We start from the raw sequence: 72,089 nt of genomic DNA, 5'->3' as shown, positions 1-72,089 counted from the left end.
ATAAAAACTTGGGGGCTACAATATCTTTTTTGTGAAAAAAAAAATATTTTTTATTTTCACGACTCTGCATTCTAAACTTCTGTGAAGCACTTGAGCATTCAAAGTTCTCACCACACATCTAGATAAGTTCCTTGGGGGGTCTAGTTTCCAAAATGGGGTCACTTGTGGGGGGTTACTACAGTTTAGGTACATCAGGGGCTCTGCAATCGCAACATAATGCCCACAGACCATTCTATCAAAGTCTGCATTCCAAAAAGGCGCTCCTTCCCTTCCGAGCTCTGCCGTGCGCCCAAACAGTGGTTTACCCCCACATATTGGGTATCGACGTACTCAGGAGAAATTGCACAACAACGTTAGTGGTCTAATTTCTCCTGTTACCCTTGTGAAAATAAAAATTTGTGGGCAAAAAGATCATTTTTGTAGAAAAAATGCGATTTTTTTTTTCACGGCTCTACGTTATAAACTTCTGTGAAGCACATGGAGGTTCAAAGTGCTCACCACACATCTAGATAAGTTCCTTAAGGGGTCTAGTTTCCAAAATGGTGTCACTTGTGGGGGGTTTCCACTGTTTAGGCACATCAGGGGCTCTCCAAACGCGACATGGCGTCCAATCTCATTTCCAGCCAATTCTACATTGAAAAAGTAAAACGGCACTCCTTCTCTTCCAAGCTCTGCGGTGCGCCCTAACAGTGGTTTACCCCCACATATTGGGTATCAGCGTACTCAGGAGAAATTGCACAACAACTTTTGTGGTCTAATTTCTCCTGTTACCCTTGTGAAAATAAAAATTTGTGGGCAAAAAGATAATTTTTGTAGAAAAAATTTGATTCTTTTTTTCACGGCTCTACATTATAAACTTCTGTGAAGCACATGGGGGTTCAAAGTGCTCACCACACATCTAGATAAGTTCCTTAAGGGGTCTAGTTTCCAAAATGGGGTCACTTGTGGGGGGTTTCCACTGTTTAGGCACATCAGGGGCTCTCCAAACGCGACATGGCGTCCAATCTCAATTCCAGCCAATTCTACATTGAAAAAGTAAAACGGCGTTCCTTTACTTCCAAGCTCTGCGGTGCGCCCAAACAGTGGTTTACCCTCACATATGGGGTATCGACGTATTCAGGAGAAATCGCACAACAACTTTTGTGGTCTAATTTCTCCTGTTACCCTTGTGAAAATAAGAATTTGTGGGCGAAAAGATCATTTTTGTGTAAACAAAAGCGATTTTTTATTTTCACGGCTCTACGTTATAAACTTCTGTGAAGCACTTGGGGGTTCAAAGTGCTCACCACACATCTAGATAAGTTCCTTAAGGGGTCTAGTTTCCAAAATGGTGTCACTTGTGTGGAGTTTCCACTGTTTAGGCACATCAGGGGCTCTCTAAACGTGACATGGCGTCCGATCTCAATTCCAGCCAATTCTGCATTGAAAAAGTCAAACGGCGCTCCTTCACTTCTAAGTTCTGCGGTGCGCCCAAAAAGTGGTTTACCCCCACATATGGGGTATTGGCGTATTCAGGAGAAATTGCATAACAAAATTTATGGTTACATTTCTGTTTTTACACTTGTGAAAATAAAAAAAATGGTTCTGAATTAAGATGTTTGCAAAAAAAAGTTAAATGTTCATTTTTTCCTTCCACATTGTTTCAGTTCCTGTGAAGCACGTAAAGGGTTAATAAACTTCTTGAATGTGGTTTTGAGAACCTTGAGGGGTGTAGTTTTTAGAATGGTGTCACACTTCGTTATTTTCTATCATATAGACCCCTCAAAATGACTTCAAATGTGATGTGGTCCCTAAAAAATAATGGTGTTGTAGAAATGAGAAATTGCTGGTCAACTTTTAACTCTTATAACTCCCTAACAAAAAAAAATTTTGTTTCCAAAATTTTGCTGATGTAAAGTAGACATGTGGGAAATGTTATGTATTAACTATTTTTCGTGACATATCTCTCTGATTTAAGGGCATAAAAATACAAAGTTTGAAAATTGCAAAATTTTAAAACTTTTCGCCATATTTCCGTTTTTTTCATAAATAATCGCACGTAATATCGAAGAAATGTTACCACTAACATGAAGTACAATATGTCACGAAAAAAACAATCTCAGAATCAGCGGGATCCGTTAAAGCGTTCCAGAGTTATAACCTCATAAAGTGACAGTGGTCAGAATTGCAAAAATTGGCTAGGTCATTAAGTACCAAATTGGCTCTGTCACTAAGGGGTTAAGGCAGACAGTGAGATTTCTGAGTTTATACCTGATTCACCGGCCATAACGTACAGGAGGGGGTGGTCGATTGGAGACCAGCTTGTTCACAGTAACTATACACGAATGGCCAAAAAGGGTACATGGCTGGACAGGAGGGATTTGGGTACCTTCAGATTTGGTGGCTGCTCTTTCTGCAAATATATTGAAACAGGCAATTTCACTGTGTCCACGGGCAGAGTGTACCAGACACTTTGCCAATTGTAAAACGACCGGTGTCATTTATCTTTTCAAATGCTCTTGTCCCCTTAATTATGCGGGCAAGACAAAAAGAGAGTTCAGGAGGCGCATTGGGGATCACCTAGGTCATAGCCGACATGCCAGGGATACACCCATATCGAGACATGTGAGGGAGGTACACAAAGGCGATCTCAAACCTTCTCCTTTTGTGCTATTGAGGTAATTTCTCCCTCTATTCGACGGGGAAATTATGACAAAAAGATGTTGCAAAAAGATCTAAGGTGAATCTATAGGCTCCATACTATTTCCCCGAACGGCCTAAACGAACAGATGCAGTTTAGCTGCTATCTTTAGTGTCCCAACAAGCTGTAGAATCCGGATCTGCAATACTAGAACCTAACCACCTCGATCGGTCCTAATGGACCATGGTGGTATGTATCGGATTCCCCCCTACCCAAGGAGATTCATTGACTTTTTTCTCCTATCTAGGAGTCATCTCATTGAAATGGGTATATTTTGTTTTGGGCAGTCCTCCATTCTAAATGAATTAACAGTGATATATATATATATATATATATATATATATATATATATATATATATACCTTATCTCTCTATACAGAAAGGGATGGTTTATAACATGACTTTTTATTCTTGTATTTATAACATACATGTATTCTCTTTATACATTTTTGACTCTATAGTATAGATGGTCTCCCGACTGATTGGTGTGGCATTACTTCACATATAAATGCAGGACATACATATGATCTCGTATTTATGTATGGAACGCATATATACCTGGTTTTGTGTAATAATGATAAACTCCCCTGACTGTTATGAAAGGCAATTCAGTATCACAATGGACATGGAGGTCAGAGCACATACAGTGATCTGACAATAACCCAAAATAACAGAACGAGCTCTGAGACGTGGGAACTCTGCAGACCGCAATCCCTGATCCTCTCCAAACACAACTAGAGGCAGCCGTGGATTGCGCCTAACGCTACCTATGCAACTCGGCACAGCCTGAGAAACTAACTAGCCTGAAGATAGAAAAAATAAGCCTACCTTGCCTCAGAGAAATACCCTAAAGGAAAAGGCAGCCCCCCACATATAATGACTGTGAGTAAGATGAAAAGACAAACGTAAGGATGAAATAGATTCAGCAAAGTGAGGCCCGATATTCTAGACAGAACGAGGATAGGAAAGATAACTGTGGGTCTACACAAAACCCTAAAGAAAACCACGCAAAGGGGCAAAAAGACCCTCCGTACCGAACTAACGGCACGGAGGTACACCCTTTGCGTCCCAGAGCTTCCAGCAAAACAAATAGACAAGCTGGACAGAAAAAATAGCAACAAATAGCAAAGAAGCACTTAGCTATGCAGAGCAGCAGGCCACAGGAATGATCCAGAGAAACACAAGTCCAACACTGGAACATTGACAGGAAGCATGAATCAAAGCATTAGGTGGGGTTAAGTAGAGAAGCACCTAACGACCTCACCAGATCACCTGAGGGAGGAACCTCAGAAGCAGCAGTACCAGTTTCCTCCACAAACGGAAGCTCCCAGAGAGAATCAGCCGAAGTACCACTTGTGACCACAGGAGGGAGCTCTGCCACAGAATTCACAACAGTACCCCCCCCTTGAGGAGGGGTCACCGAACCCTCACCAGAGCCCCCAGGCCGACCAGGATGAGCCACATGAAAGGCACGAACAAGATCGGGAGCATGGACATCAGAGGCAAAAACCCAGGAATTATCCTCCTGAGCATAACCCTTCCATTTAACCAGATACTGGAGTTTCCGTCTTGAAACACGAGAATCCAAAATCTTCTCCACAATATACTCCAATTCCCCCTCCACCAAAACCGGGGCAGGAGGGTCAACAGATGGAACCATAGGTGCCACGTATCTCCGCAACAATGACCTATGGAAGACTTTATGTATGAAAAAAGAATCTGGGAGGGTCAGACGAAAAGACACAGGATTAATAACCTCAGAAATCCTATAAGGACCAATGAAACGAGGTTTAAACTTCGGAGAGGAAACCTTCATAGGAATATGACGAGAAGATAACCAAACCAGATCCCCAACACGAAGTCGGGGACCCACACGGCGTCTGCGATTAGCGAAACGTTGAGCCTTCTCCTGGGACAAGGTCAAATTGTCCACTACATGAGTCCAAATCTGCTGCAACCTGTCCACCACAGTATCCACACCAGGACAGTCCGAAGACTCAACCTGTCCTGAAGAGAAACGAGGATGGAACCCAGAATTGCAGAAAAATGGCGAAACCAAGGTAGCCGAGCTGGCCCGATTATTAAGGGCGAACTCAGCCAAAGGCAAAAAGGACACCCAGTCATCCTGATCGGCAGAAAAAAAGCATCTCAGATAGGTTTCCAAGGTCTGATTGGTTCGTTCGGTCTGGCCATTAGTCTGAGGATGAAAAGCCGAGGAAAAAGACAAGTCAATGCCCATCCTACCACAAAAGGCTCGCCAAAACCTCGAAACAAACTGGGAACCTCTGTCAGAAACGATATTCTCTGGAATGCCATGCAAACGAACCACATGCTGGAAGAACAATGGCACCAAATCAGAGGAGGAAGTCAACTTGGACAAGGGTACCAGATGGACCATCTTAGAAAAGCGATCACAGACCACCCAAATGACTGACATCTTTTGAGAGACGGGAAGATCTGAAATAAAATCCATAGAGATATGTGTCCAAGGTCTCTTCGGGACCGGCAAGGGCAAAAGCAACCGACTGGCACGAGAACGGCAGGGCTTAGCTCGAGCACAAATCCCACAGGACTGCACAAAAGAACGCACATCCCGCGACAGAGACGGCCACCAAAAGGATCTAGCCACTAACTCTCTGGTACCAAAGATTCCAGGATGACCAGCCAACACCGAACAATGAACCTCAGAGATCACTTTATTTGTCCACCTATCTGGGACAAACAGTTTCTCCGTTGGACAACGATCAGGTTTATTAGTCTGAAATTTTTGCAGCACCCGCCGCAAATCAGGGGAGATGGCAGACACAATTACTCCTTCCTTGAGGATACCCACCGGCTCAGACAAACCCGGAGAGTCGGGCACAAAACTCCTAGACAGAGCATCCGCCTTCACATTTTTAGAGCCCGGAAGGTACGAAATCACAAAATCAAAACGGGCGAAAAACAGCGACCAACGAGCCTGTCTAGGATTCAAACGCTTAGCAGACTCGAGATAAGTCAGGTTCTTATGATCAGTCAATACCACCACGCGATGCTTAGCTCCTTCAAGCCAATGACGCCACTCCTCGAATGCCCACTTCATGGCCAGCAACTCTCGGTTGCCCACATCATAATTCCGCTCAGCAGGCGAAAACTTCCTGGAAAAAAAAGCGCATGGTTTCATCACTGAACAATCAGAACCTCTCTGCGACAAAACAGCCCCTGCTCCAATCTCAGAAGCATCAACCTCGACCTGGAACGGAAGAGAAACATCAGGTTGACACAACACAGGGGCAGAAGAAAAACGACGCTTCAACTCTTGAAAAGCTTCCACAGCAGCAGAAGACCAATTGACCAAATCAGCACCCTTCTTGGTCAAATCGGTCAATGGTTTGGCAATACTAGAAAAATTGCAGATGAAGCGACGATAAAAATTAGCAAAGCCCAGGAACTTTTGCAGACTTTTCAGAGATGTCGGCTGAGTCCAATCATGGATGGCTTGGACCTTAACAGGATCCATCTCGATAGTAGAAGGGGAAAAGATGAACCCCAAAAATGAAACCTTCTGCACACCAAAGAGACACTTTGATCCCTTCACAAACAAAGAGTTAGCACGCAGGACCTGAAAAACCGTTCTGACCTGTTTCACATGAGACTCCCAATCATCCGAGAAGATCAAAATGTCATCCAAGTACATAATCAGGAATTTATCCAGGTACTCTCGGAAGATGTCATGCATAAAGGACTGAAACACTGATGGAGCATTGGCAAGTCCGAATGGCATCACTAGATACTCAAAATGACCCTCGGGCGTATTAAATGCAGTTTTCCATTCATCGCCTCGCCTGATTCGCACCAGATTATACGCACCATGAAGATCAATCTTGGTGAACCAACTAGCCCCCTTAATCCGAGCAAACAAATCAGATAACAAAGGCAAGGGGTACTGAAATTTAACAATGATCTTATTAAGAAGGCGATAATCTATACAAAGTCTCAGCGAACCATCCTTTTTGGCTACAAAAAAGAACCCTGCTCCTAATGGCGACGATGACGGGCGAATATGCCCCTTCTCCAGGGATTCCTTCACATAACTGCGCATAGCGGTGTGCTCAGGCACGGATAAATTAAACAGTCGACCTTTTGGGAATTTACCACCAGGAATCAAATTGATAGCACAATCACAATCCCTATGCGGAGGTAGGGCATCGGACTTGGGCTCATCAAATACATCCCGGTAATCAGACAAGAACTCTGGAACCTCAGAAGGGGTGGATGACGAAATTGACAAAAATGGAACATCACCATGTACCCCCTGACAACCCCAGCTGGACACCGACATGGATTTCCAATCCAATACTGGATTATGGGCTTGTAGCCATGGCAACCCCAACACGACCACATCATGCAGATTATGCAACACCAGAAAGCGAATATCCTCCTGATGTGCAGGAGCCATGCACATGGTCAGCTGGGTCCAGTATTGAGACTTATTCTTGGCCAAAGGCGTAGCATCAATACCTCTCAATGGAATAGGACACTGCAAGGGCTCCAAGAAAAACCCACAACGCTTAGCATATTCCAAGTCCATCAAATTCAGAGCAGCGCCTGAATCCACAAACGTCATGACAGAATATGATGACAAAGAGCAGATCAAGGTAACGGACAGAAGAAATTTTGACTGTACCGTACCAATGGTGGCAGACCTAGGGGACCGCTTATTGCGCTTAGGACAATCAGAGATAGCATGAGTGGAATCACCACAGTAGAAACACAGCCCATTCAGACGTCTGTGTTCTTGCCGTTCAACTCTGGTCAAAGTCCTATCGCACTGCATAGGCTCAGGTTTAAGCTCAGGTAATACCGCCAAATGGTGCACAGATTTACGCTCACGCAAGCGTCGACCGATCTGAATAGCCAAAGACATAGACTCATTCAAACCAGCAGGCATAGGAAATCCCACCATGACATCCTTAAGGGCTTCAGAGAGACCCTTTCTGAACATAGCTGCCAGCGCAGATTCATTCCATTGAGTGAGCACTGACCATTTTCTAAATTTCTGGCAATATACCTCTATCTCATCCTGACCCTGACAAAGAGCCAGCAAATTCTTTTCTGCCTGATCCACTGAATTAGGCTCATCGTACAGCAATCCGAGCGCCAGGAAAAACGCATTGATATTACTCAATGCAGGATCTCCTGGCGCAAGAGAAAATGCCCAGTCCTGAGGGTCGCCGCGCAAAAAAGAAATAATAATCAAAACCTGTTGAACTGGATCACCAGAGGAACAAGGTTTCAAGGCCAGAAATAACTTACAATTATTTTTGAAACTCAGAAACTTAGTTCTATCTCCAAAAAACAAATCAGGAATAGGAATTCTTGGTTCTAACATAGATTTCTGATCAATAGTGTCTTGAATCTTTTGCACTCTTGCCGAGAGCTGATCCACAAATGAAGACAGACTTCTAATGTCCATCGCTACACCTGTGTACTGAACCACCCAAATGTCTAGGGGAAAAAAAAGACAAAACACAAAGCCAAAAAAAAAAAAATGGTCTCAGAACTTCTTTTTTCCCTCTATTGAGAATCATTAGTACTTTTGGCTTCCTGTACTGTTATGAAAGGCAATTCAGTATCACAATGGACATGGAGGTCAGAGCACATACAGTGATCTGACAATAACCCAAAATAACAGAACGAGCTCTGAGACGTGGGAACTCTGCAGACCGCAATCCCTGATCCTCTCCAAACACAACTAGAGGCAGCCGTGGATTGCGCCTAACGCTACCTATGCAACTCGGCACAGCCTGAGAAACTAACTAGCCTGAAGATAGAAAAAATAAGCCTACCTTGCCTCAGAGAAATACCCGAAAGGAAAAGGCAGCCCCCCACATATAATGACTGTGAGTAAGATGAAAAGACAAACGTAGGGATGAAATAGATTCAGCAAAGTGAGGCCCGATATTCTAGACAGAACGAGGATAGGAAAGATAACTGTGCGGTCTACACAAAACCCTAAAGAAAACCACGCAAAGGGGCAAAAAGACCCTCCGTACCGAACTAACGGCACGGAGGTACACCCTTTGCGTCCCAGAGCTTCCAGCAAAACAAATAGACAAGCTGGACAGAAAAAATAGCAACAAATAGCAAAGAAGCACTTAGCTATGCAGAGCAGCAGGCCACAGGAATGATCCAGAGAAACACAAGTCCAACACTGGAACATTGACAGGAAGCATGAATCAGAGCATTAGGTGGGGTTAAGTAGAGAAGCACCTAACGACCTCACCAGATCACCTGAGGGAGGAACCTCAGAAGCAGCAGTACCAGTTTCCTCCACAAACGGAAGCTCCCAGAGAGAATCAGCCGAAGTACCACTTGTGACCACAGGAGGGAGCTCTGCCACAGAATTCACAACACCTGACATACACATGTTATCCTTACGGTGTGACAGGTGGAGTGTTGCGTACCCGCATTCATGCACAGATGCGCTCTGGGTAGAATGCATTGCCGTCCGGATGTGGCTATAGTTGGAACGCAACGTTCTTCCATACTCTCGTTCACATGCGCAGAAGTGCTCTTGGTGGAACGCAAGGTATTCTTCTTCCGACAATGCGCGTGACCGTTCTAAAAGGAGTGTTTAACAAGCCTAGTATCCAATCATGTTCCCGTGCCGGGTAGAATCATTTAGCTTCTTCCGGCATGTGGAACGCTATGCTGACACGCACGCCAGCTGGTAATCAAATGTTTCATATAAGATGTGTGGATTGCCCCATTCACCAGCAGCATTGCACCAGACGTGGGACTGACCCTATGCATCGATCAATCTTTCGCCATTGAGCTACATGTTAACTTGGACAATCATGAGCTAAGTACTCTTTGCTCTTTATCTTTACTCCTGATGAACCTTGGAAGAGGAGAAACGCGTTGAATTGAGTTGCGGTGTAGCTTTGAGTGTTTATCTGTTTTTTTGGCCTTGTGTGATTTTCAGGTGGCATGTGTTTGTGGTATTAATCAAATGAGTGATATCATTTTTGTACCGAGGGGATTTATTTATGCCTGCCTGCTGCTAATATGGCAGACGCCTGATATTGATGTCTATGTACATCTGACTATATATTTTGCCTGTCCTTTGCCAATATGTCAGACTCCTGATGTGATTATTGATCATTATGTATATCTCTATATATCTATCTCTAATTGCACTTTATTTAATACTCTGAGTCAGTGACATTAGCTAACTTCTCTTCTCACATAGCTCTATCTGCTATATCTCATCTGTGCCCTCATCTGAAATCACTGCCTTCCTTTGAATTATATAGCATTATTTCATCTTTACAAACATCAAGAATCTTTTTTCTATGTGTATTACAAATTTTAAGAAAGGGCTAGTCGGACTATTTTTTCATACAAAGGTGAACATTTGGTCCCAGAAGTGTTCTCGTCTACTTAGTGATGGATAAGGCTACATGACTATTAACTAGATACAGTACCTTACGAAAGTATTCGGCTCCATGGAACTTTTCAACCTTTTCACACATATCATGCTTCAAACATAAAAAAAAACAAGTATACATTTTTGGTGAAGAATCAACAACAAGTGGAACACAATTGTGAAGTTGAACGAAATGTATTGGTTATTTTAAATTTTTGTGGAAATTCAAAAACTGAAAAGTGGGGCGTGCAATATTATTCAGCCCCTTTACTTTCAGTGCAGCAAACTCACTCCAGCAGTTCATTGTGGATCTCCAAATGATCCAATGTTGTCCTAAATGCCTAAGGATGATTAATATAATCCACCTGTATGTAATTAAGTCTCCCTATAAATGCACCTGCTCTGTGATAGTCTCAGGGTTCTGTTTGAAGCACAAAGAGCATCATGAAGACCAAGGAACACAACAGGCAGGTCCGTGATACTGTTGTGGAGACGTTTAAAGCCGCATTTGGATACAAAATGATTTCCAAAACTTTAAACATCCCAAAGAGCACTGTGCAAGCGATCATATTGAAATGGAAGGAGTATCATACCACTGCAAATCTACCAAGACTCGGCCGTCCCTCTAAACTTTCATCTCAAACAAGGAGAAGACTGATCAGAGATGCAGCCAAGAGGCCCATGATCACTCTGGATGAACTGCAGAGATCTACAGCTGAGGTGGGACAGTCTGTCCATAAGACAACAATCAGTCGTACACTGCACAAATCTGGCCTTTAAGGAAGAGTGGCAAGAAGAAAGCCATTTCTCAAAGATATCCATAAAAAGTGTTGCTTAGAGTTTGCAACAAGCCACCTGAGAGACACACCAAACATGTGGAAGAAGGTGCTCTGGTCAGATGAAACCAAAATCGAACTTTTTGGCAACAATGCCAAACTATATGTTTGGCGTAAAGGCAACACAGCTCATCACCCTGAACACACCATCCCCACTGTCAAACATGGTGGTGGCAGCATCATGGTTTGGGCCTGCTTTTCTTCAGCAGGGACAGGGAAGATGGTTAAAATTGATGGGAAGATGGATGGAGCCAAATACAGGACCATTCTTGAAGAAAACCTGTTGGAGTCTGCAAAAGACCTGAGACTGGGACGGAGATTTGTCTTCCAACAAGACAATGATCCCAAACATAAAGCAAAATCTACAATGGAATGGTTCACAAATAAACATATCCAGGTGTTAGAATGGCCAAGTCAAAGTACAGACCTCAATCCAATCAAGAATCTGTGGAAAGAGCTGAAAATTGCTGTTCACAAACGATCTTCATCAAACCTCACTGAGCTCGAGCTGTTTGCCAAGGAAGAATGGGCAAGAATTTCAGTCTCTCGATGTACAAAACTGATAGACATACCCCAAGCGACTTGCAGCTGTAATCACAGCAAAAGGTGTCGCAACAAAGTATTAAGTTAAAGGGGCCAAATAATATTGCACGCCCCACTTTTCAGTTTTTGAATTTCCACAAAAATGTAAAATAACCAATAAATTTCGTTCAACTTCACAACTGTGCTCCACTTGTTGATTATTTACCAAAAATTTACATTTGGTATCTTTATGTTTGAAGCATGATATGTGGGAAAAGTTTGAAAAGTTCCAGGGGGCCGATTACTTTCGCAAGGCACTGTACATATAAAAAAATCATTTAGCCATTTACATAGAGCAGCAGCCTTTATTGTTAATTTAAGAAGCACCAAACTAAGATAATCAGTTATCTGGACAATTAGACATCCATATTCTCTCTATCTCACCTACCTATATCTGTTGCACTCCCCTGCCACTAATAGGGTCCTAAAGGGTGAGCAGGGTAAGCCGCCATCGAGTGGGGGCACCAATGCGCAGGTTTTAGGGTGCCAACCTCCGCTGATAGGTAGGGAGATACAGGTCAGGCAAGGGTCAGGCAATTAATAAGTTTTAAGTATTTGAAAAATTGTAAGATTTTACGGTGAGCCCATACATTTTCTTTCTCACTGAAACTCTCTATACTGTGAGTGTCTTATTGACACCTCTCTATTACTAAGCCGGGCTTGATGTCACCTGACAATACACAGGTGACATAAACCCCACAACTATTACCCCGCTTGCCACCGCAACAGGGCAAGTAGGAAGACCGGCTAAAGTGCCACAATTGGCGCATCTTTGGATGCACCAATTGTGGGGCGGCTGCGGGCTGTTATTTTTAGGCTGATGAGGGCCAAAATCCATGGGCCTTGCCAGTCTGAGAATACCAGGCCACAGCTGTCTGCTGTTGCCTTGGCTGGTTAACAAAAATAGGGGGGACCCCATGCTATTTTTTTGGAGGGGATCCCCATATTTTTGCTAACCATCCAAGTTAAGCAGACTGCTGCGGCCTGGTATTATCCGGCTAGTAAGGTTTATGGATATTGGATCCCTACCAGCCTGAAATACCAGTCTCAGTAGTCTGTTTTACTCTGGCTGGTTAACAAATAAAGGGGAACTCCAAGCTATTTAAAGAAAAAAAAATATTTTGTTAAAAAAAAAAAGGAAAGGACATTACATATTACTGACCTCTCGATTGCTTTCATGAACTTCCTGTGTGACTGGTGTCACACTTGCGAGCGTGATGCGACAAACTCGCGTGAGTCTCTTGCATGAACACCCGACACTGCCACTGGCATTCGGGACCGGAGTGTGCGGCTGCATGTATTTCTAAGCAGCCGCACACGCCGGTCCGAGTGCTGGCGTCCGTGCTGGGTGTTGATGCGACAGTCAAGTGAGTTTTTCGCATCACACTTGCAAGTGTGACCCAGCCTGTCACAAGATTCAACATATGTAAATTAGTACACATGCTTAGTAAGCTGCGTTTTCACAGTTAATACGCATATGACTAATACCTGTAATTAGATGCGGTCCGGAACGGCAGCACTTTGAAAGCAGCAGATACCTGCTCCGTTCAAAGCGCTGCCGACTTTTGTTTGCGCAGTGATTCCGCATGTGTTCATTGAACACATGCAGAATCACCGTATCCTATACATAGAACGGTGTTATATATCTTGCGGAGACTGAGCATCTCCGCAAGATAAATAGACATGTTGCAGTCTTTAAAGACACGCTGCATGTGCGTATACGCAGGGAAGCCGGAGGCATCCCTGCACTTATAGTGGCGATGGGATTTCATAAAATCTCTACTATGCTGTAACATCTGAACGCTGCGGGTTGGATGCTGCAGATGTATGCAGCGTCCAACCCGCAGCGTTTACTGACTGTGTGCACATACCCTATCTACAAACAGGAAATCATTTTTTATTCCTTCCCAGAAGCCAACTTTCAATAAGCTTTATTTTAAGTGACAAAAAAACGTATGTAATGAAAAAAACACTCTTGCATCAGCTATTGACATGGTCGCCCCTGTCATGCATAGCAGAGTGCGAAGAACCAATAGACAACCCTGGCACAATAACATCACTAAAAAGCTTCGGCAAGTATCCAGAATTGCAGAACGCCATTGGAAGAAAACGCATTCACAAGATGATTTCACTGCACTCAACAAGCAACACTGGTATTCAAATCAGCTCTCACCTCTGCTAAACAGACCTACTTCACAACCCTCGTATCTTCCTTATCCCACAACCCCAAACAGTTCAACACTTTTAACTCCCTCCTCCGCCCACCACTGCCCCCTCCGAGTTCCCTAATCGTTGACGAGGACTTTGCCACACACTTCAAAAATAAGATAGACCAATCAAGGCAAGTCTTTGTTGTCCAACCACCACAACCCCTTTGTATGCCAGACCAATGCCCAAACCCCATAACTTCACTCTCCAAAATCTCTGAAGGGGAGCTTGCTCATCTTCTCTCCAAATCACACCTCACCACTTGTGCACTTGACCCCATCCCATCCCACCTCCTCCCCAACCTCACCACCACACTAATCCCATCCCTAACCCATCTCTTCAACCTTTCACTAACTTCTGGTACCTTCCCTTCTGCCTTCAAACATGCCACAATCACACCTATCCTCAAAAAGCCCAAGCGCTATGTCCAGCTATTGCCCCATATCTTTGCTCCCATTTGCTTCCAAACTCCTAGAGCAGCATGTCCATGCTGAACTTTCCTTTCACTTTGCATCTAACTCTCTCTTCGACAACCTACAATCTGGCTTCCGTCCCCATCATTCCACTGAGACTGCCCTGACCAAAATTACTAACGACTTACTTACAGCCAAAGCTAACAGACAATTCTCTATACTCCTCCTCCTAGACCTGTCCTCTGCCTTCGACACAGTTAACCACTGCCTCCTACTACAGATCCTCTCTTCCTTTGGGGTCAAAGACGTTGCCCTATCTTGGATCTCCTCATACCTTGCCAACCGCACATTTAGCGTTTTCTATTCCCATACTACCTCCTCATCTCGCCCCCTCTCTGTTGGAGTCCCCCAAGGCTCTGTCCTAGGACCCTTACTCTTCTCAATCTATACACTCGGCCTGGGACAACTCATAAGGTCCTATGGCTTCCAGTACCATCTATATGCCGATGACACTCAGATCAACCTCTCTGGCCCAGATGTCACCTCTCTGCTCTCCAGAATTCCAGAGTGTCTATCAGCCATATCCTCCTTCTTCTCCTCTCGCTTCCTCAAGCTCAATGTGGACAAATCTGAACTCATCATCTTTCCTCCATCACGAATATCTTCCCTACCTGATCTATCTATCAAAATAAATGAAATCACACTTTCCCCTGTCCCCAAAATCCGCTGCCTCGGAGTAACCCTTGACTCTGCCCTGTTCTTCAAACCGCACATCCAAGCTCTCGCCACCTCCTGTCGCCTCCAGCTCAAAAATATTTCCAGAATCCATCCTTTCCTCAACCCACACTCGACCAAAATGCTCGTGCATGCCCTAATCATCTCCTGCCTCGACTACTGCAACATACTCCTCTGTGGCCAACCTTCTAACACTCTCGCACCCCTCCAGTCCATCCTTAACTCTGCTGCTCGACTAATTAATCTCTCTCCTCGCTACACTCCTGCTTCACCTCTTTGCATATCCCTTCACTGGCTCCCAATTTCCCAGCGTATCCAGTTTAAATTACTAACACTGACCTACAAAGCCATCCATAACCTTTCTCCTCCGTATATTTCCACACTAATCTCTCAATATCTTCCCTCATGTAATCTCCGGTCCTCCAAAGACCTCCTCCTTTCCTCCACGCTTATTCGCTCCTCACTAGATCGCCTCCAAGACTTCTCCCGAATATCACCCATCCTCTGGAATTCAGTGCCCCAACACATCCAGTTATCCACTACTTTTGGATCCTTCAAAAGATACCTGAAAACCCACCTCTTCAAGGAAGCTTACAGCCTGTAAAGACCACATGGCCACCTCAATACCATTGGAGCTACTGCAACCCTCGACCTACTGTCTCCTTCCCCATAATCCTGTAGAATGTAAGCCCGCAAGGGCAGGGTCCTCTTCCCTCTGTACCAGTCTGTCATTGTTAGTTTTGTTTACTGTAAGTGATATTTGTATTTTGATGTAACCCCTTCTCATGTATAGCACCATGGAATTAATGGTGCTATATAAATAAATAATAATAAAAAACACAGGTGACCTGCCAGTGACCTCTGATGCAGATTTCCCCTGCTTCAAATCCTGAGCCAATCCTGACGGTGGAAACATCGACTCCTACTGAACCATCTAGGGGTTTAAGGAAAAGAATTTTCTAACGTTCGCATTTCTCTGAATGCGAACAGATCCACACGTGGAACCCCCCCCCAGTGATGACACAGCATGCCGAACACCTCCTCGTTCAGTTCCCACTCCGTTGGGCATATCTTCTGCCTGCTCAAGAAGTCTGCCACCCTGCTCCTGGATCCTTCCAGGTGAACTGCAGAGATGGATAGCACTGTTCTTTCTGCCCATCTGAAGATCCTCCTTGCTAGGTGTTGCAAGGCAGGATGTTTTGGCCCCCCTTGAAGGCGTAAGAACGCCACAGTCGTCATGTTGTTGGACAGGACTTTTATATGTCTGCCTCTGACCGTCGACTGGACCTGGAGTAGTACCTTCCATACTGCATACAGTTCCCTGAAGTTCGAGAATCTGGATCCCATGTCTGGACTCCACTCTTCCTGGCAATATCTTCCTTCCAAATGGCTGCTCCAGCCCAGTTGACTTGCGTCTGTGGTGATCACGGTGCAAGAGAAGAGAATCCAGGGAACACCCTCCTGGAGGTTTTCCATAGTGGTCCACCAGCATAGAGATTACTTCACTGAGAGAGATAGGGGCATCATAGGGTCCAGTGACCGTTGACGTTTGTCCCAGAAAGATAGAATCGTACCCTGTAGTTCTCGTGAGCCGAACTGACTCCACCGTACGCAGGGGATACAAGAGGCTATCAGTCCCAGAATTCTCATCGCTTCTCTGATGGAGCAGCGGTTTCCTGTAAATTGGTGGATTCTTTCCATCATAGCAATCTGCTTCTCTTCTGGTTAAAAGAGATGTTCTCAGTTGGGAGTCTAGACGAACCCCTAGGAATCTCTTTCTGGATAAAGGAATGAGATCCGAATTTTCCCAATATATGACCTATCCCAGCCTCTGAAGCGTGGAAATTGAGGTCTGGCTGTGCTCCCTGAGTTGTTCCTTGTAGCTGGCTATGATCAGAAAGTCATCTAGGTAGGGCACTATGATGATATCCCGTTTCCTTAGATAGGCGACTAACTCCGCCACAAGCTTGGTGAACACCCTGGGTGCTGAAGTTAGGCCAAAGGAAAGACAACAGAACTGGTAGTGCCGAACTCTCCCCTGGACTCTCAGAACAAACCTTAGGTATCTCTGAAAAGAAGCATGGATGGGAAAGTGATAGTACACATTTTTTAAGTCTAGGGTACAAATCACCGCATACCTGTCTGTAAGACGAATCGTAGATATGATGGATTCCATTTTGAATTTCTTGTGCTTTATCAAGTGGTTCAGGGTCTTTAAGGGTATGTGCACACGTCCGGATTTTTAGCGTTTTTTTTGCGGAATTTCGCTATAAAAACGCTATAAATCCGGTAAAAAAACGCTAACATTATGCATCCTATCTTTTAGAATGCATTCCGCATTTTTTGTGCATATGTTAGCGTTTTTTTCCGCAAAAAAAACGCATTCCGCAAAAAGAACGGACACGCTCATTCTTTTTGCGGATTTTTTGCGGATTCCATGTCAAAAAGGACATTCAGGAAAAAAAAGAAAAACCGCAAAAATTCCGCAAAAAATCCGCTCAAAAAACGCGCAAATTCCGCGAGAAATCCGCGCGAAAAAAGACGCGGATTTCTGGCAGAATTCTCAGGATTTTGTCAGGAAAAAAACCTGACGTGTGCACATAACCTAAATGTATTATTGTCCTGCTCTCTCCTGAGGTGTTTTTTTTTTTTTTACTGAGAAGAGACTGGAGCAATGGCCCCTGCACTTTTCTTGTTCGGGTGCTGGGACTGCAGCTCTGATCTTTAGATCTTTGACATCTGATCTCACGGGGGAAATGGCTGACTGAGGGTGGGAGTTTATGATGAGCCTCGCTGGGGGGAGTTGGGTAAACTATTTTGTAACCACAGGTGACAATCCCCAAAATCCGCTGATTTCCTGAGATCTCCTGCCAGCCACCCAGGAACCACCCTAGCTGTCCCCCCCCCTCCCCCCCACTCTCACAGAGTAATTTTCTACCCGAGCCTGAGCCAAAAATGGAGTCCTTACCCTTACCTCCCTTAGGGTAGCTCCATCTGCCCGTTTTTCCCTTCCCCTTATAGCCTGACCTCTGGCTAGGTTGGGGGCCTATGAAAGTGCTGATATTTCTTTGGTTTCTCTTCAGGGAACCCCTTCTTTTTGTCTGATGCCTTTTCCAGAATATCACCCACAACAGGCCCAAACACTTTACTGTCTGAAAAGAGAATGGAACACAGTTAGTTTTTGGACTGGGTGTCCCCCAACCATGTCTTTAGCCAGATAGCCCTCCGAGCAGCATTGAATACAGACCCATTCCTGGCTGCGAATCGTACAGCTTCTGCTGATGCGTCAGCCATGAATCCGGTCACCAGCTTCAGGAGGGGAAGGGATTTCAGGATGGTGTCCTTGGGGGACTTAGACCTCAAGTGTTCCTCTAAATCGTCAACACATAAATGCATAGATTGAGCCAACGAAGTTGTGGCGACGTTAGCCCGAATTACGGCTGCTGAGGGTTCACAGGTTCTCTTTAGGAGGCTGTCCGACTTCCAGTCCATGGGTTCCTTCACCTGGCACTCAACTTTGTGATATACAGGTCCTTCTCAAAAAATTAGCATATAGTGTTAAATTTCATTATTTACCATATTGTAATGATTACAATTAAACTTTCATATATTATAGATTCATTATCCACCAACTGAAATTTGTCAGGTCTTTTATTGTTTTAATACTGATGATTTTGGCATACAACTCCTGATAACCCAAAAAACCTGTCTCAATAAATTAGCATATCAAGAAAAGGTTCTCTAAACGACCTATTACCCTAATCTTCTGAATCAACTAATTAACTCTAAACACATGCAAAAGATACCTGAGGCTTATATAAACTCCCTGCCTGGTTCATTACTCAAAACCCCCATCATGGGTAAGACTAGCGACCTGACAGATGTCAAGAAGGCCATCATTGACACCCTCAAGCAAGAGGGTAAGACCCAGAAAGAAATTTCTCAACAAATAGGCTGTTCCCAGAGTGCTGTATCAAGGCACCTCAATGGTAAGTCTGTTGGAAGGAAACAATGTGGCAGAAAACGCTGTACAACGAGAAGAGGAGACCGGACCCTGAGGAAGATTGTGGAGAAGGACCGATTCCAGACCTTGGGGAACCTGAGGAAGCAGTGGACTGAGTCTGGTGTGGAAACATCCAGAGCCACCGTGCACAGGCGTGTGCAGGAAATGGGCTACAGGTGCCGCATTCCCCAGGTAAAGCCACTTTTGAACCATAAACAGCGGCAGAAGCGCCTGACCTGGGCTACAGAGAAGCAGCACTGGACTGTTGCTAAGTGGTCCCAAGTACTTTTTTCTGATGAAAGCAAATTTTGCATGTCATTCGGAAATCAAGGTGCCAGAGTCTGGAGGAAGACTGGGGAGAAGGAAATGCTAAAATGCCTGAAGTCCAGTGTCAAGTACCCACAGTCAGTGATGGTGTGGGGTGCCATGTCAGCTGCTGGTGTTGGTCCACTGTGTTTCATCAAGGGCAGGGTCAATGCTTTATGGTGATGAAGATTTCATTTTTCAGCACGACCTGGCACCTGCTCACAGTGCCAAAACCACTGGTAAATGGTTTACTGACCATGGTATTACTGTGCTCAATTGGCCTGCCAACTCTCCTGACCTGAACCCCATAGAGAATCTGTGGGATATTGTGAAGAGAAAGTTGAGAGACGCAAGACCCAACACTCTGGATGAGCTTAAGGCCGCTATTGAAGCATCCTGGGCCTCCATAACATCTCAGCAGTGTCACAGGCTGATTGCCTCCATGCCACGCCGCATTGAAGCAGTCATTTCTGCCAAAGGATTCCCGACCAAGTATTGAGTGCATAACTGAACATTATTATTTGATGGTTTTTTTGTTTGTTATTAAAAAACACTTTTATTTGATTGGATGGGTGAAATATGCTAATTTATTGAGACAGGTTTTTTGGGTTATCAGGAGTTGTATGCCAAAATCATCAGTATTAAAACAATAAAAGACCTGACAAATTTCAGTTGGTGGATAATGAATCTATAATATATGAAAGTTTAATTGTAATCATTACATTTTGGTAAATAATGAAATTTAACACTATATGCTAATTTTTTGAGAAGGACCTGTATGCAAGCGGTTTTTATTCCAAATGTAGTAACAGCAAAACGTTTCGGTCATAAACAATGACCTTCATCAGTTACTGTGGGTTACAGAATTACCAAAAAGAAAGAATATAAAAAATAAAGTATATACAAGCATTACATGGCACAATATTATTTAGTGGAACATAATTGGAAGAAATAAATACATCACAGTCCTTAATGATTCCTGGCCTGGTATAAAATTTACCATGACTCATGATGTAAGTTCGGGCAGCTTCTTAGACACAACTGTCATCAAATATCTAAAAGGCCATCTAACCACTCACCTTCACATTAAGCCCACCGATAGGAATAGTATTTTACACTATCAGAGCTTTCACCCACCCTCAGTAAAACGTTCCATACCTAGGTCACAATTCCAATGTGTCAATCGCATTGTTTCAAATAGTGAGACGCGTGGACGTTTGCGTGACATGACGTCCAAATTCCTTAATAGAGGGTACCCTGCCTTAGTTCTAAGTGAACAATTGAATCCTCCACCCAGAATCTGCAATATGCATATCATCCATTCTCGTTTATTCTTCATAAAAAAAATCAGGAAACATTGGCCCTTATTATCAACAGCTTATCCCAATATCCCGGAATTTAGAGTCCCGTTTTTACCGTGTTTCAAAAGACCCCCTAATCTCAGGCACAGTTTAGTCAAGGCTGACGTCGGCCCAACACAAACTAGGAGACCACTGTTTCTGTCTAAACCTAAAATGGGAATCTTTCCCTGTCTGCATTGTGCACTGTGCAGTAATGTACAAAAAGGTAGTACTTTTTATCATCCCCAATCAGGTAAAAGCTATCAAATCAGGGAATACTACACATGCAAGGCATTCTTTGTAGTGTATCTAATCAAGTGCCCTTGCGGCTTACTTTATGTTGGGGAGACCACGCAACCTGTACGAGCCAGAATCTCAAAGCACAAATCGACCATCCGTTGTAAAAAGCTACTTTTGCCGATTCCATACCACTTCCATTCACAGGGTCATTCAATCTCCCAATTGAAATATCAGGTCATCGATTCTGTCCCCCAACCTAGACGGGGAGGCGATAGGATCTCTCTTCTAAAAAAACCGCGAAGCATAATGGATACACATTCTGGAGACGCTCACCCCTAAGGGGTTAAATAGAGTATGATCTGTTAGCATTTATATAGATGTCTGAATTGCATTGTATCTAGTTGCTATGATCATTAACTATGTTCTCTCTATTCCCCTAGAGTCGCCTATATTGACCCCCGGACATGACTGTTCACGAGCACCTTCTAGCCTTTATTGCACTGAGTATGAGCTTGTGTCGCTTTCCATAAATGTCACACTGGATTTACTGTGGTATTCCCTGCACTACCTCTATTATGACAATAGTTTAGGTCTCTTTATTCTCATAACACATCTTTCATCTCTACATATTATTAGGACAATTTATCTTATGATATAGAGCGGCCTCTAACAGTTTCATACTATATGATCCCTCTACAACACCTAGGTTATGCACGACCTGTCTTTACACTCAGCGGATAGTGACTGTACTAGGTTTATATCGGTGGAACACAGCCAGTGCTTTCCTGGAACGCACCTCTATGTTGGCGAGGTCACATCCACTCCCATCATACAGCAGCGCTTACCGGCTCCCGCCCACTTCCAGTTTTCGGCGTCTGCACACTTCCCACCCCCTCCATATGTATTTTATGGGGCAGTCTGACCGCACACTACAGACGAGCGGTGGAGTCCACGTCTGCAGCACCAGTTGGGTAAGATATCCCACGGCGCTCTAATCACCGCCCCAATTACTGTTTCTTTTGGGGGTGCCAGCACCTTAATCATATACATTTCTACTACAGACTGCGCTCTTATCTATGTCCTCTAACTTCTGCCTTCCTGAATAGGGGTATGCTAACACGTTTTGTCTACACTGGTCTATGGCAGTAGAGTTACTCTCCCGTTTTTTTTTTACACATTCACCCTTGTTTAATTTCAGCCGTAAACATTAGTCAATCAGGACACAATACTTACTTCACCATTTTTCACAATAGGGTACGTAGTTTCACTTATTTTGTCCATCAATCCCTATGTGACTGTGCCAGGATGTATTTATTTCTTCCAATTATGTTCCACTAAATATCTAATATTGTGCCATGCAATGCTTGTACTGTATATACTTTATTTTTTATATTCTTTCTTTTGGTAATTCTGTAACCCACAGTAATGAAGGTCATTGTTTATGACCAAAACGTTTTGCTGTTACTGCATTTGGAATAAAAACCGCTTGCATATATCACAAAGTTGAGTGCCAGGTTTTGTTGTATATATCACTAAGATTTTGGAACCTACCTGGGCACTAGTCTTTAGAGCTGTGCACACGCTTTTTTTGATTATGGGTTCCTTCAAGCTGGAGGAGTCCTCAAAAGGAATGGAGATCCTCTTTGCTACCCGATTATCGATCTTGGGGGTGTCTTCACAGGCTTTGATGTCTTCCGGCTCAAAGGGTAGGCTAAGTCTGAAGTCCCTAGGAATCACCAGTCTTTTTTTTCGCATCCTCCTATGATCATTGAGCGAATGTGGTTGTTGACCGGGAAGACTCTATTCCTTTGGGATCGTAACCCTCCAAACATCTTGTCCTGTACGGAGAGGGGTTTTGGGGCTTCCTGCACGGAGTTCATCTGTGTCCACGGAGGAAAAAAAGATATATTTTCCCTCCCTCGGATGGCTCAGCAAATACTCCCCCTTGTTCCTGATCAGATTAATCCGACATATCTTCTTCAGAGGACACTTCTATTTCCCTTGGTCTTTTACAGGAACCACTTTGGGATTCGGGCTGAGGTATGTGCCTGAACTAGCCCAGATATCGAGGTCTGGACCACTTCTCAGATTATGAGAGACTAATGTTCGACAGCAAAGAAGAAGTGGAGGGTTTACATATACGCTTCTTCCAGGTGTCCGGTAGTTGGATTTTACAGATAGCATATCTTCTACCATTTCCTGACTTCTCGCCATCCCTTTTGGAGTTGCTGAAGCAGGTGTTTCCCCCTAGAATACAGAGTATATGCCATGCGTTTCTATGTGTGGGGTAAGGTGATAGAGTGGGTGTCTTTTGCAAGCTTACATGCCCCAGGCTCTGTTCCGAGCCAATCTCAGTTTTTGCAGAGTCCTCCATATCCTAACCATACAGTAGGTCAGCCTACATACATTTTAGGACCCTAATTACACAATACCATTCAGATGAAGTTTTAAAAAATTTGATGCATATGTCAACTGCTGTGTACCAACACAAGAAATTGTAAGAAGGATGAAAGGTGGCACTCTGTCCCATTAAAACGGTCTTTTATTTAGACAGATTAAAGCATGGATTCAGGGAAGCAGGTCACATGGAGGAGGCCGGCCGAAATGTACACAGCCAGGGGCTGGCGTACATGATTAGTCTGGCCTGCCCACTTGGCCATACACTATTTGAGCTCCATCCACTTTTCAAACAGTTGGCCTACGCTAGGGAAAAAAAAAAGCCAAACATTTTTGTACAACTTTATTGTGTGCATCGATTTTACATAATTTCAAGCATAAGGTAGGATTCTTGATGTTGGTAATCAATTATCAATGTGGGAGACCTACTAGTGATTAAAGGGTTCTCTAGTTTTGTAAAACCCTTTGTCCTAGCTGTGGTTCGAAAAAAAAATAAAATTATATAAATAATTTGGTGTGGGTATCTAATATATATTATGCATCAATTACAGATAACAAATAGGGGACAGGGCTTTGAAAACCCCACCTTAAACCCTTTGTGACAGAGCCAATTTTGACCTCCATACCTGGACCACATAATTCTGACCCGTGACACAATGGTGTAAATGACTCTGGAACTCAACATATCCCAGTGATTCTGAAAATGTTTTTGGAACATTGTACTTCATGGCAGTGGTAAATTTTGCTCAATATGATTTGCCTATATTTATGAAAATACTGAAAATGTACAAAAAAAATAAATTAGAAAATGTAGCAATTTTCAAAAGTTAAATTTTTAAGTCCTTAAATCATGTAGTTATATGACAAAAAGTAAATAACATTTCACATGTTCACTTTATATCAGCACACTTTTTGAAATCGCTTTTTTATTATACCTTCCTAAGGGTTAAAATTTTACCTGCGATTTCTGATTTTCCCAACAAAATTTACAAAACCATTTTTTTTTTTTTGAGGGGGGGTGGGGGGACCACATCATTTGAAGTGACTGAGGGGGTCTATATGGCAGAAAATACCCAAAAGGTGACATTCTTCTAAGAACTGCACCACTCAAAGTGCTCAAAACCACATTCAAGAATTTTATTAACTCTTCAGGTGGTTCACAGGAATTAGTGGAATGTGTAAGTAAAAAAATAAAATAAAATTAATATTTCAATTTTTCACTAACATGTTTTAGCCCCAATGTTTTTACTTTCACAATGATAGCAGGAGAAAATGGACTTGTGCAATTACTCCTGAGCACGCAGATACACCATATGTGGGGAAAAAAACTATTTGGACACACGTCACAGCTTGGAAGGGAAGGAGAACACTTTTTGAACACAAAAATGGCTAGAATCGATAGCGAACGCCATGTCACGTTTGGAGAGCCCCTGATGTGCCTAAACAGTGAAAACACCCAGATGTGACCCCATTTTAGAAACTACACCCCTCAAGGATTTTATCCAGGAGGTATAGTGAGATTTTTTAACCCAAACGCACTTCACAGAATTTGATATTAGGTCGTCATATGGAATATGTCAATCGTGATGAGCCAAAGTGCTCGCTGCTCAAGTTTGCATCAGGGTACTCTACGTACCAGAGCATCTCAGGTGCTCAAGCAACCCCCATGCAAATTCGAGCACCAAGAACTTGTGCGAAACACTAGTAGTTTTTTTTTTTTAATAACTTTTGAAAAAAAAAAAACTTGAAACTAAACCTAACCTAGGCCCAACACCGAAGTGATCAAATTGAACCAATAGGAAAAATCCCTGCTGATACCGGCTGGCAGATCTCGGGGGTGGGGATGGGATGTCGCACTGCGCATGCAGCCATTTTTTTTTTTTCAGGAAGAGGAGGTGGAGTTCTGGCGGTAAGGAGCAGGCTTAGGGACCTAATTTTTCTCTGACATGTATATTATGTCAGAAGAGTGAAAAAACATTTTTTAATAGCAGGCACTTCATATAATCGCTGTTATTCAGTGAATGACAGTGATCACATAATCGGGGACTGGAAAAAAAACAGCCCAGATAGTGTTCTCCAGGGTCTCAACTAGGCATGGTAACTGAAACCCCAAAGATTATCTGACACCAACGGGCACTATATCCTTATTCCCGGATCCACATTTTAAAATGGCAATGAGGGAATAAAGCCCCTTAACGACAGCCATTTTAACATGTATCAGCAGTCATTAAGGGGATAAAAGTGATTTTGGAATTTTTTCTGGAAATTTGCATCTGTAACATTACATTAGATTCAAGAAAATACATGTTATTGCTGTATTAATTAATGAGTTATTAATAGTGATGAGCGAGTGTACTCATTGCTCGGGTGGTCTCCGAGTATTTGTGACTGCTCGGAGATTTAGTTTTTGTTAATAAAGAAATTTAACAAGTGCCATGATTTACTGTTGAATGTTCCTAGGGATTATTACCCAGCATCTGACGGTCATACACATCCCACAGCTGTCCACAAACGCAAATGGCATAAATATACTTTTACACTAACTTAGCATATGTGGAAACTAAACACTACCAGCGACATCACTGGCAGATGTTCTTGACCACCTTTTACGCTCGGACTATTCTTTTACATTAACCCAATAGGAAATGAGACATACAATACGAGCAGGCATTGAAACAATTTATTGAAAAAGGCACAGTCACACCCTCCACACAGAATACCAACATGGTCAGTGATTTAGACACAAGGAAAAAAAATAAAATAAAATGAGGCTTTTGAGTATTTCTACAGGTCTATGTACAGGGCACACACCTGGTCTGGGTACATGCTACCTTTCAAACATATGTAAGGGCATCATATATCTGCTTTCTTTGAATTACTTTAACAACTGACCGTGCCATGAAATTTTTTGTGGGGCAAAGGGTTATTAGGGATAAGCAAATAGCTTCGGATAACACCTTAACCGAATAGCTGCATCGGGAACCCGGATAAATGGATCGCTCCCGATAATCAGCTGTTCGGTGCCATAGCTGTATGTGTCACGGCTGTATGACAGTCACAACACATGCATGGAGAGCTCAATAAACAGGCGCTCCATACTTGTGTCGTGACGGTCACACAGCCGTGACACATACAGCCGCGGCACTGAACAGCTGATTATCGGGAGCGCTCCAGGTTTCCAATGCAGCCATTAGGTAAGCGCCATAGCTTTTCAAATAAGGAGTTATCGGAAGCTATTCTCTCATCCCTAGTTATTATCAAAGTACCGTAGATTTCTCCTCCCTATATTGGGATTAAAAATGCAGCACTGGTTTTGCAGAGACCACTTCTTTCCACAGTATAGAATTCACAATATCCATTTACTAATAAGTGTTCTTCGAACATTTAATGTGATCTGGAGTTATACAGAATGGTACCGGGATAATGCTGAATCTGCATAATTTACACGAAAGTCAGTGTTTGCTCCTTGAACAGAGACCTCAAAGACAGCAGATGTAGGGACATGGGAGTTTGTTCTGTTGATACTCTGCTTTGGAGAAAGTTTTCAGAAGTCAATATACATGTAGATTACCATAGGAGCTAGTGTGTGTATTGAGAATCAATGCATCCGCACCAGCAATCCTTCAGAACCCAGTCTAGGGAACAAGAAGCCACAATGTAGTTCAGCAGGTTTAACCAAGCACCATTTTAGGATACTTGACGTCCCATTTAAGCTCTATTGACAGATATTGAACATTTATTTGAAACAAAAATGGGAGCCCTGAAAAAAAGGTCAGGGCAGACAAGGAACTGGTATTTCAGATTACAGAGTCTTTTGTTTTCGGTGAGAAAAGCTACCGTCAGAATTGACGGCCATCCTCTGTGTATGCCATTTCTTACACCCCACAGATCTGTGATTCCCAGCACCTCAACAGTCAGCTGAGAATTTCTGACTCCGTGTACACGGATACAGCATCTGTTGGAATAGTACACCCTGTGGAGGCTGTTCTTGGGTACTGTAGCTCAGATCACATTCACTTCAATGAGATTTGAGCTGCAGCACACAGGAATAGCAACGACTGTGTGCAGAGTGGTGTTCTGGCTCTGTACACCAGTCATGACCCTAAGTATCAATGACAAAAGACTGACTGGCACTTCCAAGCTAATGTCAACAGGTGCATACTAGGAGCAGCCACCTACATATACAATAAACAAAAAAAAGTACTAGAGTGCAACTTTTCCTGTTTATGGCCCCAAGTATCAACTTGTCTATGGAGGATTCAGGTGTTGGACCCCGACTGATCAAATATTGATGACCTATCCTGAGGAGAGGCCATTAATATCTTAATACTAGGCAACAATTTTGACAGGCCCAGCATTGCTGTAGCTATTTTCTAAAGATACTTATATTTTTCTTTAGATGCACCTTTTATCGACAGTGGGTACAAGTGACTATAAGACATTAATTTTGCTCATAGAACAGGGTCACTGAAAAGTGAACGAGGGTTTGTATTCCCATAAAAAATAAAATCCTTCCTGTCAGCAATTCGAAAAATATCTTCCAAACAACAGTAAAAGTTAGAGCAGTACTCAGTAAAAGATTAAGGACTATCCAAAAAGCTCCTTTCACCCAAAAATTAGAAAAGCACAGAAAAGCAATAGAACTGACAAAGAACACATAGATTTGCAGCAGGAAGGCATCAGTCATGAAATTTGTAAAATTATAGGATATACTTATCTTTAATAATCTAATTAAAAAAAAAAAAAAAAAAAAGATTGTGTGCCTGCCCCGAACCTTGGAGGGAGGAGGAGAGAAAAGGAAAGAAGAAAGTGATGGCTCCAAGGTGCAAGAAGATGGTGATGGTATTTTCTTCCCATAAATTAGAGTTCAATGCATAAGTACAGCACAAGAGAACGGCCTATCTATTGTGAGTAGATGATGGATATATGGCCGCCATCATTTTTATATTGGGTTACATTCTGCTGCCATGCGACAAGGGTGAGGTGGAAGAAAGCCAATTACACAGCAGTAAATAAGGGGGTCACACAACTGACCTAGAAACCTCCAGCAGGGAGCCTCACAGCCTCCAAATCATTGTGCTCCAGAGCTGCATTTAAAATAAGCACTACACTAATGTATCAACATGGAAAGGTAAACTCTGTAGAAAAGATGGGGGTTGTGCTTTTAGTAGAAGTCAGCCAATTTACAATACTGTTCGCAGTACATTCCATATATGTACACATACATATACAGTGTCAAGAAATGCAATAACCCCCTTGGCTGCCAGTGTCCTGCTTTCAGAAACCCGTGGACACAAGAAGCTGTTCCAGTGCATGATGGGATAAGGCTCTACAATGTAACTCCACCTGGCAGGGCTAGAGTTACAACTACGCTGCACCTTTATCCATCCAACGTCATCCATGGTTTTAATCGGATTTGTCACCGTCATCATCAGGTCGAGGATCTCCGTCGTGCCCATTCTTGTCTTCCTTGGGGAGATGTCCTTGGGAGCCCAGTGCGGACAGGGAGAGAAGCCCGCTGCTGGCACTAACAGGCAGAGACGGAGCCTGTAGTCCCATAGGTAGTGGCGTAAGAGGGAGGGCGAGTGCCTGGAGCTGGGACAGCTGATGAACTTGAAGCTGCTGCTGTACGAAAGGGAAATATATTAAAAAAACAGGTCAGCCTGACAGTCATCACTGCCAGGAACAGCAACAACGGATATACCACAAGTTGTAAGCACTGCATGGGATTCAACTATACAAAGGTTATACTGAGATGGACAATGTTTCTGAACAAGCCCATTATTCCATATAGGAAGACATTAGATGTAAATCTGGAGGGTAAAGAGCCAGCCTGATAAGATCTTTATGCTCCCCTGATAGAGAATGTGGGTCTGCTAGGTTTCCAAGAGCAACATAAAAACCTTGACCTTTTTTACATTTTGGAAGCCATATCAGATACTATGTGTCAACTTCCAATAAGATCTCGGTTCATAGTATGCACAGGAGACATGATACGAGTCTTCTATGTATTATTCTGTGTCTGGTAAGGGGCACAAAATTCCACACAAGGTACAGTTGGCAATGGCAAGCTGCTTTCAGCTCTGGGACACGCTCCTAAAATGGGTTGTCATTGTGAGTGTATGATCAGGTGAGAGCAGTCTGCCATTGAACTGTGGACATTAACACCCTTGGAGCCTTGAGAACATGCCAAGAGAACATCAATTATTGTCTGGCAGTTTAATACACACACAATCCCACATGTCCAATAATGGAAGAAATATTTGCTTTTGAAAGACAAATAGATTTAAAGAAAATTGCCATCCAATTGTAAATATGACCATACTTCAGAGATCAAAAAACAGCCCCAAAAAGATTGACGGAATATAGTCTAAACTGTGAATGTAACTAAATGGGGTTTTCTCACTCCAGATAACGATTGCCTATTCACAGCACATGTGTACAGTGGCATGCAAAAGTATTTACCCCCTTGGCATTTAATCATACTTTGCTACCTCACGACCTGTAATTTCACTTTTTTTTTTTTTTTTTAGGTTGTGCATCAGTTCATATAAAGGACATGCCTATAACTGAACATTTGGCTTTCTTATTGTGAAGCAAATAAAATAGGACAAAATACCTGAAAACTTCAGTATGCATAAATATTCACTCCCCATAAAGTCAGTATTTTGTAGAGCCTCCTGCACGTCACTTTGGATAAGTCTCCAAGAGCTTCCTATTGGGATTTTTGCCCATTCCTCAAGGCAAAACTGCTCCAGCTCAAGTTAGATTGTTTCTTCTGGTGAACAGCAGGTCTCAATTCATTACCAGAACATACTCTATCTTGTTATTTATCCGATATTGTGTGTAAACCATTTCTGCTAAATACAAAGAATAGCGTATGTTCTCCTGATGAACCTACTAGGGGAAACTACTGTATTCTTCAGAATATAAGACACTTTTTTTCTCCAAAAATGTGGAGGAAAATGGGGGTGCATCTTATAGTCTGGATGTACCAGCTCTGGCTGTGGTGGGGAGGTGGGGGAGCGGAATCGGCAGAGCAGCGGGTCACAGAGGCAGGAGCCGGTGGCTGCGGCTAACTCCTGTGCCTGCTGCTAAAGAGAAATGAATATTCACTTCATTCCATGCCCACGGGCGTGCAAGGCAAATATTCATGTCTCTTTAATAGCATCCGAATGATTGGCCCCCACCCCCATCCTGGTATGTATGGCCCATCAGAAAATATTTAAAAAAACAAAACAAAACCATTACACTTACCTTCCCAGCGCTCCCTCGCAGCATCTTGTCCTGATGCCAGCAGCTGCTTTATACTTGTTAGCAGCGGATGGCATAGACATCATGTGATGCTTGCAAGACGAAGGGCAGCTGCACGCAGGGACTATGTGCGCGCAGAGCAGCGAGTATTCAGTGCTCTCTAGCAAGCAGTGTCAGCGGTCACGAGTGCCGCTACTTAAGAGAAAAGAAAATTCACCTTGCTATACTCCCATGGGCAATTCATACCAGGGTAGGGATGAGGGAGGCCATATATACCAGGATAGGGGATATTAAGTACAGAATTGACCTTTTTTTTTGCTTCAATTTTTTTCCCAATTTCCTCCTTTAAAACCTAGGTGCGTCTTATGGTCCGATGTGTCTTGAAAAATATAGTCTTATAGTCTTGCCCACTCGTCCATAAAGGCCACATCTATGGAGTGTTTTGCTTCTTGTGGTCGTATGGCCAGATACTGCAGTTCTGCAGCTCCTTCAGGGTTACCTTTGGTCTCTGTGCTGCCGTTCTGATTAATGCCCTCCTCGCCCAGGCTGAGAGTTTTGGTGTGTGGCCCTCTCTTGACATGATTGTAATATCACAAAATAGGTAAAAAGTTAAGGGGAAATAAATAATTTTGCAAGCTGCTATATGTCTGACCACTGGGTGAGCCCCAAGATCCACCCCCATTCCTCACATTTCCCCTCACTCCATGGCTGAAGGTGGAGCCTCCAGGGACCAGCTTGTCACACTGCTAAACTGTTTTATACAGCCCCATAGACCCTCTAATGCTGTCTCCAGTGTCACAAATGGAGAAGCACCATGATGAATACCAGAGCACCACTCTATTCAAAGTTCTGGAACCCCCATCGATAAGCCATTTATAACCTATTCTAAGGAAATAGGATTAATGCTAATTTGTTGGGTGGAATGATCTTTTGTGCTGTACAAAACATATTTCCCGGCATCACGTCATGTGTAAACATGACCTATGCTACCGAGGGCAATGGCAGCCTATACAGACTGAATGTTTTCTCTATTACAGACTGTGCAGTGGGGGCCTGTGTATATAGGCTATTAAATAACCTCCGATCAACGGTTGCTTAGGGCAGGGGTGTCAAACTGCATTCCTAGAGGGCTGCAAACAGGTCATGTTTTCAGATTTCCTTGTACTGCACAGGTGATAATTTAATCACCAACTCATTATTTGACACCCCTGGCTTAGGGCTCAGGATCGGCTAGTGTAAGCGGCTGTTAAGAAAAAAAACTTAAATCAATCATTCTAGCAATCTTAGCAGATTTTTCACGTACACGAATGATGGAGTTCAACTCTGGCGCTGTCACTTGCTTTGCCCGCTCAATAGCTCCAAGGACTTGTTGCTGGTGCTACAAAAAGAAATCAAGATTAGTAAGTAACCATTGTAAAATGGAAATGATAAAAAGTCTTATTCCTAGCCTGTCTGTAACTATTGGTAATTCCTTTATTTCCCCCACAAGGAAAAATATGTTGAGAGTAGAATGGCGTATGAAAAGAAACTTATTTCAGGCTGTGTCCTGCCCTGCTGTAGACTAAATACATATAAGAGGGTAACCACTTCTTGATTGTGAGAAGAGAAGACCAGGGCAAGTTTCCAGCTAATGGATTCTCACTATTGTAGCAGACCCGTTTAAAGAACTTTATTAATTGTTGCACACCAGAAGGAGATATGGGGGTGAGGGATATGGGGGAGTGACGGAGAGGTGGTAACAAGTGCCTCATGCTGTTCTTTCAATACACATTTCGTTATTGAATATTTGACTTAGAAACATTAGGCTACTTTTAGATTGCCTTTTTTTGCGGCCCGTTATTGCGTGCCGTATTAATGTGAAAAAGGCGGTCTGCCGCAATAACAGACCGCAAAAAAAAACAAAACTTGCAGATCGCCTTTTTCAGTTTTACAATACTATTGAAGAAGTATTGGAAAAAAAACGGCGTCCTGCACAACCGGAAGCGACTTTCAATGGGGGCCGTGTCCGTACGCCGTGAAAAAGAGAGCTGGCTCGATCTTTTATCACAGCTGCAAATACGTCCCTCACGGCCATACAGCACACCGTGGAATTTTTGCTGGCCAATTTTGCGGCCCCATAGATATCTATTGGGGCTGCAAAAACAGCCAGAAAAAACACAGTATATGTAAAAGAAGCCATAGTAGAGCAAAGTACCTAGATATATAGAATGTAAGTCCGCAAGGACAGGGTCCTCTCCCCTCTGTACCAGTCTGTCATTGTAAATTTGTTTACTGTAATTGTTATCTATAACCCTGTATGTAACTTCTTTCTCATGTACAGCACCATGGAATTAATGGTGCTATATAAATTAATAATAATAATAATAATAATATAAAAGGAGTCTATGACTGCATTAAAGGGAACCTGTTCCTTGATTCATGTGGGAGAAGCTCTGAACTTGTTACTCTACCAATGGGCCAAAGCTGGATCTTCAAATTACATTTTCACTAAAACGACAGTAAGTATCAGAGAAAAAAAAAAATAAGATGTACCTATTTATGGCTGCAATCATGCAGCCAGCCTCCGATTCATGACGCCTGTGATTTGGGCAGGATGAACCAAGCAACAGGTTCCCTTTGCACAATAATGTCTGAACACAACATTTTAAAGTCTTGTACCCGGAAGCTGTTACACAGTTTGTATCAGCACTGTCCGAAACATACCTCCTGAGAGAGATAAGGCAACACCTGCGCGCAGATCCCATTCAACCTCTTAACTATTTCAGCCTGGTAGACAGAAGACACCACAGATTAATTTATAAAGAATGACCATTTCCACAGAGAATTCATTATTGGGAACACAAATCTGGCCAGCCCTGCATCACTAGCCACAAATATGTTGCTGTGCTTTTTAATAATTTGCCCATGCTCAATAAATACCAAGCTGTAGGTTCGAAGCCTATAGTATACACGTTCATTATGAAGACCAAGCAGAGAGCTGCTGGTGGGCCAAGATTACTAGAAGTACTGAGTTTAGCAGACCTTCTCTATGTAATTCAGCCTCAGACTGCATTGAATCTAAGAATTCAGAAGACAGAAGGGAGGATTTTTTGCCAAATCCTAGGTTGAGTGAAGTAGTCTGCATGTCATTATCCACTATATAATAGTCTACGGGTCACTTCAGTCTGTCTGTCCTGCTGTCACGGTTATTCATTCGCTGATTGGTCACGGCAGCCATGACAGGCAGCTGCCGAGACCAATCAGCGACGGGCACAGTCCGAAAGAAAATGGCCGCTCCTTACTCTCCGCAGTCAGTGCCTGTCGCCCGCATACTCCCCTCTGGTCACCGCTAACACAGGGTTAATGCCGGCGGTAACGGACCGCGTTATGCCGCGGGTAATGCACTCCGTTACCACCGCTATTAACCCTGTGTGTCCCCAACTTTTTACTATTGATGCTGCGTATGCGGCATCAATAGTAAAACGATCTAATGTTAAAAATAATAATAATAATTTAAAAAAAACAAAAAAAAAAACAACAACCTTATTCTCACCTTCCGCCGTCGCGTCCTCTCCTCGGCACTGCAAGCGGCATGTTCCGCTTCCAAAGATGCTATGGGAGAAGGACCTTCCATGACGTCACGGTCATGTGACCGCGACGTCATGGAAGGTCCTGCGCTCATACCAATCCTGGGACCGGACACCGCACACAAGCGCCGGAACTACAATGGGCTCTTTGGATGGTATGTTTTTTATTTTTTAACCTGTTACATACGTGACTGGGCAATATACTGCGTGGCTCTGTGCTGTATATTACGTGGCTGGGCAATATACTACGTGGCTGGGCAATATACTACGTGGCTGGGCAATATACTATGCGGCTGGGCAATATACTACGTGGACATGCATATTCTAGAATACCCGATGCGTTAGAATTGGGCCACCATCTAGTTTTAATATAATGCTATATGTGGAGCAAAAGAAAAAAAGCCTACCAAGTATATTAACTATATTTACAGAGAAAATAGACAATATCTGTCAGGAAATCTGCTCCCAGACACCAAGTTCAGTGACTCCCATCCCTCCCTGCATTTCCCCTGGCTCACACTCCACATTCGATCCCATCACAGAAGAAGTAGTCTCCAGGCTCCTCACCTGACTACATGCACCACTGACCCCATTCCCGTCTCTCTCTCCAGTCGTCACAACTCACCTAACTACAATCTTTAATTTCTCCCGCTCCTCTAGCATTTTCCCCTCCTCCTTCAAACACTATCATTACTCCATTACTAAAGAAATCCGCTCTCGATCCATCCTGCAGAAACAACTACAGACCGGTCCACAATCTCCCCTTCATCTTTAAACTCTTGGAGCGCCTGATATACTCCCGCCTTACCCGTTACCTCTCCACTCACTCCCTCCTAGACCCTTTACAGTCCTGTTTCCGCCCCCTACATTCGACAAACTGCACTCAAAGTGACCAATGACCTTCTGACAGCAAAGTGTAAAAGCCCCTTCACATTTAGCGACGCTGCAGCGATACCGACAACGATCCGAATCGCTGCAGCGTCGCTGTTTGGTCGCTGGAGAGCTGTCACACAGACCGCTCTCCAGCGACCAACGATGCCGGTAACCAGGGTAAACATCGGGTAACTAAGCGCAGGGCCGCGCTTAGTAACCCGATGTTTACCCTGGTTACCATGCTAAAAGTAAAAAAAAAAACAAACAGTACATACTTACCTACAGCTGTCTGTCCTCCAGCGCTGCGCTCTGCTTCTCTGCTCTCCTCCTGTACTGTCTGTGAGCCGGAAAGCAGAGCGGTGACGTCACCGCTCTGCTTTCCGGCTCACAGCCAGTACAGGAGGAGAGCAGAGCACAGCGCTGGAGGACAGACGGCTGTAGGTAAGTATGTACTGTTTGGTTTTTTTTACTTTTAGCATGGTAACCAGGGTAAACATCGGGTTACTAAGCGCGGCCCTGCGCTTAGTTACCCGATGTTTACCCTGGTTACCAGTGAAGACATCGCTGGATCGGTGTCACACACGCCGATCCAGCGATGTCTCCAGGGAGTCCAGCGACGAAATAAAGTTCTGGACTTTATTCAGCGACCAACGATCTCCCAGCAGGGGCCTGATCGTTGGTCGCTGTCACACATAACGATTTCATTAACGATATCGTTGCTACGTCACAAATAGCAACGATATCGTTAACAATATCGTTATGTGTGAAGGTACCTTAAGGGTGACCACACTCTGCTCATTCTTCTCGACCTTTCTGCAGCTTTCGACACCGTTGACCACCCTCTCCTACTCTCTAGGCTCCAGTCACTAGGCATTAATGACACTGCTCTCTCCTGGTTCTCTTCCTACCATTCTGACCGCTCCTTCAGTGTTCTGTTTCCTGGCTCCACTTCATCTCCTCTTCCTCTCACTGTCAGGGTACCTGAGGGCTCAGTCATTGGGCCCCCTTCTCTTCTCCCTCTACACAGCCCCAATTGGACAGACTATCAGCAGATTTGGCTTTCAGTACCATCTTTATGCTGACGACAACTATACATGTCATCCCCTGGCCTTACTCCTGCTGTACTACAGAACGCCACTGACTGTCTGCCTGCAGTCTCCAACATCATGTCGGCTCTCTATCTGAAACTCAACCTCTCCAAAACTGAACTTCTTCTGCTCCCGCCATCTACTAACCTCCCTAAATCTGACATTTCCCTCTCCATGGGTGGCACCATAATAACACCCCGGCAGCAGGCGCGCTGTCTGGGTGTTATGTTTGACTCCGATCTCTCCTTCACCTCCCATATACAATCTCTTGCCCGCTCATGCCACTTAAAGGTACCGTCACATTTAGCGACGCTGCAGCGTCGCTGTGTGGTCACTAGAGAGCTGTCACACAGACAGCTCTCCAGCGACCAACGATGCCGAAGTCCCCGGGTAACCAGGGTAAACATCGGGTTACTAAGCGCAGGGCCGCACTTAGTAACCCGATGTTTACCCTGGTTACCAGTGTAAAAAAAACCAAACACTACATACTTACATTCCGGTGTCTGTCGCGTCCCCCGGCGTTCTGCTTCCCTGCACTGTGTAAGCGCCGGCCGTAAAGCACAGCGGTGACGTCACCGCTGTGCTCTGCTTTACGGCCGGCCAGCGCTGACACAGTGCAGGGAAGCAGAACGCCGGGGGACGCGACAGACACCGGAATGTAAGTATGTAGTGTTTGGTTTTTTTTACACTGGTAACCAGGGTAAATATCGGGTTACTAAGCGTGGCCCTGCGCTTAGTAACCCGATGTTTACCCTGGTTACCAGTGAAGACATCGCTGAATTGGCGTCACACACGCCAATTCAGCGATGTCTGCGGGAGATCCAGCGACGAAATAAAGTTCTGGCCTTTCTGCTCCGACCAACGATGTCACAGCAGGATCCAGATCGCTGCTGCATGTCAAACACAATATCGCTATCCAGGACGCTGCAACGTCACAGATCACTAGCGATATCGTTGTTAAGTTGTTCAGTGTGAAGGTAACTTTACACCTAAAGAACATCTCTAGAATCCGCCCTTTTCTCACCATGGAAAGTCTCCATGATTTGCATGGAAAATGATGTGAAAACCTCCGTTTCATGTGTTTTTGGCCGATTCAGTCACGGTGCAGTTTTCTCCGCCGGACAAAAAACGTTGCAGTGGACGTTTTCTCCGTCCGCCAGAAACGACTATTTGAACGGATCTGGCAAAAACGGATGAAACGTCTGGCCATCAGGCACAATCCAGCGCTAATACAACTCTATGGGAAAAAACGGATCCTTTTTTATTTTTTTTTCCCCCCAGACATTGCCGAATTGTGCCTGAAACAAAAAGCCTGATGTGTGAAAGTAGCCTTAAACTGTAAAGCGCTGCGGAACATGTTGGCGCTATATAAATAAAGATTATTATTATTAGGGAAGCATACAGTAAGAAATCAGAAGTGTTGATTCTTATACAATTACTGGGAAAGCTGGTACTATGTGTGACAACATTCAGCCTTCAGGAATAGTTCTATTAGGAGTAGACATTGTGCTACTAAATGTAGGCTGCCAGTGCCAAGGGGGTTTCTCCCAAAGGTGGGAAACATACAGGTACGTTAATGCTGCTCATAACACTGGACTCAAAGCTTGTAGTATGGAAACACAAAGAGCCTTCATCTAGAAGAAAATCCATCGCTAGCGCCAACTATTGGAGGGAGCTACTTTTCAAAGAAAATCTCGTTTAGAATTAACAGGCCTTCCAAAATGACTAGGGGTTTAAGGTTCAGAGATATCACGGGACTTTTAGAGTAGTCATCTCCAACATGTGGCACTATAGGAATGGCTTTCATTCTTCTGGAGGACATAATTTGAATACCTTATTTTCCAAAGCCTCAGCAAGAAATATATATGTATATATTTATTTGTAAAGCAAGTCTAAAGTCTCCAGCACAAACCCGTACATATCAGCACCCCTCATTTTTCAGATGCTACATTTCTATTGTCAAGATCCACCAGAGAAAACAGCCGATATACATTTTTGCAGAAGTGGTGGTTCAAGACACATCCACTCTCGCTACAGCAACAATCTGGTTGGCATCACTCGGGCATTGGACTTTCTGGAGAACAATGTTCTCGTTTATCAGCTTTCCTCCTATGCTCAGGCGTGGCTTAAAAGTCAGATCAGAGACTTCCCATCGCTTTGTAGAGCCTCTCGGCATTACTAGAGCGCCACCTGATGTTATAGGAGGTTTATTAAAAAAGGCAGATCTTCAGGACTAGAATTAAAAGTGGTGCATAAGATTTTATTAAAAATGTACATGACGCTTATTAATAAACCATGTCGCAAAAATAGAATGGACTCTTCCAATTCTGAGAAACGTTGGACAAAAAAAAAGGCATTTGGAAAAACGTCACTTTATAAAATGACCTCTAAAATTATAGATGCCAAATGCAGGTACAGACATTGGGCAACAACTTGGAAGGTTGAGTTGGAAAAGAGAAACTGATAAGAATCCTTTCTGTGAATTCTACACAGACCTCAAGACAAGCACTCACCTGTTTGTGCATTTCAATGTTTAGTCCATAAGACATTTCGTAATACTGGGAAGAGAAATCAAATTAACAGGTAGAAATACATTCAGGAACAAAGAAACAGTGTCATCGATACAAATGATGTGAAAGGACCCCAACATGAAACCACTCAATAATACTCCAGAAGTAACTTTGCTACAGACTACATGAAGTCCCATATGTGATCAGTGATCTTACGGTTTCTACATGGTATATAATAATGAGAGGTTTGATTCAGCAGGTAAAGTGGTTTACAATGAAATGGATATTGGTCTAACAGGACAGCAGTCACCAATGGACTTCTAAAAATACGTTAGAGGGTCACTTGGGGAAGCTTTCTGCACTTCTGTAATGTGTACCATCAGTGATTTGACCACAGATCCCGATGGCACAGCAAAGTTTGCCACCCTTGAACAGGTGCATTTTAACAGTGGTCATTTGAGCCTTTCCACATTTACATGATCACAGCCAACTATTTGTGACAAATGGCAAGCACCTAATGCTGCTCTTTGTTTCATACACCGAGAAACCAATTTAAAGTGACCACCCAAAATTGCTTTCTAAGGCTATGTGCACACGTTCAGGATTTCTCGCAGAAAATTCCCGAGAAAAACCCGGACATTTTCTGCAAGAAATCTGCATGCGGTTTTGCCGCGTTTTTTTCCAGACATTTCCCAATGCATTTTGCAGTGGGAAATCCGCTAAATTAATGAACATGCTACGGTTTTTACTGCGATGCGTTTTTCACGGAAAAAAACGCATCATGTGCACAAAACATGTGGAATTCATTCTAAATGATGGGATGCTTATTGTATGCTTTTTTTTGCGGTTTTATAGCGTTTTTATCGGGAAAAACCGCAAAAAAAAACGCAATGTGTGCACACAGCCTAAAAAGTGGTTCTTCAAGGACAATGCTAGTTTTGCCAGAGAATATAGATGTGCAATATATATATATATATATATATATATATATATATATATATATATATATATATATATATATATATATATATATATATATATATATATATATATATATATATATATATATATATATATATATATATAATTTTACACACACACACACAGAGTCTGGTAAGCTGCCCCCTCCCTAAAGTCTGACCTCTTTGTCTTACAAGTCCCTGAAAGATTTTTAGGCAGATTTACACTGTGCCCTGGCCCTCTCCCCTCCCCATCCTGTAACAAGCAGCTGTCTGGAAAAGTGAATGAATGGCATAACCCCACAAGAGAGGGATAAGCCAGAGACCTGCTGAGAGGGGAAGAGCAGGGGGGTCAGAAGGGAGGTGGATTTATTTTTTGGCAGCCAGCTCTAAACTACTCAAACTCTGGTTTCTCAGGCATCCAAGTCTTTCCTAGCCAATGTAACCCCTTCCTACCCAGCTACAACCGAATATAAACACAGGCAGCTACAGCCTAGTATCATCAGAAATTCAACAATGCCTTGCACAAGCTCTGTTTGTTTACACTGACAGGCATTAAGGTCCCTTGAGGTGGATTTTAGGAGGCAAGGATCATTACCCCATATAAAAACAGGAAGGTTTCTGTAATTGCCCTCAGGGGTTAATGCCAAGCAGGAGCACTGCTGGCTGCTTAAACATCTGCAGCTACATCTTGGCAGACATAATTAAAGACCTAATTGCCCTGAACTGAGAGAGTAAAGAGCTTCTCCAAGGGAATAAAATAAGGGAGGCCTCCTAAATTGGTCACAAAAACTTGGCATTAGCAAGGACCCTTGAATGAGAAACCGGCCTCTCAAGTGGGAAGAAAATTATGCAAATTGTATCCAATACATGTGTAATACACAGAGGCTACACTCTGCTGGAAACTAGGAGCCCCCCAAAGCCTGAACCAGGAGGTAGTATTGTATCTTAATTACTGTAAACATGTGTCTGTTCAACCTAAATCTCCCCCAGAAAACACCCCCTTTCCGAAACAAGCTATTCAGCCAGTTGACCGGGACAGCTCGCAGCACCTACACAACCCAAACCTGCGGATAAAAGAATGACATGTGACCAGTTAGAGTCTATGAGGCTGCTGTAATGCAAGGATTTATTGGCTTCTTCTATAATAGAGGGCTATGCCACACAAGAGGAACCCTCCGACATCGGACTCTCTGGTTGTCCCAAGTAGACCAGGTTCACCACTGACTGGAAAAATTTAGATTAGCAATGAGTCGCCAATTTGTGTTCTGAATCATTTATACACTAAACTTGAATTTGCTGTGATTTTTGCAGATTTCAGTATAAATGGGCTGTGATGGGGGTGGTATATTATGAATTCCCCCCCACAATAGTAGACATTGGCCCCCTGATTCATCAAAACAATTTTGCCCTATTCCTGTTATAAATTGCTATGAAAAGTTGCAACATTTTGGCGCAATTGTGAATGGCACCAAAATCTTGTATCTTTCGGCGTTTTCACAACAGTTTGTACCAGTGCCACCAAAATAGGCGAAGCTGGGTAGCGGAAAGGCGTGACGTCACAGCTCATGCAATTCACGGCAAGCTGCAGCATTCCGCATGCCAGAAATAAAGTACTGGAGCAATATTTCGGGCATAGCGCAATGAAGCACCCGCCATGCTCTTTATTCATGCACCTTTTCATGGCTCAAGAGTGACTCCAACACACCCCGTCATCAAGGCCAGCGAGGGGGATAGCCGTTATTGATAAATCGGAATCATTGTGTGCAGTCAGCCATTATCCATTATATGTGGATGACATTTGGAAGAATGATCTATAGCCAGATCCTGTATCACCCTGTGGATTGTCTGCTGGTGAATCCGCAATGCATGCATTCACCCTTGAGATTAGTAATAAACACAGACGAGATGGAAGGCAGACAGCTACTTGTGTCTCAGATAGTTTCCAGTTGTGACTTAATGGGCCCATAATAAGAAGGCCAAAAAGAGAAATGTAACAATGTTCAACTTAGTTTTGGGAGGACATCTTGGGGTTCAATTTGAACCTATCAAATGTCATCTCAAAAAGCCAAGACTGTCTTTGAGGGACACATTTGAAGGCTCTCTAGGTGTATACTGCCGGCAGAAGGCTGGAATTTATGTCTATACATAGAGATACATTGACTACTGCTTTAAATATTACAACAGCTGTGGTCGACTTTCACTCTTATTAGATGGGTTCTACAGAGCCCCACTTTTGGAACTGCTGAGGGTCACAGCAGTCAGACCCCTCGATCATATTGATGGGAAGTTAATTTATTAACCCCCTTCCCGACCTGTGACACAGCGTATGCGTCATGAAAGTCGGTGCCAATTCGACCTGTGACGCATATGCTGTGTCACAGAATGATCGAGTCCCTGCAGGCCGGGTGAAAGGGTTAACTGTAATTTCACCTGACCTGCAGGGACAGGGGGGAGCGATACTTCAGCCCTGGTGGGGGGCGGGGGTGTCTTTGCCCCCCCGTGGCTACGATCGTTCTGATTGGCTGTTGAAAATGACATTTCACTTTCAATCAGAGCAATCGTAATATTTCACCAATATTACAATCCAGCCATGGCCGATGCTGCAATATCATCGGCCATGTCTGGAGACCGCGATCTGCTCCCGCCACCGATCCACCGCCCCCGTCCTGTGCTCCGCTCCCCTCGCAGTCCGATTCCACCCCCGCATACTTACCGACCTTCGGTGTCCCTTACGGTATCCGTCCGTCTTCTGCATGGGCGCCACCATCTTCCAAAAGGGCGCACTGCGCATGCGCCCGCCAACCGAATCGTTCCAGGTACATTTCGATCGCTGTGATAGGTTCTATCACAGCGATCAAAAAAAAAAAAAAAAAAAAAAAGAACAAACAAGCCCCCCTCCCCCCTTAATCACCCCCATAGGTAGGGACAATAATAAAATAAAGAAAATATATTTACGTTAGGCTTAGAACTAGGCTAGGTGCACACAGTGCGGATTTGGCTGCGGATCCACAGCGGGTTGGCCGCTGCGGATTCGTAGCAGTTTTCCTTCACGTTTACAGTACCATGTAAACGTATGGAAAACCAGATCCGCTGTGCCCATGGTGCGGAAAATATCACATGGAAACGCTGTGCTGTATTTTCCGCAGCATGTCAATTCTTTGTGCGGATTCCGCAGCAATTTACACCTGTTCCTCAATAGGAATCCGCAGGTGAAATCAGCACAAAAAAACACTGGAAATCCACTGTAAATCCGCAGGTAAAACGCAGTGCCTTTTACCAGCAGATTTTTCAAAAACTGTGCGGAAAAATCCACACACGAATCTGCAAGGTGGGCACATAGCCTTAGGGTTGGAATTAGGGTTAGGGTTGGAAATAAGGTTAAGATTAGCATTGGGGTTAGGGGTGCGATTAGGGTTATGGCTAGAGTTGGGATTAGGGGTGTGCTGGGGTTAGTGTTGGGAGTTAGAATTGGGGGGGTTTCCACTGTTTAGGCACATCAGGGGTCTCCAAAAGCGACATGGCGCCACCATTGATTCCAGCCAATCTTGCGTTCAAAAAGTCAAATGGTGCTCCCTCCCTTCCGAGCCCTGACGTGCGCCAACAAACGGTGGTTTACCAAAACATATGGGGCATAAGCGTACTTAGGAGAAATTAGACCCCCAAAGTTGTTGTGCAATTTTGCCTGTTACCCTTGGGAAAATAACAAAATGGGGGCTAAAATCTTATTTTTGTGGGAAAAAAATGATTTTTTATTTGCACGGCTCTGCGTTATAAACTTCTGTGAAGCTCTTGGGGGTTCAAAGTGCTCACCACACATCTAGATAAGTTCTTTGGGGGTCTAGTTTCCAAAACGGGGTCACTTGTGGGGGGTTTCTACTGTTTAGGCACATCAGGGGCTCTGCAAACGTAACATGACACCCGCAGACCATTCCATCAAAGTCTGCATTTCAAAACATCACTACTTTTGTAGATTGTGAGCCTTCGCGGGCAGGGTCCTCTCTCCTCCTGTACCAGTTGTGACTTGTATTGTTCAAGATTATTGTACCTGTTTTTATTATGTATACCCCTCCTCACATGTAAAGCGCCATGGAATAAATGGCGCTATAATAATAAAACATAATAATACTTCCCTTCCGAGCCCTGACGTGTGCCCAAACAGTGGTTTACCCCCACATATGGGGTATCGGCGTACACAGAAGTGGACAATTTTTTGGGTCCAATTTGTGAAAATAAAAAATTGCAGGCTAAAATACAATTTTTGGAGGAAAGAAAAATGATTTTTTATTTTCACGGCTCTGCGTTATAAACTTCTGTGCTCATCGCACATCTAGATTAGTTCCTTGGGAGGTCTAGTTTCCAAAATGGGGTCACTTGTGGGGGAGCTCCAATGTTTAGGCACACAGGGGCTCTCCAAACGCGACATGGTGTCCGCTAACGATTGGAGCTAATTTTTCATTCAAAAGTCAAATGGCGCTCCTTCCCTTCCGAGCCTTGCAGTGTGCACAAACAGTGCTTTGTGACCACATATGAGGTATCTGTACTCAGGACAAACTGTACAATAACTTTTGGGGTTCAGTTTCTCCTTTCACCCTTGGGGAAAAAAAAAAAAAAAAAAAAAAAAATGTTGCTAAAAGATCATTTTTGTAACTAAAAAGTTAAATGTTCATTTTTCCCTTCCATGTTGCTTCTGCTGCTGTGAAGCACCTGAAGGGTTAATAATCTTCTTGAATGTGGTTTTGAACACCTTGAGGGGTGCAGTTTTTAGAATGGTGTCACTTTTGGGTATTTTCAGCCATATAGACCCCTCAAACTGACTTCAAATGTGATGTGGTCCCTAACAAAAAATGGTTTTGTAAATGTTGTTGTAAAAATGAGAAATCGCTGGTCAAATTTCAACCCTTATAACTCCCTAGCAAAAAAAAAAAAAAAAATTGTTTCCAAAATTGTGCTGATGTAAAGTAGACATGTGGGTAATGTTATTAACTATTTTGTGTCACATAACTCTCTGATTTAACAGAATAAAAATTCAAAATTTGAAGATTGCGAAATTTTCAAAATTTTCCCCAAATTTCCGACTTCTCCACAAATAAATGCAAAAATTATCGACCTAAATTTACTACCAACATGAAGCCCAATATGTCACGAATCGCTAGGATCCGTTGATGCGTTCCTGAGTTCTTATAAAGGGACATTGGTCAGAATTGCAAAAAATGGCCAGGTCATTAAGGTGAAAATAGGCTGGGTCATGAAGGGGTTCAAGAAAAAAAAAAAATGATGCTTATCCAAGCCTACCACCTGTTTCATACAAAGATATACACCCACATTGTGAAGTGTTCTTTGTAAAGCAGGAAGATCTTCAGGACTGCCTCCACCCTTGAAAAAATAACCCAGAGTCGTGACCACATGTTGCTGTAAGCAGTATAATTCAGGTTACACATATATGACCTATAAACTTTCTAAGCAAAAATAAACTTGGCACTCAAATTGATGAAAGATGAGGAAATTTCATTTATTTTGCATCCAGACAAAAAAAAACCAGAAGAAATAACTGAACGTTTTCGGTCTCACATTGGACCTTCATCCTGTCCAGCACCCGGGACCTTCACACACGCAGGCATTTTCCTCTAAGGCTATGTGCACACATTGCGGATCCGCAGCGTTTTTTTTTTAGGTGCAGAAACGCTGCAGATCCCCAATTGATTTACAGTACAATGTAAATCAATGAGGAAAAAAAAATAAATGCTGTGCACACTTTGCGGAAAATCCGCTGCGGAAACGCTGCGGTTTAAAAGAAGTAGCATGTCACTTCTTTTTTGTGAATCTGCAGCGTTTTTTGTACCCATTCCATTATAGAAAACCGCAGGGGTAAAAACCGCAGCAAATTCGCAAGAAAACCACAGCAAAAACACACAAAAAAGGCGACGAATCCGCAGGTGCGTTTTCTGCCTGGAGAGGCAGAATCCGTACCAGAAATTCCTAAGGCTTATCCGCAACGTGTGCACATAGCCTTATCATCCTTCCAGCTTATTTGAAGCACACTGTCTTATCCTTCTGAACCAGCAAGATACACTGATGAAGGTCCAATGTAAGACTGAAAACGTTCAGTTATTTCTTGAGATTGAGATACTGATTTGGCTTTTATCCTAAGTCATATTGCACGACTCGTTAGAGTTGATTGTGACTTGTAGGATCGCTACTTCCAACAGGTGGCGCTGTAGAGTTTAAGTCCTCTTTTTCTCAGAAGAGGCAATTTGCAGTTATTTCTTCTGTTTTTTGTCTGGATGCAAAATAAATGAAATTTCCTCATCCTTCATCAATGAGTTTATTTTCGCTTAGATTACGGGTTGGATACCCTACTTGAGCACCATCCACAAGTCATTTTTGTTGAGTGCCTTGTTGTTTTCTACTTTTTTTATAAACTTTCCTGACATTGCATTAGAGAGATCTAGTAGAAGAATTAACTAGGTATTTCATCCTTCCAGCAGACGGGTCACCCTATAAGTGTCTGATGTGTCCTATATAAGCTGGTTGAATGGTACAGTATGAATGCCACAGCTGCATTTCTAGTCCTTTCCAATGCATTATAGTCTTAGGGTACCGTCACACTATAACATTTCGATCGCTACGACGGTACGATTCGTGACGTTCCAGCGATATCGTTACGATATCGCTGTGTCTGACACGCAGCAGCGATCAGGGATCCTGCTGAGAATCGTACGTCGTAGCAGATCGTATGGAACTTTCTTTCATCGCTGGATCTCCCGCTGTCATCGCTAGATCGGTGTGTGTGACACCGATCTAGCGATGCGATCCAGCGATGCGTTCGCTTGTAACCAGGGTAAACATCGGGTAACTAAGCGCAGGGCCGCGCTTAGTTACCCGATGTTTACCCTGGTTACAAGCGTTAAACTAAAAAAAAACAAACAGCACATACTTACATTCTGGTGTCCGTCAGGTCCCTTGCAGTCTGCTTCCAGCACTGTGACTGCCGGCCGTAAAGTGAAAGCAGAGCACAGCGGCTGTGCTTTCACTTTCACTTTACGGCCGGCAGTCACTGAGTGCGGGAAGCAGACTGCAAGGGACCTGACGGACACCAGAATGTAAGTATGTGCTGTTTGTTTTTTTTTAGTTTAACGCTTGTAACCAGGGTAAACATCGGGTAACTAAGCGCGGTCCTGCGCTTAGTTACCCGATGTTTACCCTGGTTACCCAGGGACCTCGGCATCTTGGTCGCTGGAGAGCGGTCTGTGTGACAGCTCCCACACTACGATTTACCTACGATCACGGCCAGGTCATATCGCTGGTCGTGATCGTAGGTAAATCGTATAGTGTGACGGTACCCTTAGTTTGGGAGGCATGCTGGAACACACAATTTAAAAATGTCCTATACTGACTACTTACCATGACATAGTGCCTCTGCATCTCAGATTTCTCACTGGCCAACTTGTCACATTCCAGTTTAAGGCTGAAATACAAAAAGGATCTGTTAGGAGAGGATCAGCAGGCTGATATGTCCCATTTGTGTGAGTGCTGCATGCTGACATTTATCTAGAATGTCACACCAGCCTAACCTATGATTTAAATAAATTGTTGCTGGCCCTTCAAGAAGGCTTTATATAGCGATTTAAAGGGGGGTAGGCACACAGTAATAGGCACAGGCTGCCCAGCCACAAGACATCATCCAGTCTCGGTTTTGCTAGCACAATCCAGCAATACCCACCTTTGAGGATGGGAACGCCTAAGTTTAAGGCATGTTTCATGCAAGCATACAATATATGCATTTTTTTTTTGCAGCCATATTACGGCTGAGGTTCTCTACTCTTATGGAAGACTTAAAAGAAATAAGGAATATGCCACCCGATTCATGCTGCCCAAACCATGATCAGCCTTGTTGCACAATTGCTGCCAGGTACATTTTCCTCAAACTCTAGCAATTCAGAGAAAATATACTTTAAAGATCTGGCCACGAGCATAACTGGAGCTATGCTAGGTCAGCTCAGCTGGCTCTTCGCAGCTCCACTGCAGAATAACTGGCCTCCCACTATACAAGAGATCTGTCTCCTCTAGCAGCGCTGGGAAAAGCCACAGTTAGGCTAGGTTCACATTGCGTTAACAGCAGCCCGTTCAACACATACGTTAACGGGCTGCTGTTAACGCAAGTGCCGGTATGGCAGCGCCCTAGCGCAGACAGAGCATCTGCTAGCTCTATCTGCGCTAGCAGTGACGGACCCAGAAACGCTGCAGCCCGCGTCTCGGGTCCGTCACTCAATGACAGCACATCGCTAGCGCACGCCCATTGTGGGCATGCGCTAGCGATGCGTCCGACATTGGATTCAATGGCGGCGTTAACGGACTGCGTTACACCGCGTTATAACGTAGTCTGTCTAACGGACGGGTTCAACGCAATGTGAACCCAGCCTTAGGCTATGTGCACACAATGCAGATTTGCTGCGGACCCGCAGCGGATTTTTCCGCGCAAAAATGCACTGTGATTTACAGTACAATGTAAATCAATGTCAAAAAAAAAAAAAAAAAAAAGCTGTGCACATGGTGCGGAAAAATCAGTGCGGAATTGCTGCAGATTTAAAAGAAGTGCATGTCACCCTTCCCGTGCCCTCCGCTCCGCTAATGACCTCAGGTTAGCATCCTCAATAATCAGAACCTCCCACTCCCGTCTCCAAGACTTTACACGTGCTGCGCCGATTCTTTGGAATGCACTACCTAGGTTAATACGATCAATCCCCAATTCCCACAGTTTTAATCTTACCCTAAAAACTCACTTGTTCAGACTGGCCTACCGCCTCAATGCATTAACCTAACGATCCCTGTGTGGCCTATTTATTATAAAAAAAAAAAAAAAATCAGGTTCCTCGCATCATGTTCTAATTCACTTTATGCAGTTAATAGCCCCCTGTGTCTGTACTGCTACATACTTAGGCAGTTAACTGGTTCATGCAGCTTTACATGAACACCCGAGCCTTACACTATGGCCGGTCCGAATAACTAAAGCCATTGTTACCATCCACCTCTCGTGTCTCCCCTTTTCCCCATAGTTTGTAAGCTTGCGAGCAGGGCCCTCATTCCTCCTGGTATCTGTTTTGAACTGTATTTCTGTTATGCTGTAATGTCTATTGTCTGTACAAGTCCCCTCTATAATTTGTAAAGCGCTGCGGAATATGTTGGCGCTATATAAATAAAAATTATTATTATTATTATTATGTCATCTGCAGCGTTTCTGCACCCCTCCATGTTAGAAATCCGCAGTGGCAAAAACTGCAGAAAATCCACACAAAAACCGCGGCAAATCTGCAGCTGCGGATTCTGCCAGATGTGGATTTTGTGCAGAAAATTCTGCACCAAATTTCCTACGTGTGCACATAGCCTAAGATCTACAGATCTTTAAAGTAGACTTTTTCTGAAATGCCGTAGTAATTCAGAGGAAAATATACTCGGTTGCCATTGTGTAGCCGGGTTCTTATTCATGCTGCCCGCGGTTTGAATAGGATGACAAATTCCCTTTTTGTTGCCTAGATTGATACGGTGCAACAAGCCCCAAGCTGTGTTCACTATTCCAACACTGAGGCTATGTGCACACGTTCAGGATTTTTAGCTTTTTTTTTTTTTTTTCAGTAGTTTTCCATCGAAAAAAACCCCGCTAAAACCGCTTACATAAGCACCCCATCATTTTTAATGCATTCCACATTTTTTGATAACATGCTGCTCGTTTTTTTCATGCATTGGAAACTTATTACGGAATAAAAATGCAGCATGTTCATTCTTTGTGCGGAATCACTGGGATTCCGCACACATAGGAGTGCATTGATCCGCTTAATTCCCGCATGGGGCTATGCCCACCATGCGGGAAGTAAGCGGATCGTGTGCGGTTGGTACCCAGGGTGGAGGAGAAGAGACTCTCCTCCAGGCCCTGGAAACCATATAACTGTAAAAAGGAAAAAAAAAAAAAAAAGAATTAAAATAAAAAAATCGTGATATTCTCACCTTCCAGTGGCCCCCGCAGCCTTCCCGATCCTCGTGATGCCCCCGCTCCCAGTAATGCCTTGCGACAATGACCTGTGATGACATAGCAGTCTCGCATGATGCTACGTCATCTGGTGTCATTGATGCGAGGCATCACTGGGAACGGGAGCATCGCGACGATGGGGAAGGCTGCGGGGGCCGTCGGAAGATGAGAATATAACAATTGTTTATTTTTTTTTTTATTATTTTTAACATTCTTTTACTATTAATGCTGCATATAGTAAAGACTTGGTCACACTTGTCAAACACTATGTTTGACAAGTGTTGCCAACCTGTTAATCAGTTTTCCAAGAGATGCTACAGATCGCTTGGAAACTGCTAGCATTCTGCAAGCTAATTACGCTTGTAAAACGCTAGTGTTTAGCAGGAATATGCATGCCACAATTCCGCATGCGTTATACCCGCAGCAGGGAGTTGCAGAATTGCCGTGGAAATTTAGAAATGAAATGGACCTATTGTTCAGCTCATCACTGAAACATACTGGAATCTCTTTATAAGTCCTGAATATTCGACGTCCCTGAAATCTAAACATTCACTCACAGCTCAGTGTAAGATCAATAGAGAAGTAGCGGAGGTAAGCTGCAGTCACCATTGCGTAGCATAGTTCCTTACAGTAGCAGAGCCTTGGCTGCGGGCCAGGATTTAGGTGAACAGACAACTGTCTGTGGGAAGTGCACTGGAGGAAGGTGCAAGCTGGCTGCCAAGCAGGATAGTGGGGACTGGTGAACGTGCGGGTAGAATGGTGTGCGCACACACACTGGACTGGAGGCTGCAGCACACTAAGGGAAGACGGCTAGGAAAGTCACGCACACTAGAAATGGGCCTTGTCCTACCTGTGATACTGCGCCTGCAGCAACTGGAACTCGTCTTTAATGCGATCACAGGAATCGGACGTTGTGAACTTCAGCTGCTGGGGCAGGTGAGACGAGCCCTGGGAATGAGATGGAATAATGATTTATATAGTAGGACAGCATTACTACCTTTGAGCACCATCACTCGCACCATGTGGCGGCACAGCGACACAAAGGTCCAGGTACACAACGCAATCAAAACGATGACCTGCACACGGCGGACTAATGGCAGACTGTGTACAGACATTTTGGAGTGTCATAGTACCTTACCCAATCCACAATCCCAATAGACACTGAAATGTCCTGTGCCCGTTAAATCTCTACCATCTCAATGTATGCTGCAGATTTCCCCTTTCTTTGCAAAGCGTGCAAGAGTTAACTCACACCACAATCCACTTACTCCTGGACTTTACCATTATTTCTGCACAATTTCCAAACGTATAAAAGAATAGGTGCAAAGATTGTTGTTTTTCTTTCTTAAAGTGAATACTCTGCAAGATCCTCCTAAAAATAGGAAATCATCTTGCCTATTCATATGATCAGTTTTCAGTCCCCCCCCCCCCCCTTAAGTGGTTTTAGAAAACACTCCTGATGGCGAAGGAAGAGGGCAGAAATAGAAGAAAAACCCTCTGTATGCACCGACTGATCAGTTGGAAATGGAATCAAATTTCACCTTTAATTCAGTCTTTTAAAAGGAATTGCATAAATAACAGTTTTCTCTTTTTTTTTTTTAGCCAAAGTCATCTACTATATAATTGTCTAAGGGTCACTTCCGTCTGTCTGTCTTTCTGTCACAGATATTCATTGGTCGCGGCCTCTGTCTGTCATGGAAATCCAAGTTGCTGATTGGTTGCGGCAAAATGCCCACGACCAATCAGCGACGGGAGCAGTCCGGCAGCAACATGGCCGCTCCTTCCTCCCCGCAGTCAGTGCCCGCTCCATACTCCCCTCCAGTCAGCGCTCACACGGGGTTAATGGCAGCGCTAATGGACTGCGTTATGTCGCGGTGTAACGCACTCCATTAACGCCACTATTAACCCTGTGTGACCAACTTTTTTACTATTGATGCTGCCTATGCAGCATCAATAGTAAAAAGATCTAATGCTAAAAATGATTAAAAAAAAAAAAAAAAAGCACCATATACTCACCTTCTGGCGCCTTTCCCGCTCATCGCGACGCTCCGGTCCATGCATTGCGATCTCGCGAGATGATGACATAGCGGTCTCGCAAGACCGCTACGTCATCATCTCGCGAGATCGCAATGCACTCTTGAGACCGGAGCGCGCAAGGAGCGTCGGTAAACGCTTCCTGGATCCAGGGGCCCACGGAAGGTGAGTATATAACCTTTTTATAATTTTAATTCTTTTTTTTTTTTTTTATACAGGGATAGGATGCCCACATTGCTATATACTACGCGCGCTGGGCAATGTGCTACGTGGACATGCATATCCTAGAATACCCGGTGCGATAGAATCGGGCCACCATCTAGTCTATGAATAATGGCACTATAAGCTTAGCATCAGTCTTTGGGGGGCAGTATGTCTGGCAGTATTCTCTGCATGCATCTCGAGAGGGCAAACCCGCCTTGTGTGCTGCTCCCTTAAAGGGGCAAGGTAGATGTTCCCGCTAGTAGAGAGCAATTGGCCCGTGAGCAAGATACATGCAATTACTGTCCAGTGCAAGAATAAGGGGAATAAACCCAACAATTCAACAGGAATGACAATAATGTATGATAGGTGGGGGACAGACACAGTTACACTAATGCTTTGGTTTTTAGAATGAATATATTCTGCTATCCTAGGGGGTATGTACATAAATCATTGGGACACATTTCATTTGTACCCTATACACCGGATATTACAGCAATACCTGATCATTCTAGGACCCTGGGCAGAACGGAGGCCTCATACACCAGGCGAAGCCTCTGCCCAGCAACAGTCAGCGTGAGGACACGTACATCTCCCACAATATAAACCTTTAACGCCTCAATAATATCCTACCATAACGAAGGGGGGTATTACCGCAAGGAAATCAGAAAATAACGCGCCCTTATGGTAGCGGACTAGAGTATGGTGTCAGCACACGGCGGGCGGCCATATAATGGGGTCTGACTATAGAAATCTACAGTGAGGAGGCGGCTGGTCGTGCAAGAACATCAGCCATGGCCAGAACATGGAAGAGCTCGCAAGCATGGCAGACACAAGCATGGCAGACACAAGCATGGCAGACACAAGCATGGCAGACACAAGCATGGCAGACACAAGCATGGCAGACACAAGCATGGCAGACACAGGCTCTGCACTCAGACTAACATGGTGGGTATGGGGTGCATTACATATACATAGACACACACACATATACATAGTACACACACACACACATATATATACACACACACACAGGCCTGTCCTCACCGAGTGGCGGCTGCTGCTTTGAGGAAACATCATGTCCCACTCTGGCCCCGGTCCGTGTTGATCTCGTACCCAGTGTCGCCAGCAGCAGCCTCTCCTGCCGCTCTGCCAAGGATCAATGCCCTCAGCCCTGGCCTTGAGAGGCTTAGTTACGCTTTGTCTCGCACTCGTTTACCCGTCCACCGGTCGGTTTCCTAGCCCCGATGCTTTGCCCCGCGCTTTCACCCGGTTCACCCCCTCCCCTCAGGCCCCGGCCTGTCCCAGCTCTGCGCCTAGATCCCAGCTCTCAGTCTAATCAGGATCCTTTTGTTTAATGGCGGCAGCGTATGCGGCTGAATGGTTCTTTGGCGCCCTCTGCAGGCCAGCAGCGGAAATGTCATGCTTGCGCCTCCTGCCTCCCACGAATGTCTGAGGCAATATGGTGACCCTTGTGCACGTGGGCTGTCCTGTCACGGCCCCACTGCTGCTTGTCTGCCAACACTGACCCGCTCTCAAGCACTCCTGCTCCTCGGCCATTTGGGGGCGCTACTTATAGGCTCTGCACCTGACAATTATTTTTGGTTAGTGGTGGTATGTGGTGGTTAGTGTTACTGGATAGAAGATGGGCGAGTGGATTTGTAACTAATCAAATTCAAAACTAATGTCACAATATTTTCATGATTCAACCCAGCAAAATGGCTGCCACAAGGGGGTTTTTAAAACTGAACGTTTATATAGTCACTTGTCTTAGGCTAGGTTCACATTGCGTTTAGTACATTCCGTTTAACGGATCCGTTAAACGCATGTACAGAAATGAGTTAACGCACGAGACTGCGTTTATGTCATTCTGATGTCCGTTCGTGAAGCATCCGTTTGTCTGCCTTCAGGCACTGAATAAAGTTTTATTTATTTTTTTCTTTGTGATTGCCGACAGATATCTGGCTACAGGAGAATCTTTTGCGTCACTGCATTTTCAATTTAGACTGGGGAAATCAACAATTTGCCAACTGGTTCGGGAAACTTGTGATGCCATTTGGAACAACTTGCAACCACTTGTGCTACCAACCCCGACAACGGAAATGTGGCTAGCGATTTCCAAACATTTCGAGGATGTGGCTAATTTCCCCAGTTGTATTGGTGCCGTGGACGGCAAGCATATTCGGATTCAGAAACCAGCGCATAGTGGATCCCTATACTATAACTACAAAACATACTTTTCTATTGTATTGATGGCTATTGCGGATGCTAGATACTGTTTTGTTGCTGTGGATATAGGTGCGTATGGACGGACGAACGATTCCAGAGTCTTCAAAGAGTCCAACATGGGGAAATGTTTGTACAGCAACAACTTCAACATACCCCCAGCACGACCTCTTCCGGGGACTGAAGGCCCAAGTTTGCTATATGTTTTAGTTGGGGATGAGGCGTTCCAACTCGGACGCAATCTCCTAAAGTCGTACTCAAGCTGTAGTCTAAACTCCACAAGACGCATTTTTAATTACCTCTTAAGCCGGGCAAGATGTTATGTGGAGTGTGCCTTTGGTATTTTGACCTTAAAATGGCGTATCTTACTAACTTGCATGCAACTGCATCCTGAAAATGTGGACCGTGTAGTGAAGGCATGCATCTGTCTGCACAATTTTGTTTCCAGACATGAACCCCAGGTGGTTGACCCCGATGACTGTGATTCGAACCTCATGAGCATAGATTTGACAACTGTTCGGTCTACAGTTGAAATAATTAGGATTCGTGATCAATTTGCTAATTACTTCACACATGAAGGTCTTGTTCCATGACATACACGTGTGAAAATGTTGAAGCCTGTTGATATTGGTGAAATGTGTGGGGCAATTCTCTTTTTTTAGTTTATATAACCTTATCTATTGTAAAGTTCAAGCCATACAAGAATATGAAATTTTATAATAACAGTTAAACTTTACTAAAAATCATTTGAAAACATTCCAATCTCATTGTTGGTAGACATTTTAACATATGAGATCCCATAGGGATGAACAAAAACTCACACAAAAAACTTGGGTACCCTAAAATTTAACAAAAAAATTTTAAAAGCAGTAATTGCAAAAGTTTGTTGTTAGTTTAAACAGTAATTACAGACTGTGATATTGCGCGGGCGTATTGTCTGCCCAACTGTACGATGGACTGCTACATTGCCTTTGCAGTTCCATACTTGGTTCACCCTGGCCTCTGTATTGTGGTTTGTATGACGGCATGAGGGGCCAAAAATTCCTCGACTAGGTCATGCAATCTTTGCCTGAACATCATAATTCTGTGCGGCGGTATGTTTTGGAGTACAGGCACATATGACAAAACCAGGAGCTTCCACTCATTGGCTGCATATACAGATTCACGGGATTTCAAGTCCGTAATTTCCCGCCTTAGATCTCTGTGTTCACTGCGACACAGATACTCTACCTGTTGGAGTCCTTCTACAATAATGGCATCGACTTCATCTTGTCTAGATGATTGCTTGCGTCCGCGCTGTGCTTGCAAACGGGCACTGACAACAGGAGCCACAGTACTTCTCTCCATAGATCATGGCTTGCTCAGGCCAGACACATCTTCAGCGCCCGTCTGCTGGCTTGTTTCCAGTTGAGATGGCTCCAGTTCCTCTGCCACTCGAGGCGCAGCGGTACTGCATATCGTTCTATAACAAAACAATAAAAATATTTAAGAGATTTTAATTTATACTAGTTCGTCTCTCACACCGAAGCTGTCACGGGGCTACCGCGACAGAGAGGTTCCAGAGAACCGCAGCGCTCTGGGCCTCGTTCACACACAGTGAACAGAAGCTCTTCTCCTGTATTCTGACCTGGCTGCTTTGTGCCAGCAGTGCAGGAGTTAACCTTGTTGCTGTGAGCTGGGTCTCTCAGCTGAAGTGTATTTTGTAATCTCCTCCTCTATATAGACCCAGCCTTGACTACAGCTATTGTCAGTGATCAGTTCTGTTGCCTGGCTTGGAGACTGAAGGAGCGTGATATTAGGAGCTTGGAGGTTTATTTACAGAGATTGGTGTCTGCTGTTTTGGTTGCATGTTAAACCTGTTTTCCTTCCTAGTTTTTTCCTTCTCTTCCCTTCTCTATGTTACCTCTGTGGTTGTGTGAGCATTTGATGAGTTTGAGACTTTTAGTACCTTGTCTGTATACCCTGTTATTTGTTGAATTTATACACTGGAGCAGTCCACCTTCCTTGGGGGGGGGGAGAGGGGGCCACTGATAGGGTTTGCACAGGTGACAGGGATACGCTGGCAGCTCAGGCCTCCTAGCCATCATAGGTACCCCTGAGATAAGGAAAAGCCAGGGCCCCATTATAGTGGCAGGGACAGGTGCGGGTCCCAGTACGCCGTCCTGCCCCGTTAACGGCGTGACAGTATCACTGACCAGAAAGAATTTTTTTGGTCCAATATGGACCCCATTGCTGCGTTAGCTGGACAATTGCAGCAACTCAGTCTAGAGGTGGCTGACCTCCGCTCGGCGGTTGTATAGCGCACTCCAGTGGTCACTGCAGGGGTTGCTACACCTCCACAAGCAAGCTTCACTGGAGCCTAAGATTGCATTACCTGACAGGTTCTCTGGGGGGCGTGACAAGTTTGTTACATTCAGGGAGGCCTGTAAATTATACTTTAGGTTGCATCCCCACACTTCAGGTTCTGAGGAGCAGAGGGTCGGGATTGTTATCTCACTCTTACAAGGTGATCCCATGAAGGATTATATCACGGAGAGTCTGGCCAAAGGTCATATCAGGCCCTCCTCATCTCCCATTGCGGCTGGGTTCTTCTTTGTGAAAAAGAAGGATGGGGGTTTACGCCCATGCTTGGATTTCCACGAATTGAACCAAATTACGGTCCGGGATTCTTTTCCGCTCCATCTTATTCCGGATCTCTTTAATCAAATTGTGGGGGCTAGGTGGTTCTCCAAATTGGATCTCAGGGGGGCATACAATCTCATTCGCATGAGGGAGGGGGATGAATGGAAGACGGCATTTAACCCTCCGTCACATACAACTGATCTGACAGGCGCTTCTCTTTTACTTTCATTTCTCCTTCCTCACCAGATTGTGAGGAAACCCCCTCCCTCCAGGTAGTCTCCTGTCTCTTGAAGGTCTGTGAAACCTGATATCACAGTTGGATTTCAGAGCTTCAGGGGAGAGGATATAGCTGCACAGATCTCTCAGGCTCATTGTATGTGAATACGTCACATTCAGTAAGGTTGGCATTTTATGTTTTTATTCATCACAATAGTTTATTTAGCTTGTTTTATGAATGTATAGCACAAAATGTGAGGATATTTCATAGAAATAAGGGAGATTTTATAAAAGAAAGTGTGCTGCTCAGGCATATACAGTAGTTCCCTAACATATTCCTTCTCTTGCTTCAGATTATCTGCTGAAATGGAGAGGAAAATGTACAATTTATCCAAACAACTTGATGTTGAGGAAGTAACAAACATGCTGTTAGATGATAGAGACCTCACACTGAATGAGGATTTAGGAGAGGAAAGTGAGATTGATTCTCATGATGAGGTGGAAGAATGTGTCCTGGATTCTGAAACAGAGCAAGATGGTGACAGTGGTGAGGATGAAGAAGTTGGATCATATTATATTAGAAAAGATAAAAATACTAAATGGAACAAGAAGTCATTCCAGAAAAAACGTAGGGAACCTTTAAACATTATTACTCACCTTCCTGCAGTAATAGGAACTGCACGTAATGCAAAAACTGCAGTTGAATGCTGGAACAGTGTATTTACAGATGACATTCTGGACTCTATTGTCACATATACCAACCAATATATAGACATTATAAAGGACAAGTACATCTGCAACAGAACCATCAAGCCCACAGATGAAATAGAACTGCGTGCTTTTTTTGGATTACTGTACCTTGCAGGAGCTTATAGGGCAAATAGACAAAGTTTGGAGGAACTTTGGGGTAAAGATGGGGATGGAGTTGAAAAATTTAGCCTTGTTATGTCCATAAACAGATTCAAGATTCTAATTCGTTGCCTTCGGTTTGACGACAGAACTACCCGAACCGAACGCAAAACACATGACCGACTTGCACCAATTCGTGATATATTTCAAAGATTTGTTGTAAACTGTAAACAAAGTTATTACCCTGGAGAGAATCTCACTATTGACGAAATGCTCCCTGGTTTTCGTGGTAGATGTGCCTTTCGTCAATATATTCCATCAAAGCCAAACAAATATGGAATAAAAATGTATGCCCTTGTTGATGCCAGTAAGACCTACACTTACAACCTGGAAGTTTATGCAGGAAAACAACCAGAAGGTCCTTACTGTGTGAGCAACAAACCCATTGATGTTGTAAAAAGACTGGCTGAACCCTTATTTGGATCGTGTCGCAATATTACAGCTGACAATTGGTTTACAAGTTGTGATCTGATTGATTATCTGAAAATTCAGAAGCTGTCATATGTGGGAACTATAAGAAAAAACAAAAGGGAATTGCCGCCACAGTTTGTAAGTGTGAAAGAGAGACAACAGTACAGCAGTATGTTTGCATTCCATAATGGAAAGGCTTTAGTTTCCTATGTACCACATGCCAAAAAAATCGTACTTCTTCTATCAACACTTCATGATGATGCTGCCATCGATCCTGGGACTGGGGCAGAAAAAAAAAACGGAGATAATTACATTTTACAATGCCACCAAAGGGGGTGTGGATACAGCAGATCAGATGTGCTCCACTTTCAACGTCAGCAGAAACATCAAACGCTGGCCAATGGTCATATTTTTTGCTATGTTGAATTTGGGTGGTATAAATTCACAAGTAATTTATCTTGAAAACAAGCTTGAACCACTCCGTAGACGATTGTATCTGAAAAAATTGGCCCATGAACTAGTACTTGGAGAGCTACGCAGGAGAAGCGTGAAAACAATCGGTATCCCCTCTCGCCTTCAAGTTCAGCTCAAAAGGTTCCGCCCAGAAGATGATGGTGAAAAGTCACCATCTGCACCACCTCACAAAAGAAGGAGATGCACCACCTGCCAAACGGAAAGCGGAACCAGAAGGCTTTCAAATTATGAATGTCTCAAATGTCATAAAGCAATTTGCCTGACACATGCAAAAATGGTGTGTAATTCTTGCTATTTGCTCTGCAAGTGTGACTTTTCTGGGGAAACCTCAGCATCTACTTCTGATTGAATATGTTTTTAATAGTACTTAAGGTACCTTAAAATTAAGTTTGTGTTCAAAAATTTTCTTTGTACATTTTTTTGAGAGAGTCGAACTGGGGACTATTTGGCGGGAGTTTTGAAAAGTATGTATTTCATAGTTATTAGTTTTATGTTAAGTAAATGTTTTTTTTTGCAACTGATTATGTGTAGTCTCTTTTATAACATCCCTATGAAGGTCACTGATCACTTTTAGAGCACTGAAATTGCAAACATTAGATATTATGGGTATTTTTCCAGCAGGCGCCTGACAGGCACATTGTATGTGAACTCGTTAGTCCGAATATTGTATGTGACGGAGGGTTAATACTCCAGAGGGTCACTATGAGAACCTGGTTATGCCCTTTGGGTTATTTAATGCCCCTGCCACGTTTCAACACTTTGTCAACGATATACTCAGTCACCTGATTGGTAGGTTTGTGGTGGTATATCTCGATGGCATCTTAATTTATTCTCCTGACCTCGAGTCTCATTATGCTCATGTTAGGCAGGTTCTCCAGGTACTCAGGGACAATAAATTATTTGCCAAAATTAAGAAATGCATGTTCGCAGTTAAAGAGATTCCGTTTTTGGGTTATTTTTTGTCCTCCACAGGGTTTTCGTATGGATCCGGCTAAGGTCAGGGCAGTCTTGGAGTGGGATCGTCCTGAGGACCATAAGGCTTTACAGAGGTTTTGCAAATTTCTATCACAAATTTATTAAAGACTCTGTAGTAGCCAAACCATTGACAGACATGACCAAGAGGCACAGACTTCTCTGTATGGTCCAGTGCGGCCTGTAAGGCTTTTGAAACTTTGAAAAAGTGTTTTTCCACTACACCCATATTAATACAGCCTGACATCACTCAGCCATTTGTGGTAGAGGTGGATGCCTCTGAGGTAGGGGTGGGAGCTGTATTATCACAGGGGATTTCTCCGAGTAAGTGGCGTCTGTGTGCATTTTTCTCGAAAAAATTATCTCTTACGGAGAAGCAGGGCTGTGGAGTCGGTAAGCCACAGTTGCGACTCCTACTCCGACTCCTGGATTTTATCAGGTTCCGGCTCCGACTCCTTCATAAATGGCCAATTCGTAACAATAAATTTACTGTTGTCAAATATTAACATCGTGCTTATTCAGTTTCTCACCATCATATAAGTAATCAGACCACTTAGCAAAAACTATATTTATTAGAATATAGCAAATAACTTTTATAAACTTTTCTAAACTCTTGTAAGTAAATATGCAATAAACACTGTTATGCAGTTAATAAGAAGAAATCTATAAATTTGTCCTCAGAAAAAGTATTGCCTCTGTCAGATCCTCCTTCATGGATGCCCTCAAATCTGATCAAATTATTTTGAGAGCAGAGAACAACCTCTCTACACTAACTTGGGTTGGTGGCAAAGCAGTAACCACTCGGGCAACATCTCTGACAATGTCAGGATACAGAGGAATCGCTTGTTGCACTGTTATTTTTGATGAACGGTCACATTTCTCAATTTCTTTTAGTGCACATGAAAAATTCTGCTGAAATGTACTGGCTGTGTTCTTTGATGGGGATGACTCTTCTATGCAGGAACGCTTTGCATGGTCCTTGTGATCCAAATATTTTTCGAAATTAAATTCTTCATCAGTTGATGAGGGTGAAGATGTGGCAGGACGACCAAATTCTTCTTGTTCCTCCTGACTGTTCTGCTACCCTTTCATCCTTACTGCTATTTCAAACAGAGCTTCTTTTCATTTAGTTAGCTGTTGATCATCTAGAAGAATCCGATGCATTGGGTCTACATTAACAGTTGCCAAAAGAAAGTTATTTTGTAATAGTAGCTCCTCTCTCCGTTTCATTGATGTAGCAATGCCACTTGCAATTAACCCTCCTCTTTGGGACAGGCGAAACATCAGGTTCTTCCACTCCTTTAAGAAAATACCTGGAGTTAAGTCCTCTGCTTTGTAATTTTTTAGTCACTGTAAATGGGTGCTCTAGCAATTTTTCCAGCTCAGTCACCTGATTCCACTGACTTTCATTTAGCGTTAGTTGAGGGTTAGCCATGTCTACAAGAAAGGTTTTCAGTTCAACCAAGCGCTGAATCATTAAGTAAGTACTGCCCCATCGTGTGGCTTGATCAATAATTGCCCCTTTTCCAGCACGTCTCTTCAAAATTGAGTCAACTTTAGGGGTTCTGGCAACAGTAGCCAATTTTCTCACCTTGCCAATCAGTGCAGCAGCATGTCCTTCTTGCAGACTGTCTCTTATAGCCAGCTGTAGCGTATGCACAACACAGTGCATGTGATGGATGAAAGAACGTATTGACACAGATTCAACAAGATCATCTAAACTATCATGTTGCTGTTCATCTGAAGCAACTTCAGTTTGCTCCTCCGTTACAATACTGTGTTCCTCTATTTCAAAAATTTCTGTGTCTGTGGACCCAGAATGTTCTTCTAGCTGCTGGTCACCATCATTACTCTCATTCATTAGCTTAATAGTACTTATCATATTTGAAGCATTGTCAGTTACGATAGAAAGAACTTGCTCGTTTTTAAGTTTAGTCTTGCAGAACCTTTTCCACCAAGACCTGGAGAAACTCACTGGTGTGGTGAGCTTTGGTGTCCTTTACTGCCAATGTCTTGGTAACTACCATATATACTCGAGTATAAGCCGACCCGAGTATAAGCCGACCCCCCAATTTTGCCACAAAAAACTGGGAAAACTTATTGACTAGAGTATAAGCCTAGGGTGGAAAATGCAGCAGCTACCGGTGAATTTCAAAAATAAAAATAGATTCTCCATACTGTTCATTATGGCCCCATAGCTGTGCCATATAGTGCTCTGCACCTGTTGTGAATTCTGTGGCCAAGCTCCCTCCTGTGGTCGAGAGTGGTACTGCGGCTTCTGAGTTTCCTTCCTCAGGTGATGAGGTTAAGTCGTTAGGTGCTGCTCTATTTAACTCCACCTGGTGCTTTGATCCTGGCCTCCAGTCAATGTTATAGTATTGATCTTGCTTCCTCCTGGATCGTTCCTGTGGCCTGTCTATCCTGCATAAGCTAAGTTTTGCTTGTGTTATTTTTTGTTTGCTATTTTTTCTGTCCAGCTTGCTATATTGGTTTTTCTTGCTTGCTGGAAGCTCTGAGACGCAGAGGGAGCACCTCCGTACCGTTAGTCGGTGCGAAGGGTCTTTTTGCCCCTCTGCGTGGTTGTTTGTAGGTTTTTGTGTTGACCGCAAAGCTATCTTTCCTATCCTCGGTCTATTCAGTAAGTCGGGCCTCACTTTGCTAAATCTATTTCATCTCTGTGTTTGTATTTTCATCTTACTCACAGTCATTATATGTGGGGGGCTGCCTTTTCCTTTGGGGAATTTCTCTGAGGCAAGGTAGGCTTATTTTTCTATCTTCAGGGCTAGTTAGTTTCTCAGGCTGTGCCGAGTTGCATAGGGAGCGTTAGGCGCAATCCACGGCTACCTCTAGTGTGGTGTGTTAGGATTAGGGATTGCGGTCAGCAGAGTTCCCACGTCTCAGAGCTCGTCCTTTGTTTTTGGTAATTGTCAGGTCACTTTGTGTGCTCTGTACTTCTATGTCCATTGTGGTTCTGAATTACCTGTTCATAACAGTACTGGAGGCCCAAAGTACTAATGCTTCTCAATAGAGGGAAAAGAGAAGTTCTGAGACCATTTTTTTTTCTTTGCACTGTGTTCTGTCTTTCTTTTCCCCTTTACATCAGGGTGGTTCAGAACACAGGTGTGGACATGGACATTCAAGGTCTGTTCTCTTTGATGGATAATCTTGCTATAAATGTACAGAATATTCAAGATTTAGTGGTTCAGAATCCTATGTTAGAACCTAAGATTCCTATTCCTGAGTTATTTTCTGGCGATAGAGCAAAGTTTTTGAATTTTAAAAATAATTGTAAACTATTTCTGGCTCTGAAACCCCGCTCCTCTGGTGACCCAGTTCAACAAGTTAAGATCATTATTTCTTTATTACGTGGCGACCCTCAAGACTGGGCATTTTCCCTTGCGCCAGGAGATCCTGCATTATGTAATATTGATGCGTTTTTTCTGGCGCTCGGATTGCTGTACGACGAACCCAATTCAGTGGATCAGGCAGAGAAAAATTTGCTGGCTCTGTGTCAGGGTCAGGATGAGATAGAGATTTATTGTCAGAAGTTTAGAAAGTGGTCCGTGCTCACTCAATGGAATGAATGTGCACTGGCAGCTATTTTCAGAAAGGGTCTCTCTGAAGCCCTTAAGGATGTCATGGTGGGATTTCCTATGCCTGCTGGTCTGAATGAGTCTATGTGTTTGGCCATTCAGATCGGTTGACGCTTGCGCGAGCGTAAATCTGTGCACCATTTGGCAATATTATCTGAGCATGAACCTGAGCCTATGCAGTGCGATAGGACTTTGACCAGAGCTGAAAGGCAAGAACACAGACGTCAGAATGGGCTGTGTTTGTACTGTGGTGATTCCACTCATGCTATCTCCGATTGTCCTAAGCGCACTAGGCGGTTCGCTAGGTCTGCCACCATTGGTACTGTACAGTCGAAATTTCTTTTGTCCGTTACTTTGATCTGCTCTTTGTCTTCCTATTCTATCATGGCATTTGTGGATTCAGGCGCTGCCCTGAATTTGATGGACTTGGAGTATGCTAGGCGCTGTGGGTTGGTCTTGGAGCCCTTGCAGTGTCCTATTCCATTGAGAGGAATTGATGCTACGCCTTTGGCCAAGAATAAGCCTCAGTATTGGACCCAGCTGACCATGTGCATGGCTCCTGCGCACCAGGAGGATATTCGCTTTCTGGTGTTGCATAATCTGCATGATGTGGTCGTGTTGGGGTTGCCATGGCTACAAGTCCATAACCCAGTATTAGATTGGAAATCAATGTCTGTGTCCAGCTGGGGTTGTCAGGGGGTACATGGTGATGTTCCATTTCTGTCTATCTCATCATCCACCCCTTCTGAGGTCCCAGAGTTCTTGTCTGATTACCGGGATGTATTCGATGAGCCCAAGTCCAATGCCCTACCTCCGCATAGGGATTGTGATTGTGCTATCGATTTGATTCCTGGTAGTAAGTTTCCTAAGGGTCGACTGTTTAATTTATCTGTACCTGAGCACGCCGCTATGCGGAGTTACGTGAAGGAGTCTTTGGAGAAGGGTCATATTCGCCCGTCATCGTCGCCATTGGGAGCGGGGTTCTTTTTTGTGGCCAAGAAGGATGGTTCGCTGAGACCTTGTATTGATTACCGCCTTCTAAATAAAATTACGGTCAAATTTCAGTACCCCTTGCCGCTGCTGTCTGATTTGTTTGCTCGGATTAAGGGGGCTATGTGACGGGGTGTATGGCAGAGCAAGAAGGGACAACAGGCCGAGGGATGATTCAACAGATTTATTATCAAGAACGCTGGAATAACACATGCAGGTAGATCTAAAGAGTCCACAATTAGTCCAATGGAACAGGTTCGGGGGCACCTCCCGATAATCCTTGTGCCAGGTAACAAAGCAATAGTCCACACGAGTCCAATAGATCCCAAAACAATCTCACAAACGACGAGATATGTCCTCAGCTCAAGTCTCGCCCCGTTCGCTTCCGCAGTCACAGATGGACATGGGGTCTTGCCTCAGCTAAGAATCCCCACTCCTTCTCCTTCAAGGATCAACTCACATCTGATCTCAAAATAAGAATGGATTGTCTGAGCTCCAGGGATCCGCCCAAGAAGGGGGGTAGAGGTCACACCTTCTATTCAATGGTTGGGTCCACCAGAAGATTCTAGACTGGTGGCTCCACTTAGGGTACCGTCACACTATACGATTTACCTACGATCACGACCAGCGATATGACCTGGCCGTGATCGTAGGTAAATCGTAGTGTGGTCGCTGGGGAGCTGTCACACAGACAGCTCTCCAGCGACCAACGATGCTGAGGTCCCTGGGTAACCAGGGTAAACATCGGGTAACTAAGCGCAGGACCGCGCTTAGTTACCCGATGTTTACCCTGGTTACAAGCGTTAAACTAAAAAAAAACAAACAGCACATACTTACATTCTGGTGTCCGTCAGGTCCCTTGCAGTCTGCTTCCCGCACTCAGTGACTGCCGGCCGTAAAGTGAAAGTGAAAGCACAGCCGCTGTGCTCTGCTTTCACTTTACGGCCGGCAGTCACAGTGCGGGAAGCAGAGACGGCAAGGGACCTGACGGACACCAGAATGTAAGTATGTGCTGTTTGTTTTTTTTTAGTTTAACGCTTGTAACCAGGGTAAACATCGGGTAACTAATCGCGGCCCTGCGCTTAGTTACCCGATGTTTACCCTGGTTACAAGCGAACGCACCGCTGGATCGCATCGCTAGATCGGTGTCACACACACCGATCTAGCGATGACAGCGGGAGATCCAGCGATGAAAGAAAGTTCCATACGATCTGCTACGACGTACGATTCTCAGCAGGATCCCTGATCGCTGCTGTGTGTCAGACACAGCGATATCGTAACGATATCGCTGGAACGTCACGAATCGTACCGTCGTAGCGATCGAAATGTTATAGTGTGACGGTACCCTTAGTCTATTCATTGTGTGCATTTGACTAGCCACCTGCTGTGAGGAAGAATGGCTATTCCTTCCCTAGTGGTGTGGACAAAGCTTAATTACATTAGAGCTCAGGGCTGCAAGTATTGGGGGAAGGAGACAGGTTAGTTACATACACCTCATGACATTGCAAAATGTACAGTAAATACAACGAAAGAGAAGTCGCATCACATCATGACATATTATACAAAATACAGGACAGGGAAAAAAGTACAGATCATGACAGGCTAGTTGGTTCACCAAGATAGATCTTCGTGGTGCGTATAATCTTGTGCGTATTAAACGGGGCGATGAATGGAAAACAGCATTTAATACGCCCGAAGGCCATTTTGAGTACCTGGTTATGCCATTCGGACTTTCTAATGCTCCATCAGTGTTTCAGTCCTTTATGCATGACATCTTCCGAGAGTACCTGGATAAATTCCTGATTGTATACTTGGATGATATTTTGGTCTTCTCGGATGATTGGGAGTCTCATGTGAAGCAGGTCAGAATGGTGTTCCAGGTCCTGCGTGCTAATTCTTTGTTTGTGAAGGGGTCAAAGTGTCTCTTTGGTGTTCAGAAGATTTCATTTTTGGGGTTCATTTTTTCTCCTTCTACTATCGAGATGGACCCTGTTAAAGTTCAGGCCATTTATGATTGGACTCAGCCAACATCTCTGAAGAGTCTGCAGAAGTTCCTGGGCTTTGCTAATTTTTATCGTCGCTTCATCGCTAATTTTTCTAGCATTGCTAAACCGTTGACTGATTTAACCAAGAAGGGTGCTGATGTGGTCAATTGGTCTTCTGCTGCTGTGGAAGCTTTTCAGGAGTTGAAGCGTCATTTTTCTTCTGCCCCTGTGTTGTGCCAACCAGATGTTTCGCTTCCGTTCCAGGTCGAGGTTGATGCTTCCGAAATTGGAGCAGGGGCTGTTTTGTCGCAGAGAAGTTCTGATTGCTCGGTGATGAAACCATGCGCCTTCTTTTCCAGGAAATTTTCGCCTGCTGAGCGAAATTATGATGTTGGCAATCGAGAGTTGCTAGCCATGAAGTGGGCATTCGAGGAGTGGCGTCCTTGGCTTGAAGGAGCTAAGCATCGCGTGGTGGTCTTGACTGATCACAAAAACTTGACTTATCTCGAGTCTGCCAAACGGTTGAATCCTAGACAGGCTCGTTGGTCGCTGTTTTTCTCCCGTTTTGACTTTGTGGTTTTGTACCTTCCGGGCTCTAAAAATGTGAAGGCGGATGCCCTGTCTAGGAGTTTTGTGCCCGATTCTCCGGGGTTGCCTGAGCCGGCGGGTATTCTCAAAGAGGGGGTAATTTTGTCTGCCATCTCCCCTGATTTGCGGCGGGTGCTGCAAAAATTTCAGGCTAATAAACCTGACCGTTGCCCAGCAGAGAAACTGTTTGTCCCTGATAGGTGGACGAATAAAGTTATCTCTGAGGTTCATTGTTCGGTGTTGGCTGGTCATCCTGGAATCTTTGGTACCAGAGATTTGGTGGCTAGATCCTTTTGGTGGCCGTCTCTGTCTCGGGATGTGCGTTCTTTTGTGCAGTCCTGTGGGATTTGTGCTCGGGCTAAGCCCTGCTGTTCTCGTGCCAGTGGGTTGCTTTTGCCCTTGCCGGTCCCAAAGAGGCCTTGGACACATATCTCTATGGATTTTATTTCGGATCTCCCCGTCTCTCAAAGAATGTCGGTCATTTGGGTGGTTTGTGATCGCTTCTCTAAGATGGTCCATTTGGTGCCCTTGTCTAAATTGCCTTCCTCCTCTGATTTGGTGCCGTTGTTTTTCCAGCATGTGGTTCGTTTACATGGCATTCCAGAGAACATCGTTTCTGACAGAGGTTCCCAGTTTGTTTCGAGGTTTTGGCGAGCCTTTTGTGCTAGGATGGGCATTGATTTGTCTTTTTCCTCGGCTTTCCATCCTCAGACAAATGGCCAGACTGAACGAACCAATCAGACCTTGGAAACATATCTGAGATGTTTTGTTTCTGCTGATCAGGATGATTGGGTGTCCTTTTTGCCTTTGGCTGAGTTCGCCCTTAATAATCGGGCCAGCTCGGCTACTTTGGTTTCGCCGTTTTTCTGCAATTCTGGGTTCCACCCTCGTTTCTCTTCAGGGCAGGTTGAGTCTTCGGAGTGTCCTGGTGTGGATACTGTGGTGGATAGGTTGCAGCAGATTTGGACTCATGTAGTGGACAATCTGACTTTGTCCCAGGAGAAGGCTCAACGTTTTGCTAACCGCAGGCGCTGTGTGGGTCCCCGACTTCGTGTTGGGGATTTGGTTTGGTTGTCATCTCGTTATATTCCTATGAAGGTTTCCTCTCCTAAATTTAAGCCTCGTTTCATTGGTCCATATAGGATTTCTGAGGTTTTTAATCCTGTGTCTTTTCGTTTGACTCTTCCAGCTTCTTTTTCCATCCATAACGTGTTCCATAGGTCATTGTTGCGGAGATACGTGGCACCTGTGGTTCCATCTATTGATCCTCCTGCTCCGGTTTTGGTTGAAGGGGAATTGGAGTATATAGTGGAGAAGATTTTGGATTCTCGTGTTTCGAGATGGAAACTCCAGTATCTGGTTAAGTGGAAGGGTTATGGTCAGGAGGATAATTCCTGGGTCTTTGCCTCTGATGTCCATGCTGCCGATCTGGTTCGTGCCTTTCATGTGGCTCATCCTGGTCGGCCTGGGGGCTCTGGTGAGGGTTCGGTGAACCCTCCTCAAGGGGGGGGGGGGGTACTGTTGTGAATTCTGTGGCCAAGCTCCCTCCTGTGGTCGAGAGTGGTACTGCGGCTTCTGAGTTTCCTTCCTCAGGTGATGAGGTTAAGTCGTTAGGTGCTGCTCTATTTAACTCCACCTGGTGCTTTGATCCTGGCCTCCAGTCAATGTTCTAGTATTGGTCTTGCTTCCTCCTGGATCGTTCCTGTGGCCTGTCTATCCTGCATAAGCTAAGTTTTGATTGTGTTATTTTTTGTTTGCTATTTTTTCTGTCCAGCTTTCTATATTGGTTTTTCTTGCTTGCTGGAAGCTCTGAGACGCAGAGGGAGCACCTCCGTACCGTTAGTCGGTGCGGAGGGTCTTTTTGCCCCTCTGCGTGGTTGTTTGTAGGTTTTTGTGTTGACCGCAAAGCTATCTTTCCTATCCTCGGTCTATTCAGTAAGTCGGGCCTCACTTTGCTAAATCTATTTCATCTCTGTGTTTGTATTTTCATCTTACTCACAGTCATTATATGTGGGGGGCTGCCTTTTCCTTTGGGGAATTTCTCTGAGGCAAGGTAGGCTTATTTTTCTATCTTCAGGGCTAGTCAGTTTCTCAGGCTGTGCCGAGTTGCATAGGGAGCGTTAGGCGCAATCCACGGCTACCTCTAGTGTGGTGTGTTAGGATTAGGGATTGCGGTCAGCAGAGTTCCCACGTCTCAGAGCTCGTCCTTTGTTTTTGGTAATTGTCAGGTCACTTTGTGTGCTCTGTACTTCTATGTCCATTGTGGTTCTGAATTACCTGTTCATAACATGCACCGTTCATTATTGCCCCATAGCTGTGCCATATAGTGCTCTGCACCGTTCATTATTGCCCCATAGCTGTGCCATATAGTGCTCTGCACCGTTCATTATTGCCCCATAGCTGCCATATAGTACTCTGCGCCGTTCATTATTGCCCCATAGCTGTGCCATATAGTGCTCTGCGCCGTTTATTATTGCCCCATAGCTGCCATATAGTGCTCTGCGCCGTTCATTATTGCCCCATAGCTGCCATATAGTGCTCTGCGCCGTTCATTATTGCCCCATAGCTGCCATATAGTGCTCTGTGCCGTTCATTATTGCCCCATAGCTGCCATATAGTGCTCTGCACCGTTCATTATTGCCCCATAGCTGTGCTATATAAAGCTGTGCCATTGCTGCTGCAATAAAAAAAAAATGCCATACTCACCTCGCTGCTTGCAGCTCCTGGCGTCTCGTCCCGGCATCTCTCCGCACTGACTGATCAGGCAGAGGGCGCCGCGCACACTATATGCGTCATCGCGCCCTCTGACCTGAACAGTCAGAGCAAGAGGACGCGAAGACAGAGCGGCGCCCGGTGTGTGGAACGCGGACAGGTGAATATTACATACTTACCTGCTACCGGCGTCCCGCTCCCTCTGCCTGTCACACGGTCTTCGGTGCCGCAGCCTCTTCCTCTATCAGCGTCACCGGCACCGCTGATTAGAGAAATGAATATGCGGCTCCACCCCTATGGGAGGTGGAGCCACATATTCATTTCTCTAATCAGCGGTCCCACGTGACCGCTGAACAAGGGAAGAGCTGCAGCACCGAAGACCGTGGGACGGGCAGGGGGAGCGTCAGGACCGCCGGGACTAGGTGAGTATGCCTCAGCGCCCTCTCCCCCTCACCCGCCGACCCTGCCGCCCACCGTGACTCGAGTATAAGCCGAGAAGGGGACTTTCAGCCCAAAATTTGGGGCTGAAAATCTCAGCTTATACTCGAGTATATACGGTATTTAATTTTTGTCACAAACAAATCGGACATTGATGGCAAAATAGTTCATTCTGTGACGTGTGCAGGCATCCATTTTAAGAAACAGAAAGCGTCCCTTGAGAGTTTTTTAAAGTTCTTCCTTTTGTTTAAAAGCTTCTTCGATTGCTAGTTTTCGAATACTCTCTCTCTCTCCAGTGAAACACCAAGCTTGCGGGCCATTTCCCCATTCAGACACATAAAAGCTGGTCATGAAAATAATGAAATAGGCACACTATCCTTTACAACAAGCTCTATGATCTTTTTTTTTTAAATGTATCTACTGTCATTGTCACAGTAACTTTGGCACTGACAAAATATCTTGCAACTGATGGCTGCAAAGTTCTCTGCTCCTTTGTTTGGCTGGAAGAGCTGGGCACTGGTTCATTGGTTTGGATGCAGTCTTTCTCATCCACTGCTTTCAGTACTTCTGGATGAAAGCGCTGTAAATGTCTCTTTAGATTAGAAGCTCTGGTAGGACCATTTTTATCTTTGCCTGAATATGCACTGATCTTGGCTTCACAGCATTTGTTTTCATCTGGATCGTTTGTCATACATTGACAGACATAATGTTTTCTATCTTGAGTGATGGTGAAATGTTCAAATACAGCTGATTTAATGTGACGCTTCTTTGACATTCTCAGGTTTTTAATTCTGCATTCACAATCCAAATGACCATTGTTTTTCCTAAAAACAATTGTACAAAATTATTGCCAGGTCGTACAACTGATGTAGTGGTCAGTAATACTGTTATTCCTCATGTACTCACAGTTAACTGATGCAAAGTTTGTTGAAAGGATAATAGGATTGCAGGCATCGTTGCTTTTGCTGTCAAACATGACGAATCACGCCGACCTGACGACCAAATAAAGTTCTGGACTTTCAGCTCCGACCAGCGATGTCACAGCAGGATCCTGATCGCTGCTGCGTGTCAAACACAACGAGATCGCTATCCAGGACACTGCAACGTCACGGATCGTTGTCGTTCTCGTTGTAAAGTTGCTCAGTGTGAAGGTACCTTAAGAAATGTCTCTATCTCCAGCAGAACTGCTTATCACTGTTGTTCATAGTTTGATAGAACATATATATTTGAGTAACATTTATAAAATTCATATGAAAGTTCAATTATGAAATATTAATACATTTTTTTTTTAAAAAGCTGGAGTCGGAGTCGGTACATTTCTACCGACTCCGACTCCAACCAAAACTAACTCCGACTCCACAGCCCTGCGGAGAAGAATTATGATACTGGTAACAGGGAGCTATTGGCAATAAAATGGACAAAATAGACCACAAAATTTGTTGTGCAATTTCTCCTGAGTACGCCGATATCTTGTATGTGGGGAAAGCTACTGTTTGGCCTCAGAAGGGAGGTAGCACAGTTTGACGCAAATTTGGCTGGAATCAATGATGGCGCCATTGGAAACCTCCTTATGTACCTAAACAATGGAAACCCCCCAATTCTAACTCCAACCCTAACACACCCCTAACCCTAATCCCAACCCTAACCACAACATACCCCTAACCCTAATCCCAACCCTAACCACAACCCTAAAGCCAACACACCCATAACCCTAATCCTAACCCTAACCACAACCCTCACCACAACCAGAGCGGTATTTAGAGTTTATGCTGCCCTAGGCACTTTTAGTGCTGCCTCCCCATTGGTGAATATGACACTATCGGCAGTGACTTTGGCAAAAATCGCTGACGTGAAAGTAGCCTTTTGCAGCAGATCCGGCAGTTTTTCTGCATCTGCCGTGTAACGGATCACTTACGTCAACACTGCGTTCGTCCTCATTCATTCCCTATGGGACTTGCGGACATGTGCGGCACTTGTGGTTTTGCAGCGATCCAGCAAATGCGGTACTTACATAGTAACATAGTAACATAGTAACATAGTAACATAGTTAGTAAGGCCGAAAAAAGACATTTGTCCATCCAGGTCAGCCTATATTCCATCATAATAAATCCCCAGATCTACGTCCTTCTACAGAGCCTAATAATTGTATGATACAATATTGTTCTGCTCCAGGAAGACATCCAGGCCTCTCTTGAACCCCTCGACTGAGTTTGCCATCACCACCTCCTCAGGCAAGCAATTCCAGATTCTCACTGCCCTAACAGTAAAGAATCCTCTTCTATGTTGGTGGAAA

At 44.1% G+C, this 72,089-nt stretch overlaps 1 protein-coding gene across 2 annotated transcripts; it reads right to left on the bottom strand.

Annotated features, from left to right (window-relative positions):
- Nucleotides 1–25,815: 25,815 nt before the first annotated feature.
- TLE5 (TLE family member 5, transcriptional modulator) lies at nt 25,816–53,067 on the bottom strand. Of its 2 annotated transcripts, none has more exons than XM_069739478.1 (7): nt 52,708–53,067; nt 50,276–50,373; nt 46,806–46,869; nt 38,446–38,490; nt 33,109–33,171; nt 31,709–31,783; nt 25,816–28,773 (listed from the first exon to the last, which is right to left on the bottom strand). In XM_069739478.1, the coding sequence occupies exons 1-7, from the start codon at nt 52,738–52,740 to the stop codon at nt 28,558–28,560; spliced, it is 594 nt and encodes a 197-aa protein (XP_069595579.1). In that variant the 5' UTR covers nt 52,741–53,067; the 3' UTR covers nt 25,816–28,557. The 2 variants fall into 2 exon arrangements, with proteins under 2 accessions (XP_069595579.1, XP_069595570.1); XM_069739469.1 differs by having other exon boundaries at nt 25,816–28,776; nt 52,708–53,062.
- Nucleotides 53,068–72,089: the final 19,022 nt, after the last annotated feature.

This window comes from Ranitomeya imitator, chromosome 1 (assembly GCF_032444005.1).
Source record: "Ranitomeya imitator isolate aRanImi1 chromosome 1, aRanImi1.pri, whole genome shotgun sequence".
Classification (NCBI taxonomy): Eukaryota; Metazoa; Chordata; class Amphibia; order Anura; family Dendrobatidae; genus Ranitomeya; species Ranitomeya imitator.
The sequence above is the reverse complement of the archived record's forward strand: the minus strand, read 5'-3'. Positions and strand labels throughout refer to the sequence as shown.

Coding starts and splice junctions, on each gene's coding strand:
- TLE5 (XM_069739469.1), bottom strand. CDS start 52,740: ATGATGTTTCCTCAAAGCAGCAGCCGCCACTCG. Junction 50,374..52,707: donor AAAGCAGCAGCCGCCACTCG/GTGAGGACAGGC, acceptor TCTCATTCCCAG/GGCTCGTCTCACCTGCCCCA. Junction 28,777..31,708: donor AGTTGAACTCCATCATTCGT/GTACGTGAAAAA, acceptor CCTTTCGTACAG/CAGCAGCTTCAAGTTCATCA.